Source organism: Trachemys scripta, chromosome 3 (assembly GCF_013100865.1).
Source record: "Trachemys scripta elegans isolate TJP31775 chromosome 3, CAS_Tse_1.0, whole genome shotgun sequence".
Classification (NCBI taxonomy): domain Eukaryota; kingdom Metazoa; phylum Chordata; order Testudines; family Emydidae; genus Trachemys; species Trachemys scripta.
In genome coordinates, this window is record NC_048300.1 from 59,567,000 (window position 1) to 59,635,506 (window position 68,507).

At 49.9% G+C, this 68,507-nt stretch overlaps 1 long non-coding RNA gene across 1 annotated transcript; it reads right to left on the reverse strand.

Annotated features, from left to right (window-relative positions):
- Positions 1-35,280: 35,280 nt before the first annotated feature.
- Positions 35,281-58,305, reverse strand: LOC117874570. The gene is made up of 3 exons (XR_004645028.1): positions 57,019-58,305; positions 55,892-56,059; positions 35,281-35,318 (listed from the first exon to the last, which is right to left on the reverse strand). It is a non-coding gene; the product is annotated as an uncharacterized LOC117874570 (long non-coding RNA).
- Between the last annotated feature and the right edge of the window lie 10,202 nt (positions 58,306-68,507).

The window sequence follows — 68,507 nt, forward strand, 5'->3', positions numbered from 1 at the left end:
AGACGCAGGTCAGGGCCCTGGTGGTGCAGAGACAACTTCTCTATTTGGGAGTTTCCCCAGGCAAAGCCTGTAGGTCTCAGGCAGGAGTCACTGTCATACAATGGGACCATGCTAGGTTTGGGGGTAGGTGAGGACCTTGGGACTTGGAATGGGGGAGAGAGAGCAAGACACCAGCAGGGCCAGGGAGGAGCATGGGCAAGTGGACATTACAGAGGCTATGAGCTGTGACAGCCGACCGCCAGGGAGGACTGGTTCCTGAGCTCAAGCTAGAGCAGCTGTCACTTCTTTGGTCGGCGGGTCCCTGGTTCACTCGCCGGTGTGAGGGCACGAGGGTGGCGGTCACACAGTCCCAGTGTGGAACAAACAGTGGGAGCGAAGAGTGCTCAGCCTGGTGACGAACAGATTCTTGCCAAACCTTATTTGCCTTGGGAAGCACAACAAAGGGCTCACCCAACCTCCTTCACATGCCTGGGGCTGAACGCCACAACCTCTGCTCCAGGTACACCCACACTGAAGCCATGTGCCCAAAGGAGCAGGGCAAAGAAACTTAAGGGAGGTTCATGTGTCCCACTCCAGGGCGCTGAGCCCAGCCAAGGGCAGCAGCATCTCATCTGATTGCAAGTGAGGCATGACAAGCTGGGCTGTGCCATGGGACACCAATGCACAGCTGCTGTGAGGGGGAATGGAGCGGTCTGTGTCCTCAGGCAGTGGGGCCAATCCGCGGTGCAGCAGGGGTTAGAGAGATTCCTGGCAGGGACTGTGCTGCCCAGGAGGGCTGTGCAGGTGCAGACTGGGGCTTCCTGGCCCTGCTCCAGGGGAACTCCCTGCCAGAGAGGACTTGGCTCCTTGCACTGACAAAGATCTATTAAGCCTCATCCATGAGCAAGCACCTGTGTGCAGTAATATCCTACACAGGGCAATGCCAATTCCAATCAGAGCGAGAAATTCACGCATCCTGGGTACACCCCAATGAGGCGATCTGCTATGTCTCACACAGCCGCTGGTAATACTTATGTTACCTCTGCAGCTCAACAGCAAATCCTGGCAGGTGGGCCACGGGGATGGGGGAGCATTAGCAAAAGCAAAAGCATCTGGCAATCCAGCATCTTAGAGTACTGGCAAGTTCAAAGGCTCCCACAGTGCTTCCTAGACTGATATGCAAATCCCTCAGTCCACCACTGCAATGCAGCCACGTCTGGGGCGGAGCATGCTGTAGATGATTTGAAGGGGGCATAGCGATCCCACGTAACAGTAAGTAAAACAGCCTATTGTTTCGAATTGGAGCTATGGGATGCATTTAGCAATGCACTGTAATTTACCCAGGGCTAACTCCTTGACTCTTACAAAAGTCACCATGGAATCATTACTGATGATCCACCTACAGCTTTGACTAGTCAAGGTTTAGTTGTTGCAAGCCATGGGGCTTCCACCACTTCCTTGGGGAGTGGATCCTAATGCAACTCATGGTTTCCTTTGCTCGGTTTCGTCCCATTCGTCTCAGCCTACGCCAGCCACTGCCTCTCCCTTCTTGGTGTCCATGCTTACTCACAAATACTCATACAAGATCATCCCACATCCTTATAGTCACTGGTTTGCCACACAGCAGAGCCTCTCTCTGCAGTACAATGCAGGGAATAACTGCATCCCTGAGCTCCAGCCGCATGCCCAGCCCTGGAGAGCTAGTAGGGGCACATAGCGCCATGAGTGCAACTCTCTGGAGCTGGTTTCAGACTCCCAGCTGTGGCAAGCATGGGGCATCGGGGATAAGGCACCTGGCCAGCTGATTGTAGGACAGAAACCGGGTCCAATACACCTAGGCAGGAGACCAAAATTATGGCACCACCTTCCTTCCTTCTCACATATTCACTATCCTACACTTACACAGGTGCCTATGGATTATCAGAAAATGACCAGCACCTCCTAAAACGGAGGGAGTTAGGTTAGTCCCTAGTGTCTGCAAAGAGAACTGCCGGCCCTAGCTACACATGCCACTCTGCTCCAACTCTGTCCTTTCACCTACAGCCAGTGTGTTGCTCTGAATTTTAGGATGCAAAAGACACTCGCTTCTAAGGTGGCCATATCCATCTATCACCCCCCTGTATGTTCTCTGCAGCCACACCTCTCCCTGCCTCCAAGGGGCCATGGCTGCCTTTGAAGAGAATAAAAAGGAGGAGGGAAACCATTCTCTCTGGTCTATTTTCAATCAGGCACTATAACTAACAGATGCAGCATCAGGAAAAGCAGCTGGCAAACTGCAGCTCCCCTAGGTTAGCTCCATCCTAAGGGGTGTGCACTGTTGTAACTGATTGGATCCAAACGCTCTTCCTCCATGCTGGGCCCAAAAGGGTTAAATTGCAATCTCAGGATGAACAAGAATGAGTCCCCATGAGCAGGACCCTAGCGTGGAGACAGGGGAGCAACAGAACGAGAGAGCTGCCAGAGTTCATGCTGCAAATCCAGTTCAGGTTCGTCGCCTGCTGGGTGCACAGTCTGCCCTCAAAGCCTAGGTGCGGAGTGTGACTCCCTTGCCAGTTGTTGCCTTTAGACAGTGCTAGTGGCCCCTGGATGAGAGCGCTCTGCTGCCTCATGCATTACAGCAGGGGTCATTAGCACCCATGGTAGGTACCAATGGGGTGGTGCTGGGTGTGGTGCCCCTAGCGGGGCCTAAGGTCATTCCAGAGACCCAGGAAATATCAGACCAGCCATTACCCTCATACACACGAGGAAAGAAGAGGATACACATGCCTGCAGTCCCAGGCAAGGAGTCCCATTTACCTCCCTGCAGCGTAGGGTCACTTCCCTGCTCTGCCCTGCTCTGGCCTATGCCCTCATGCTGCGAGCCACCTCCACCGAGGGAGAGAGTCTTCACGCCGCGGGCGCTTATCTCAGAGTCAGAACACAGTGAACTACCGTGCCCTGCGCGACCACACGGGGCACCAGATGGGGGCAGGGGGAAGGAGCAGCTGCCAGGGCCTCTCAGTCAGAGGCAGGCTTGAAGTGACAGCAAGCAAACCAAAACAGCTGGCCTCTGTCTGCTCGGAGTTCCCCAGGACTCTCATCCAGCCCCTAGCCAGCAGCATTTCAGAGAGACACTGGCGTGTGATCGGACAGGGCTGCACAGGAGGCTCTAGCAGCCAGAATTGGGCAAGGATTGCCCCGTTTTTAGCCTCCACAGATTCAGATCCTCTGGGCTGCTCTCTTAATATCCATCTTTTCTTTGTTCTGTCAGTGAAAACTGCCTCTTGCTTTTGGGAACAACAACAAACACACACACACACAAAAAAAAAAAGCCTGAAAAGAGCAATTCCTATTATCAGCACTCCCCAGCTCTGCCAATACCCCAACTTCAACTCACAGACCCACCCCTGCTATTCCAGTGCCACACACACAGCTCTGCCCATGCCCCACACCCATGACCGGCAGCCCCCCCACTATCCCAACCCTGGGCTCCCCACACACAACTCTGCCAGTGCCTCTCACCCCTGACCTGCAGCCCCCTGCTATCCCAGCCCTGGGCTCCCCACACACAGCTCTGCCAGTGCCCCTCACCCCTGACCTGCAGCCCCCCCTGCTATCCCAGTTCCACCCCAACCCCACCAGTTCGGCTAATGTCTCTCAATCTTCATCAAGATCTCTCAGCTAGGAATTCATGCCTTGGCCGTTAGGAAATCAAAGAGCCTGAAACCATTTGGTCCTGTTTTTTGAAGGAGCTGACAGCAAAGCCGTAAAAATGAAAGATTCTTAAAATAACATGCAGTACGGAGAAGTCATGCAACTCCAGTGCCCACCACCTCTCCCTCCCGATGTTCCTAGATGCCTGCACCAGCCTCATCAGCCTTCTTCATGACTGTCTCCATGATTTATGGTGTTAATAACCAAGCCTGAATCCAGCTGCACCCCCGGGGCTCAGAGCCAGCCACTCAAACACATCACATTGCGTGCTCCAGTGCAGCATAGACCATTGCTTCAGAATGACCCCGTCATTACTCCTCTGCCCAGGAGGGCTCACTGAACATACCGTCCCTCTTGCTGGGCTTGGACGATGGATCTTCCATGTCCTTCCTTGGTGGGAGTGGGCTTCTGCATCTTTCCTGGGGGCACCCATCATACCCCCATCATGGGCCCATGAGACACCAGACACACCCTTCCCTCCATCCTCCCACAGGAGATCTCCGGGGTCCAGAAGAAGGCCCGCTGTCTCTTATGAGTCAGTCATGGACTCTCCTTACAGACACTGGGCGGGTACACTGTGTATATGGGCAGGGGGAAGTGAGGAGCAGCTGAAGGGACCCAGGACCACCAGGCTTAGCTTGAGTTTGGGGGTTAATTTGACTACTGGCCCATCTGACTAGGTGACCCTTTGCTGTCAGAAGGGCCTTTAGGATGAGGAGAGAGTGGAAGCCAGGCAGACAGGGTCAGGAGGGGGTTTCAGGCATAAGGGGACCGGTGTGGAAGAAGTGAATGCGAGGAGCAGCCAGTCTCATGGCTTGGGTGGAGATGAGGGGGAGGGCCCTGAAGCTGGAAGTGGAAGGTGCAGGGTTAGTCTGAGCCAATGAGTCCTTGCCCAGACTGCGACCTCTAGTTTGGAACCGCTTCGTGGCCTGGCTGACTGAATACATGGCTTCTCATCACACACCACCATGTATTTCTGGGTTGGCAACAGGTAGATAACACCAGAGCCCTCACCAGCGGCCCAGGCTGGTGCATGGCTGGCAGGGTCTAAGGTTCCATATGTGCCCAGGCTGCCCCCAACACCATGCTCAGCAGGAAACAACCTACCACTGGCCTTTCCCCAGTAATGCAGAAAGGGGGTATGGAAGGGAGGCTTTTGTCAGCAGTCTCCCTTCTCCTGTCCCTCCCCCACACCCGCTGCTCCTGCGTGCCCCTAAGCCCCAGCTGGCTCCCCACCTCCCTCGTGCCTCAGGCTTAGCCCCTCTGCTCCCATCTGCACTGTGAAGCAAGTCGCTTAGAAGCTGCAGCGAGGAGGTGATGGGCTCCAGTTAGTCTCTGAAGAGCCTGGCTGCTGCTTTCCGAGCTCTGCTCCTCAGCACAGAGGCAGAGCACTTTGCATGCTTGCCAGCGAGCAGGGAAATGAGACGGTCAGCAGCTCCACACTAAGCGGCTCCCTTTGCTGTCTATGATATGCCAGCCATCCCCACGCTGCAGCCCCAGGGTCCCATCTCAGCCCCACTGCCACTTGACATCCTGGTCCTACGCGAGTCTCACCTTGTGCTGCCAGGAGCCCAAGGTGGATTGCAGGCCTTTGCTGAGCCCAGCGGGGGAGCGCAGGGGGGCTGGAACAATTTGTATAGTGTGGGTGCTGAGAGCCATTGAACCAAACTGTGAACCCTGTATAGAATGGAAATCATTTCAAGTCAGGGGGTGCTGCAGCCCCCCAGGACCCCTGGTTCCAGCACCCATGGGGCAGTGGGGAGGAAAGGAAACAGAGGGGAATGGGAAAGTCCCACAGGACCCTGTCCAGTCCCTGAGGAACAGGAGCTCATGAGCTGTGTGACTGGGGCCATTTGCTTTGCTTTGCTTTGCTTTTAATGCCCTTTATTAGCTTCAACAAGGAGCCAAGGCCTTGGGAAGGGATCCCAGTGCCCGGGAAGGCGGCATCAGTGGGGTTAATGGTATGTGTGGGCAGGTTCCCCTACTCTCCTCCCCATCCCCATGGGGTTTGATGGAAGCAAGGATTATGTCTGGTCTGAGTGGGCCCGACTTTGAGCACCTTCAGCTGGACCTCAGCTGGACTTCTGGATCCTCAGTATCTTTGCCAATGAGACCTGTTCCTGTGCTGGGAGGTGCTGGGCCCCACCCGCCAGTGACGGCCAGGGCATCTTGGTGGAGGAAGCAGAAGCCTGGAACTGCCTCTCCATGCTGCCAAAAAAAGATTCAAGCGTGGAGGTGAAGCAGGCATCTGCTTAGTGCCGAGAGGGGACAAAACCCCACCTACCCTGTCACAACATCACTGGGCCTGCTGAGCCAGGCGCCTATGGGGGTGGGGCTGGAACAACGGCTAGATGTGTAGTCTCCTGCCTGCCTGGCAATCAATGCGCACTCTCCACCCCCGCAGAGAAAGTGTTCCATGGACACAGCCCAGCCCACGTGCACAAGTGCAACACAAGCACCAACTCAGACGTGCCTGCAAGAGCAATGGGCAAGCCTCCAAAGGCTGGGGTCTGAGTCCAGCTGAGAGCAGCACCTCAAGATGCACCAGTTTACCTGCCCTCCCTGCTGCCATGAAGCCGGAACTGCTCCCGCGCAGACCTGCCCCGTGCCATTCCCAGAGGGCCCTGCTCTCAGCTGGGCCTCACTCACGGGCACTGTTTGGGCATTCTCTCTTCAGGAGGGCCCAGGCTGGCACTCCTGGAGCGAGCACAAGCCAGGCGAGTGAGCCAGCAAACAACCCAGCAGGCTGTAAGCAGTTAACAGCTTGACTCAGTAACAGCATCAGCGGCGCTTTCATGATGAATGAGCCCTGCCCCGTGGAAATGTCACTGTCTGAACAGCGTGTGATCTCATTCTCCTTTGCCTCTGATCCCAACACAGCAGCCACGCCAGGCCGAGCAGCCGCCTACCCTTGCTGAGCTGGGGTGACAGGGGCAGCCCCAGCCTGGCATCCCTCCCCACATCGCCCCACGGTAGCGTGAAGATGCCCAGGCATTCCTGCAGAGGTGCTGGAAGATTTCATTAACACAGCCTACCCGCTTCAGCCCTGCTAGTTAATGAGACAGGGGCTCCCCCTCCCCTGCCGGAGAGGGGGAAAGTCTAAGGATGAAGGATGGTTTAGTTGAGGATTCAACCTTGTTATCTAATTCAAAACGCGGGCAAATGAGATAATTACGGTGAGATATCGATTCGCAGCAACATGCCCCACGAATGCCAAAGCAATAACTCCCAGCGCAGTCGCAACAGCTGCCCCAGCTCCTCCCCCAGCCAGAGGAAGGAGGCGCAGGCTTCATTTTTTTAGCATGGATATAAGGTGCTGGATGGAGAGCCCTGGAGACTGAGCTACACTGAACAGGTACAGCCTAGGCCGGGGCAGAGCAAGCTTCCCCCAGCACCGTTTCCTCTCCCCGCCCTCCCCCTGGTGTGCCTCCAAACCTTCTCCTAAAGGCAACACCGCTGGGTGCTCAGATGTAATGCTCAGGGCTCACAGCTGGGAGAAGAGAGATGGCCTTGTTGAGGCACTGGACTAGGACCCAGAAGATCTGGGTTCAATTCCCCGTTGTGCCATGGACTTCCTCTGTGGCCTAGGGGAAGTCATGAATTAGGTGCTGTCCGCTTAGGGCCTGCTCCCACTGAAATATAAATATGTGTCTCTTCTGCCTCAGTTCTCCAGCCGTACAATGGGGATAATATTCCTCACCAGTGTGTTGTGGGGACAACGCCATTAATCAATGTCTGGGAGGTGCTCAGATACTCTGGTGATGGGAGCCGTGACCCTTCAGTCCACGAACATGTCCGGTTCTTCAAAGGCTCCTAACTTCCATGGAAATTAATGAAAGTCAGGAGTCCAAATACTGCCAAGGATCTGGGCATTAGTGCACAATGAGATGGGCGACGATAGCAATAGGGATATTGGACTGAGGCCCAAACAACTCATTTCACACTGGTCATTGAGCAGCCATCAGATTGAAGCGGTCACCACCAGTCTGGGTCAGATGTGAACCTGTGGCCTGGGGCAACTGGCCAGGCCAGTCCTTCTGGAGTACCATGGTAAAGGAAATAGAGTTTGCCATGTTCTCCCACGGCCTGCCCCCTCAGGCAGGAGCATGGTTGTACATTTGGACTGGCCAGCACTGGAGGAGGGAAATCCAGCCACCCGCTTTTCCTTGGCAGATTGATTGATAGTGATTTGTGCCTGAAAGGACTTCTCAGATCCCCGTTAAGCTTGACAGCGTGTTCTTAAAGGGCTCCTGCCCTATGGGCCCCTCATGAGAGGGTTTGAAATAGTGGCACCAAAGACATTGCTCTGTTTAATGGCTGATGAGTTTCACACAGAGAAGAGGTTAGGACACTTGTGAATATATGTCACAGCTCAGCACTCATTGGGATATATACAGCATAGAAAGAGCTACCAACCACCATGAATAGGTGCATGCCCTATTTATACAGCATGTGATTTACAAAGATATAAGATGACAGATCTCCTTCACCTTCCAGGACAGTGATGCAGTCAGGAAGTTGATGCTGTATAAGGAGAGGAGGGAAGGCTGTTCCCAGAACTGTGAGTCAGGAGATCTGGGATTTAGTCTGAGGTCTGTCACTTAACCTCAGTTTCTTCATCCGTAAAATGGGTGGCCATTATACTTCCCTACCTCCCCAGGGGTGTGGTGGTAACCCTTAATGTAGTCATGTCTTTAAAGTGCTTTGAGATCCTTGGCTAAAGAATGCTATAGAAATGCAAAGGTTTATTATTATGATTATCAGTGGCACCTACTCACTCTTATTGTCTGCGCCTAGTGTAACTTCAAGTCATATGATGATAATTTCCTGGACACATGAGACTTCACAGACAACTTATGACCTTTTGTTCTAAAAACACAAGCACCTGCTGCTCATGCTAAAGGAGACACTACCTTCTTCATAGACATTGCCTTAGGTTTCTCTCCTCCAGCTCCAGCTTGGATCCTGTCTGTCCTCTCCACTCCACCAAAACTGCTCTCACCAAGGTTTCTAACCATCTTTCTGGCCAGCTGTAAAGGCCTCTACTCCATCCTCATCCTCCCTGATTTCTCCATGGCATTTGACGCTCAGTCACATCCTCCTTCTCAACATATGGTGCTCCCTGAGCTGTCACAATGTCCTTTCCTGGGTCTCGGCTTCTCTGGTCAGTCCTTCAGTATCTCTTTTGGCAGTTCCTCCTCTTTCCCCCTCCCTTCCCCTCTCTCTGTGGTGATCCCACAGGGCTCTGTCCTTGGCCCCCTCCTTTCCTCCTTCTACACCCTTTCTTTGGGCAATCTCACCTGCTCATACACCTTCGATCACAAGTATCAGACTTTACGTCTCACAAGTCTGCCTATCCAGTCCCTCCCATCCAATCATGCCACTTGACCTTGTTGACATCTCTGCTTGAATGTCTCACTGTCAGCTGGACCTCAACCTGGCTGAAACTGAACAACCGATCTTTGCTACCAACCCTCCCCACTCCTCCCGTTCTCTCCTCCCTGTCACTCACTCAGACCTGTAACCTGGGAGTCACCTTTGACTCTTCAATCTCCCACAACACTCACACCCAGGCTGTGTCCAAATCCCGCCACTACTCCTGACTTCCTCCTCTCTAAGGCCTTGTCTACACTATGCGTTTAATTCAAATTTAGCAGCGTTAAAATTGAATTAACCCTGCACCCATCCACACAACGAAGCCATTTATTTCGAAATAAAGGGCTCTTAAAATCGATTTCTGTACTCCTCCCCGACGAGCGGAGTAGCGCCGAAATCGATATTGTCATTTTGAATTAGGGTTAGTGTAGCCGCAATTCGATTGTATTGGCCTCCGGGAGCTATTCCACAGTGCACCATTGTGACCGCTCTGAATAGCAATCTGAACTCGGATGCACTGGCCAGGTAGACAGGAAAAGCCCCGCGAACATTTGAATTTCATTTCCTGTTTGCCCAGCACAGGAGAGCACAGGTGACCACAGAGAGCTCATCAGCACAGATAACCATGCAGGCCGATAATCGAAAAAGAGCACCAGCATGGACCATACAGGAGGTACTGGATCTGATCACTATATGGGGAGAGGATTCAGTGCTAGCAGAACTTCGTTCGAAAAGACAAAATGCCAAAACTTTTGAAAAAATCTCCAAGGGCATGATGGAGAGAAGCCACAATAGGGACTTAAATCAGTGCCGTGTGAAAGTCAAGGAGCTCAGAGAAGCCTATCAAAAAACAAAGGAGGCAAACGGTCGGTCCGGGTCAGAGCCGCAGACATGCCGCTTCTACGCTGAGCTGCATGCAGTTCTAGGGGGGGCCACCACCACTACCCACCTCTGACTGTGGATTCCGAGGTAATCTCATCAGCCACACCTGAGGATTCTGCGGACGGGGAAGTGGAGGAGGAGGAGGAGGACGACGAGCTTGCGGAGAGCACACAGCACCCTGTTCTCCCCAACAGCCAGGATCTTTTTCTCAGCCTGACTGAAGTACCCTCCCAAGCCAGTACCCAAGACCATGACCCCATGGAAGGGACCTCAGGTGAATTTACCTTTTAAAATATAAAACATGGTTTAAAAGCAAGCGTTTTTTAATGATTAATTTGCCCTGAGGACTTGGGATGCATTCGCGGCCAGTACAGCTACTGGAAAAGTCTGTTAATGTGTCTGGGGATGGAGCGGAAATCCTCCAGGGACATCTCCATGAAGCTCTCCTGGAGGTACTCCAAAAGCCTTTGCAGAAGGTTTCTGGGCAGTGCAGCCTTATTCCGTCCTCCATGGTAGGACACTTGACCACGCCAAGCTAGTAGCAAATAATCTGGTATCACTGCATGACAAAGCCTGGCAGCGTATGGTCCCGGTGTTTGCTGGCATTCAAGCAACATCCGTTCTTTATCTCGCTCTGTAATCCTCAGGAGAGTGATATTGCTCATGGTAACCTGGTTGAAATACGGGAATTTAATTAAGAGGACAGAGGTGGCCCTTCCTACTGGGCTGTTTGCCTGTGGCTGAAAAGAAATCCTTCCCTGTAGTAAGCCAAGCGCGGGGGAGGGGGGGAGGGTGATTGGCGCTGAGCTTTTCACGTGTGGCTAGCAGGGATCTTCCCTGATACCAGCCACGCGGTTGTTGGAGGGATAAAGCGATCATCCCAGAGAATTGGATGGGGGGGCGGGGTTAGTTTGTTTTCTGCTGCTGAAGGTTAATAGGAAAACCGCAGCACTCAACAGGCTTTGCTTGGCATGTGGGAAAGGAGGACGCAGAAGCCGAAAGACAATGGCTTACTATGGCTGCATGCAAGCCGAATTCTGTTGCCCAGACCTGCGTCTGTGATCTCTAGCAGCAATATTAAGAGGCAAAATGCAACCTTGCACAGAAATCACATGTGCTGTGTAAGGCGAATAGTGTTGTTCACCGTGAAAGAGTATAAGCATTGTTCTGTAAAATGTATCTTTTTAAAAAATTCTCTCCTTTTTTCCCTCCCTCCGGCAGCTGCAAATTTTTCAAGCCTCCCTCCTCCGTCCCGAAGGCTATCTCAGATAAGACGTCGGAAAAAGAGGACGCAAGACGAGATGTTCGCGGAAATCATGGAATCCACCCACAATGAAAGAGCTCATCTGAATGAGTGGAAGGACACGGTTTCAAAGTATAGGAAAGATGTCAGTGAATGTGAGGACAGGAGGGACCAACGTGAGGACAGAAGGGACCAACGTGAGGAGAGGAAAGATGCTCGAGATGAGAGGTGGCAGGATGCAACGCTGGGGCTGCTGCGTGAGCAAACAGACACGCTCCGGCGTCTGGTGGAGCTTCAGGAATGGCAGCAGGATCACAGACTGGCACTACAGCCCCTATATAACCCTCCCCCTGCACCATGTTCCATAGCCTCCTCACCCAGACATGTAAGAACACGGGGGTGGGAGGCTCCGTGCACCCTCCCATTCCACCCCAGTGGACAGCCCAAGCAAAAGGATGTCATTATTTTAACCTTTTTTTAGTGGCCTTTTCCTTCCCTCCGATCCTCCTCCCAAACCCCACCTGGGCTACCTTGTCAGTTCTCTCCCCCTTTTTATAATCAATTAATAAAGAATACATGATTTTTAAATGACAGTGACTTTATTTCCTTTGAAAGCAAGCTGTGATCAAAGAGGAAGGGTGGGTTGCCTACAGAGAATGAGTCAATAAAGGGGGCAGGTTTTCATCAAGGAGAAACAAACAGAACTTTCACACGGTAGCCTGGCCAGTCATGAAACTGGTTTTCAAAGCTTCTCTGATGCGCCACGCTTCCTGGTGTGCTCTTCTAATTGCCCTGGTGTCTGGCTGTGCGTAATCAGCAGCCAGGCGATTTGCCTCAGCCTCCCACCCTGCCATAAAGGTCTCCCCCTTACTCTCACAGAGATTGTGGAGCACACAGCAAGCAGCAATAACAATGGGGATATTGGTTTGGCTGAGGTCTGAGTGAGTCAGTAAAGTGCACCAGCGACCTTTTAAACGGCCAAATGCACATTCCACCACCATTCTGCACTTGCTCAGCCTGTAGTTGAACAGCTCCTGACTCCTGTCCAGGCTGCCTGTGTATGGCTTCATAAGCCATGGCATTAAGGGGTAGGCTGGGTCCCCAAGGATAACTATTGGCATTTCAACATCCCCAACGATTATTTTCTGCTCCGGGAAGTAAGTCCCTTGCTGCAGCCATTTAAACAGAGTAGTGTTCCTGAAGACGCGAGCGTCATGAACCCTTCCCGGCCAGCCCATGTTGATGTTGGTGAAACGTCCCCTGTGATCCACCCGTGCTTGCAGCACCACTGAAAAGTACCCCTTGTAGTTTATGTACTGGGTACCCTGGTGCTCCTGTGCCAAGATAGGGACATGGGTTCCATCTATCGCCCCACCACAGTTAGGGAATCCCATTGCAGCAAATCCATCCACTATGGCCTGCACATTTCCCAAAGTCACTACCTTTCGTAGCAGCAGCTCAATGATTGCTTTGGCTACTTGCATGACAGCAGCCCCCACAGTAGATTTGCCCACTCCAAATTGATTCCCGACTGACTGGCTTTGCAAGCTTCCATAGGGCTATCGCCACTCGCTTCTCAACTGTGAGGGCTGCTCTCATCCTGGTATTTTGATGCTTCAGGGCAGGGGAAAGCAAGTCACAAAGTTCCATGAAAGTGCCCTTACGCATGCAAAAGTTTCGCAGCAACTGGGAATCGTCCCACACCTGCAACACTATGCGGTCCCACCAGTCTGTGCTTGTTTCCCGGGCCCAGAATTGGCGTTCCATGGATAGAACCTGCCCCATCAACAACATGATCTCCAAAGCACTGGGACCCGCGGTTTGAGAGAATTCTGTGTCCGTGTCCATGTCCATGTCCTCATCGCTCTCGTCGCCACGCTGCCGTCGCAGCCTCCTCCTTGCCTCGTTTTTCTGGTCCTGGTTCAGCATAAACTGCACGATAATGCGTGAGGTATTTACAATGTTCATGACTGCTGTCTTGAGCTGAGTGGGCTCCATGCTTGCTGTGGTATGGCGTCTGCTGTGTTCACCCAGGAAAAAAAGGCGCGAAACGGTTGTCTGCCGTTGCTTTCATGGAGGGAGGGGTGAGGCTGTACCCAGAACCACCTGCGACAATGTTTTTTGCCCCATCAGGCACTGGAATCTCAACCCAGAATTCAATGGGCGGGGGAGACTGCGGGAACTTTGGGATAGCTATGGGATAACTACCCACAGTGCAACGCTCCGGAAATCGACGCTAGCCCCGGGACATGGACGCACACCGCCGAATTAATGTGCTTAGTGTGGCCGCATACATTCGACTTTATACAATCTGTTTCCAAAATTCGAATTCTGTAAATTTGGATTAATCCTGTAGTGTAGACATACCCTAAGAGGTGACCTCCTCTCTCTCTCCAGACAGCAAGAATTCTAATCTGGGCCCTCACCTCTCATCTCCCAGCCTCTGCAGCTTCCCCTTCACTGGGAGATGACCTTCTATGCTGACAGCTCAGAAATCGACCTCGTGCTGCTTCTCTGTGCAGGGGCAAATTTCACCTGTGGAGAACACAGCTGGATTTTCACATTCTAGGAGAAGTTTACCTGCTGTGTACTTGAGCTTGGTCCTGTTCCCATTGAAATCAATGGGAGTTTTCCAATAAAGACTGCAAAATAGCCTCACCCTCTAGCACTAAAACATGCTTTACCAAGGAGTGAGGGGGGTGGACAGATTTCCTCCTTAGTACCCCACTAATGCCCTTAGGAGGGTGGTTTTTATTTTCAAATCTGTTTGATCCTAATAATTCCCAGGTACTTAATAGGCTACCCTGAAATCATTCATCAACTCCTTCAGGACACTCGCTGATGATTGTTATTTGAAATTTAACGCCCCCAAACACTGATTAAAAACTATCCACTGATGGAGAAAATATTTGTTTAGTTTACTCCAAGTTTATTAGATGTTAGACCTAATTAAAAGTTCTAATGCGTGGTAAATGCTTCTTTAATTACAGAGAGAGGAGGAACATTAGAATTGTGTCTTTGTAGAGAAAGTACATCTAATTAGGCGGGTATATTTAGGGCATTATTTCTATCTGTGTGAAATACTCTGCACTTTCTAAGTGTTACTTATCCCCGTCAGAGCTTTAAAACAATTTGTTCCAATTTAAAAATATGTTTTTAATTTTTTTCCCCAGCACCAAGGAAATTTATCCCGAATAAAAGGTGCTAGAATCACTGTCATAGATTTATCGACTCTAAGGCTGAAAGGGCCCACGGTGATCACCCCGCTAGTCTGACCTCCTGGATAGCACAGGCTAGAGAACTGCCCTAAAACAATTCCTAGAGCAGGTCTTTTAGAAAAACATCCAATTTTGATTTAAAAATTGTCAGTGATGGAGAATCCACCATGACCCTTGGTGCGTTGGCCCAGTGGTTAATTACCTTCCCTGTTAAAAATGTAAGCCTAATTTCCCAGGAGAATGAAGTCCCGTTTATCTTGTAAACAAGCTGGTAACAAGCTTTACATAGATCTCTGGAGGGACCTTCCCCTTTAAGAATGAGAGGGGAGCTCAGTCTCCATAGCCCAATTCAGTCCTTCATCTTATCACTTAGACCAGCAGATTTCCTAGGACAATATTGCAAAAGGCACACACGCACCCCCATGTGGAAAGCAAATAGTTGTCAGAGGGTGAAACTCCCCCCTTCAGTCAGGGCTTAAGTGGTGCCCAGGCCTGCGGGGGCCGTCTGCACAGGGGGTAACCTTCACCACAAAGAGAAGCATCAACATAAACTGTACAAAACCAATTCATTTGCTTCCCCCTCACTGACCTAACAGACAGTGTTTTGCAGTTTCCTCTGACTCTCTTGAAACAGACAATATCATCAGCGAGGCAGGCCTGAGACATTTGTTCCAGGAACAAAAGCTTTGCAGGCTCTCTCTGATAAGCCTCTCAAAGTTCAGTTACTCATCCCCAAGCAATCAGAGCATTTGGGGCCTGCAGCTCTGCTGGGAGATCTCCGGGAGGTCCTGTTTCTAGTGATGCTGGAAATACCTTGAGGTCGGCAACCATGCAAAATGGAAAAATGTAGGAAAGGGAAAGATTTACACCCCCTCTCCCCCCGGTCTTTTATAAAACAGTCAACTAGCATTTTCCAAACCTCAGGAAAGCCTGGGGCCGGGGCTCTGGTTTGGGGCAAGGGTTCAGGACATCTCTTATTTGAGCAGGATTCGTTTGTGCCAGATGGAGACAGCAGTTTTTGTCCCAAGAACCCTGACATTGCAACTATTGTTACAGGCCCAGGACAATGGGGGTTGCACCTTGCTCTGCAAGCAGGGGCCCATGCCTAGCTGTCCTGCCTGGAGCCCCTTTGATCCTCATTCCTTGCTCACTGCCACACCAGCTAGGCCTAGCAGGTTACCCACAGGAAACTAGCTAGATACACTTTTCTTCTCCACCCACTAGTTCTAGTCCTAAACTGGACTGACACCTTGGTACAGTTGCTCTAGCAAGGGCCTTACTCTGAAGGTAACCAAGAGAACCTTACTGGTGAAGTGACGCATTCTCATTCTGTGCCTGAAAAGGCACTTGGGAATATAAGCATGTATCACATCAGACATGTTCTGATCCAGCCCTCTCCCTCTTTGTGGGGAGAAGGGTATGTGGGGAAGTTGGTAGGAGCAGGTCTCTCAACATACAGCCTAGAGTTATTCCCAGTAAACATTTGCCATCCAGCCCTCTTCTGTGTGTTCATTTTGGACAGTATCAAATGAGGTTTCACAACTCTCTGCATTCTGATTAGGCCTAACCATGCTACGAGCCTCTCTCTTTTGTTTGCAGTGGAGTTTTATTAACATTTTGTTATCTGTTATAATCCACTCAGCAGTCAGTTCTTTCTGTGAGATGCTGATCTATTTGCAGCACGCAGGGATTCGCACAGGGTGAGCTCTCTGCTACCCTGGCTCACAGCTCTGCATAGGTTTGCTGGGACCCTGAAATCTGGCCCTTGCTGGAGCAGGACATAAAAGTAACAGCTGCCTTTATTAGATGCAAAGCTGACAGGACAGTGAGTAAATTGTAACAGATCCATGCCCACTTAGGACCCAGGATTTTTATCTGTACAGGTATTTATGCCACCCTCTTCTCTATGCTACCGTTTCTGTCATGCTGCACACAGGTACTGCGGCCTCTCATGACTCCACAGTGACAATAGAACTAGAGCTCAGATCCTCCTGCCATGAATGTATAGGCCCTTAGCGCTTGCCCCAAAGGAGAATCTGTTAGCAGTACAGCCCCTATGATACACAAATGAGTCTCACCCTCCTGACCTCAGTGTAGAATGATTCAGAATGAAAAGGGCCTAGCCGAGCCTGGAGAGTTCCACTAGTGAGAATTGTATTGGCAGCGGCACCAGCCGGAACACAACCGGCAAGAGCCCTCCACCCTCTGAGTTCCAAGTGTAAGCTGATCAGTGGGTGGGGTCTGGGAGAAGTTTTGCTCCAGGATAAATCATTGCACAGGTGACCAGATGGATCTTTTTATACTTTTCTCTGCAGCATCAGACACAAGTTACTGTTGGGGATGAGAGAAGGAGCTAGATGGACATTGGCCTTGTCTGGTACAACACTTCCCTCCCCCCATACCCTTCCTCTACTGCTTGTCTTCATAGACTGTGAGCTTCTCAGGGCAGGTGCTGTCTCCCCCTATGTAGCTGTATAAGGCCTAGCACACTATAGGCACTGCTGTAATACCAACACCACCTAACCCCTCCACTGCAGCTCCTGGAACACCAACGGTCTCCCTACATACAAGTATGGTCCTTTATGCCCCTGCACATGCCAGTGCTGCACCCCCTCCCGGTGACATGCTCCCCCCAACTGGCTAATACAGACCCTTACCACCCCTCCTGCATACTGACTCAGGCTTTGTCTTCAGTGCAGAAAAGGTGTTTATTTGCAGTGTGAACCATCATGCGGTTTGGGGCAGCGAAGAGAGAGCCTCAATATCCCCCACATCGAGCCGACATCCTCATTTGTTGTGACGTTTGGCCGTAGTGTCTCGAAATCCCTCAACCCTGCCAACTGTCGAGTCGCCTCTGGGCCACGAGCACCACTTTCCCATCCCTGCTCACACCATCCTGCCGAGAACCGAGCTCCGCCTCACCTATCTCCACCTCTTCGCCCCCACACGCATTCCCCTGGCACCCCCGGCTAGTGCCTCACCGTAGCAGCTCTCCCGTAAGAGTTATTGTCTAGTAAAAGAGATATACAGAGCAGTGTCCAGAGTTTGCACAGGTCTTAAATACACCATAAAACATTCAGCAGCTTTTGTGGCTGGCTCCCTACTCAGCTGCATTACAGATACAGGGCCTCCAGCAACTCATTTGTGCTCTGCCTCATTCTGTCTCCGTACAGCTCTCTGGCTTGCGGGGCTGGCACAGCAAAGCATGTGTGGGCTGTTCTAGTGCAGGTTTGGGAGGGGACCTGGACCTGGCGGCATAGGCAGGACATGGGACCCCTACCTGTATTTACCTGGCAGAACGTTACCAGAGACAAAAGACTGCTCCTGAGCTGAGGGAATTCTCCCCCCAACCCATCATGTCTCTGGAGCGACGGGCCCTTTTGCACAGGGCACCACCATACGGCAAGTGCAGCACTGGGGCTATGCCAACTGACTAGCCTGGGATTTCAATCCTACATGGGCTCCACCACCTATCTGAGCCAGTCAGGTCTGTCTCTTGCAGCCAGGGCCCCTCCATTCAAGCTTCTCTCTCTCTGTCTCTCTCTCACACACACCCCTAGTGAAATAGTTACAGGCTGCAGAAAGAGGGAGGAGTGGGAGGAGAGCAAGCTGGTAGGGAAATCCATCTATGAAAGAAAGTGCAGGGGAAAGCAACATGGGGCATGGACAGGCTGCTTTCCCAGACGCTTGATCTACTTGGCTGAAGGATCAAAGGCCCCTACTCAGACCAGAGGGCTGGCATAAAAGGACGCTTTCAGATAGTAAACTCTGAGCCCAAAGCATGATCCCAGCTGGAGAGAGCAAGACTTACAGCACAACCAGATTCACATGGCGCTTTGGCTCAGCCATGTGGAAGGAACTTTAAGGATCTCATTTCCTTCCCTGGTGCCTAAAGAGGCGAGGTTAATATCCACTGCCCCCCGTGGGGTGGGTGAGGCCAACCTTGGTTTGCAGGCACCCAGCCATTTGAAGGAGAGATCTGCGATGCCCCGGTTAAAATAAAACCAGAATCTTCTCAGCCATTCCATGTGTGATCAGCTATAGCGCATCATCCGGGGTTGCAAACGGATTATTAATCATTTGTAATACATAGTGACTAGATGCCCCAGCTGAAATCAGAGTCCCACTGGTGTTGTACAAACACACAGCCAGAGACGGTCCCTGCTAGGAAGAGCTTACATTGTAAGTAGACAAGACAGAAAAGGGGTATGAGGGGAAACAAAGGTGTCCTGGGCAGTGACAGAGCCAGGACTACAACCCAGCTCTCTTGATTCCCAGCCCAGTGCCCTTGCCAGTAGCCAGCGCCGCCTCTTTGAAAAGCTTCATGGACAGAGTGGTCCCTAGAACTGCAGACATGTCGCTGCAGGGAACGGAACTCCAGCCCTCACCTCCAAAACACACTGACCTGTGAGGAAAGTCAGCTAGTTCTGCTGCTACGCGGAGTGGAGAGACACTCGAGCAGTTCTGGCGGGATCTACCCAGTAGCGGGCAGTGGGGCACACACCAGACAGCCGATCACAATTCATTGGAGTGCCATGGGGAGGACATATTCCACCCCACGCCTGTGATGACATCTTCTGAGGTTCTCAATAGAATGAAGTGAGGATTATTCGCTCATTTAAACCTAAGGGAACTGGGTAACTGACAAATGTAATCCGTAACTCCTCCGCCTGCTCCAGGAACAGGCTCCCAGAGCACTAGTCAGTTGTGTGCTGGCATAGGAATGTAAGGGCATTTGCACTGAGCTGCTGCTTTCTGTCACTGCTGTGGTTGGAGCTTACTATTTCTGAGTCCAGATACTAACTGGAATAAAAATGTAATTAAACTCTAGGAGCAAGATGGCAGGTGCTCTCTGAGCCAGAGAAACCAGCTCAAAGTACGGCAGAGGGACACTGTGTGACGACACAACCAGCCAACCCCCAGGGAAAAGCTTTACATCAGAAGAACACTCATTGACTGCAGATCCAGAGGGCAGAACCCTTGGTAGATGCTGTGACTGCCGAATCTGGAGTCTCCAAAGCCGGGGTGAAGACATGTTGCTCTGGCGCACATATTTCTGCCATTCACCCAGTCCTGCTCAATACCAAATGGCACGTCTGATGTCTGGTGATTCAATCACAAGGTGACCTCATGTCAGCCCTGTACTAACCGGCAGGCAGAGAACCAGAGAGCCTTATCCTGCACTCTCTGCTGAAGTCCTTCTGTCCTGGACACACCCAGCAGAGAGCCTTGAGATGGCATAAGCAGGGGACATTGCAGGTTTTACCCTTTCCTCAGAAGCATCCAGCCTTGACCCCGGCTGGAGACAGGATACCAGACTAGATGGGCCACAGTCATAGAATCAGAGAAGTTAAAGATGGTGCCCGTGGGCCATATTAGAAATGCTGAGGGTTAGGTAAGAGAGACCATCTAGTGGGGCATCTGGCCCTTCCACACAGAGAGTGCAGGATTGTTCTCTGCACCTCCGCTCCTAATGCTAGGGGTTGATGAGTTCAGCTGTGGTATGTCAATATCAGAAAGCACACAGACTGACCATTACATGAATATTCAGAGGAGATTAAGCTGAGAATCTGACGAGATTAATTTTTCTACGTAATGAAAATGTTGTTTTTAATGTTGGCCACAAACTAAATCTGCTTCAGGATTTAAACATGATAAAAAAAAAGTAATTTCTTCTTTCCTTGTTTCTGCATTTCTCATTTGGCATCTTTTTATCTCACATGTCAGTGGGGAAAAATCAACAACAGCACCTGCTTCCATGAACAGAAGGAATATCTGTTGAGGAGTAGAAGGGCTTGGGAAGAGAATGATCAGAAAAGCTAAGCCAACCCCAGCCATTCTGTCAGAGCAGCCCCTTTCCTATCCTCCATTGAGTGGTGTTTGCAATCTGATCAGGCTGGTATCAGAAGCAGCAGCATCCAGAATTGGCAGCTTTGGCAGGATTATGCTAGCAGAAGCTTGCATCACTAATAGCTTTAGCTGCATCCAACTTCCCACAGAATAACGGAATCTGCTAACTGCGTTCCGTTAAAAGCCCCTAGCTTTACATTATTTTATGCAATTGTATCAAACTGTGGCCACACATTCATCATCAGCGGGTATCAAACCTCAGACCTTCGGCACAGGCACCTGCCACTTGAGCTGAAAGAGTAACTCCATTAAATGTGAATAGCTAGCAGGCTGCTATAATCACCGAGGCCAGCCAGCGTCTAGAGAGAGGCACGTGACTGCATGCATTAAGCTAGTGTGTTGCGTGATATTAGCACCAGGGACATCAAATTCTGTGCCTTATGACTCTGTGGACTGCATCAAATGTACATCTAGATTTACATGATAGAAACATAAAAATCTGGACACTAATCCCTAGCATCTACTGGTACCAGTTGTATCTTCCCTGGTAAATTAATAGAAATTGCTTGGTGCTGGAGCCACTAGCTAGAGGAACCTGCAGCTGTCAGCTTGTGTGTTAGTACAGCCTCGCTTATACAGAATCCTCAGGGTCCGGGGGTGGGGGGAAGGGGAGGGCATTTTATGAACAGCTCCAGTCCCATGAGCTATCACACTGCAAAACTGAAAGGTTGGATCTTTGATGAGCCCATCTCCCCAGTGAAACCCTTAGGGGAGCCTCTGCACTCTAAATCACAGAGAGGAATATGGGAAAGAGTGGATTTTGTTGCAGTGCAAGTCTTTTCGCCCTCCTCCATGCCCACAACCCTAAATTGGGACCGTCCATAAATCAAGAGGGAGCCATTTCATTTGGCACCAGAGATGAGGCTCCCTCTTTTGGCAGGATTCTAGCATAAGAAAGGTTCAGACCAGTCAGAAAGTGGTTTGGTTCAATATCCCTGAACAAAAAACTGCCTGGTGGATGTTCTGAAGGCATGACAGTCATTCTACAGCTAAGTCTGTAGGTGGTTTCAATTATAAACCAAGATTTGCACACTCTCCCCTCCTGGAACTATCTTGAAAGCTCCTTTCCCTGTGCTCTCTCCTGTCCAGAAGACAGGTGGATTGTGATAGAAAATTTGCGGTTAATGGGACAAGCCATTTTGAGAGCTCATCCAAAACTCCAAAGCAACTGCATAGACGACCTTCCCATGTGGTTTATGCACTAGCCCTCACTGAGAGCTGCTGCTCAGGGTGATGGTTGACAAATTGAAGAGCAAATGTTTTCTGTTATTAGCAAAGATGGAGCTGACCCAACCCCCCAGACCAGAACCCCACTGAACTTTGGGAACTTTTGGCTCCCGATCTGACCTTTGTGACTTAGGTCTGTCCTTCTCCAATTTCTAGAAATGATCTCCGCATCCACTAATAACGTCTCTGAGAGGTCTGGCAAGTGCTACCAGGCCCATTCCAGCTAATTGACGTTTTTCTTTCAATAAAGCAAGTATCTGGTCCCTATTGTTGCAGAAATCCTGGAGGCTCCAGAATGTTGAGCAAATGCTGGGCTTTTAAGTTTATGTCACAAGGACTCTTCTGATAACTCAAAAAATTATTCAAGGTGAATTTAAAGGGAAAGGGGCCTGATTCAATGTTGTGTTACTCAGACGTAAAACTGGAGTAATGCAGTGGTGAATTAGGCCCAATGAGATTGTTTCACCTAGTCCAAACCTTGTCTGCCACAGCCCCTGCGCTGAGCTCTTATTCCTGGCAACCCGCCTCTCTCTGAAGATACAGAGACTACTTCAGTCTCATCTCCAGGAATAGGGTTGGTGCCAGCTTTGCTCTTATCACTTCTTGTGTTTCTTTTGATCCTAACTTCCTGGCTGGTTTCTGTGGTATGGGACGAGAGGATATGTTATGGGTCTGTGAGCCATGCCCATGCTGTGTGGCACCCTGTCTCTCCCTGACAGCGGTTAGGGTATGACAACACTGCAAAGAAAAACCCACAGCACCAAGTCTCAGACCCCAGGTCAATTGATTCAGGCTCATGGGGCTAAAAATAGCAGTGCAGACGTTCCCCCTCGGGTTGGAGCCCAGGCTCTGAAATCTGGCAAGTGGGGAGGGTCCCGGAGCCCAGGCTCCAGCCTGACCAGGAACGTCTACACCCTATTTTTAGCCCCACCGCCCGAGGCCCACAAGCCGAGTCAATTGACCTAGGCTCTGGGACGCAGTGTGGCAGGCTTTCCTCTGCAGTATAGACATACCCATAGAGATTGATGAGCTTGCTACAGCCTCGGCTGAGAGCTGGGTCTTTTAGCTCAGGCAGGAGAAGCTCTTGCATTAAGATCCAGAGGTGCCAAGATTGATCCCCACTGCTGACAACCTACCTAGGGGTCATCGGCACTGCAGGGGCGTAATCCTCTTAAACATATTCAATACCCTCTTGCAAACCCAATCCCCCACCTTCCTAAAAGGATTAGAGCTGGGAAGGGACCATCCCTGTCCCAGGGTAATGCACTCCACAGGCTTCAGCTAGTCTCTGATAGGACTCAGTGCTCAGCATCCTCCTCTGGTGAAAGCTGGAGCTGGTGCCTGCGCTGGTAGTGCCTGGGCACTGCCTACAGAAGGATTGGCCTGTACCCCTCGGAGCAAGCACCGTGCTCCAGGGCAGGGAAGCAGCATCAGTAGCAGCTTAATGATCTGCAATCCCAGAACAGGGAGACTAGGCCTGTGTCATTCCATGCCCGTAGCAGCTCAGCTCGCAGACAGCACGGGCCTCTTGGTGACTCCACTGCCTGCCTCAGTGGGACACTACAGCACGGCAGCCCAGGCTGTGACAAGTGCAGCAGCTTTGATTTGTTGCCAGGTGGCTGTTGACACACATTCAGACCAAGCCCTTAAGGGGCTGCACAGTCCAGCTCCTCCTGCCTGTCTTGGAAACTCCGCCAAGGATTTAATTTCTTTCTAGCAAGGTGACGTTACTTCTGCCCTCCCCGTCTCCACGGGAATCTCTTCCCTTCCTGCCTGTTGCTAATGTGAGGGGCGAGGGGCATGGGATGGGCCAGGAGATCAAGCAGGCTCAGCCGCTCGATGCCACTAACATCTACAAGTGCTCAAGCCGCTCCAGGCCTTAGTGCCACGTGGGGGATGTTCATTGCCTAACAACACTCGACACCACACCACATCGATATTCCCAAATCCATAGGGAGCAAAGCGTCACGGCCCCTTCTGGTGCAGCTCCCTGCAAAGCCCCCAATCTCCTTGCACAGGAATTGGGTAGCACCCTTTTAAATAGTTTGTGACCCCTCTAGTAGCCTTCAGAGCCTTCTGTGTTTGAGATGCCACCAGGACCCCGCCGCAGCAGTGGTGCCTAGAGGTAGCTAGGTCTTGCATGTTGTGTATAGTTAGCAGACATGGTTATTTGGGCCCAGATGCTCAAGGTATTCAGGTACCTAACTCCCACTGATTTCAACTGGAGTTTTATTCTTGTATTTATTTATTTATTTATTTAGACTCCACTGTGCCCTCTGGCTCCTTCCTGGGACTTTTGCTGTGCAAAAAGCAAAAGACACAATCCTTGGCGAGGAGGATGAGCTCCTGAGCCAGGAACACAGTGAATTAGACAGTGACGGTTGAAGCCAAGGGGACATGACGAGGAAACTCTAGTCTGCAGCCTCTGGGACTGTGAGTAACCTGCTCATTTACAGAAAAATAATTTTAAGAAGGACTACAATTATCTGTTTTGGGGAGGGAAATGGCCTTGTTTGATAGCTCAGTAGAGGACTAGCCCAGCTCTATCGAGAGACTAGAACAGTATATAATAGCTAATAGTGTAACTGATGAGAAAATGGTGGTGGTTTTACTGAGCGTAATGGGGGCTAAGATTTACAACCCGCCGCGTAGCCTAACAGCTCCTATTAAACCTGCAGACAAAACATTTGCTGAGATTGTTTGCTGGAAATTTTACAAAATCACCTCTCCCCAAAGCCACTGGTGATTGCAGAGCCCTTCTGCTTTTAGAAATGGAATCAATAAGAAAATGAAACAAGTTCTGAATATGTGGCTGGATTAAAGAAATTAACAGAGCATTGCCAATGTGGAAAGCGTTTAAATGATGCATTAAGGAACCAGCTAGTGCGTGGTATTCAAAATGAAACAACCCAAAACTGTTATTGACTGAGGCTCATTTGACACCCAAACGGGCTCTAAAAATTGCTGTATCAATAGAAACAGCTACTAACGATGCCAGGGAACTGAAACAACATCGTGTAATCTGTGCAACAAATTAACTGGGGGGGTCAAGCAGAAAGCACAGCACGGACAACCCTCAAAGACTAAATGCTTTTATTGTGAGGAAGAGTCGCACAATGCAAATAATAGTTGGTTCAAGGACAAGCCCTGTAGAAACTGCAAGAAATCGGGTCACACACAGAAATTTTCACATGCAGGTCAGTGCAAAAAGCACAACCACCACCAGGCCATGGAAACATTTACTCTTGGCTATACATCAACCACCTCTGGTTGCAATTTTTAACCCAAAGACAGTACAAGTAGTGGCTGCAGCACAATTATGGGGATGGGCAATATTCCTGGGCACTCACTGTTAATACTGAGTTCAAAAGCATCAACCAACAAGTGAATGCAGATTGCTCGTTACACTTGCCATTGGAAGCGGCAAGTAAGGCTAAGGAAGTGAAATCAGAGACAGTCACTAAATTCTACATTACGACGAATGGATGGATTTATGCACACAAACAACAGTTTCCAGCTTTCTCTGCCTGAAAAGCACAGTTGAGTATATATCAAGGTGTGACCCAAGCCTGGTTATTCGTATGGAGCTCAGGTCATGTGTACTCCAAGAATTACATGAAGGCCATTTGGGAATTGTAAAAATGAAAGTCTTTGCTAGGAGTTTTGTGTGGTGGCCACAGATTGATACACAAATAGAGGAAATGACAAAACAATGTTAAGGTCATCAACGAAACACAACACGTGCCCACACATGTTCCTTGGAATCCTTGAGAGCAACCAACTGCTCTGTGCCAGCAAATCCACATAGACTACACTGGACCATTAATAGGACATATATTTTTGATTGTAGTAGATGCCCATTCTAGATAGTTGAACTCATACTGAATACTTCAGGCTAATTCAGCGCAGACAGTGGAAGTGCTAAGACTATTATTTTCACAGATGGGAGTTCCTGAACAGATTGTAAGTGACAATGAAACTCAGTTCACGTCTGAAGAGTTTCAATTGTTTGTCAAAAGAAATGGTATCAAACGTCACATCAGCACCTTCCCATCCAGCCACAAATGGATTAGCAGAAAGGTTTATCCACACATTCAAGCCAGCAATTCATGCTCTGGCTTCGGATCAAAGTAGTATACAACACAAGAGTACAGATTTTTATTTCACCTGTAGGAATGCGGCACATGCTACTGCAAATTATACCCCAGTTCTGTTGGTTATGGCTGTAATTTAAGGTCTCACCTGAACTTGTTAAAGGCTGATCTACAAGGGAACATTCACAGAAATAGCCTGATTGAATTGCCACAAATAGTCACATCCGAGAGTGCAGTTTTCATGTTGGAGAAAACGAAGATACTTTAGAGATAATTCATAGAAACCTGGAGCAATTACATCACCGACGAGACCCCTGTCTTAGCAGGTAGAAGTGGCACCAAATATGTCATGCAGAAGACATGCACACCCTGTTGAATGCGTGCTTACAAGCTGATGTTCTATCCCAGGGAGACCTAGTGAAAATAAGCTGATAATACAGCCGTAGCTGGAGCCTTGTGATAGCACCAGTGAGCCTCAGGTCCCCGTTTCTACTAAAAAGGACCCTGATACTACAGAGCAGGAAGATGCTGTTGATACAGCTACACCACAAAGTGCAGAAATGGCTCCAGAACCTGGTGTGATGCTGAAGAGACATTTTCCAGAGAGAGGTCATAATCCAGCTCTCAGATTTAAAGTGGAGCACCTTATCTATTTAATGGCAGTAAGGCATTGGTACCTCTTTTTTAAAAATATGCCCTTACTCATTAAGGGGGGAGGCACAACAATGGGTAGTACCCTTCAAATAGTTTGTGAGCCCTCAAATGGATCTCATTGTCTTTTATGTTCCAGAAGCCACCAGGACCCTGCCAGAGCAGCAGTGTGTGTATATAGCTAAGCTTTGCATGTTGTGTATAATCAGTAAACACCCCACTGTGCCTATGTTGTTTCTTCCTGTTAGGCAACGAGCAAAAGACACAACAAGAACCATGGCTATTATTAGAGAAGGAGAGCTCTGTCAGGCCCTCCAGTCCGCCCGCCTTGGTAAGAACAGCATTGCTCTCTTCCTTGCAGGTTTCCACGTCCTTCATTGAGGAAGTAGTTACATAGCTCCAGTGTTACATATGATTTGGATAGATGGGGACTCGGGACTGATCATCCCGTGTGAAGCATGAGTGGAAATGCATGCAGCTCTGAGATGGGGATATGGCAAACTAACCGAGGAGAAGGAAGGGGGAACTGTGCTGAAGCCAGTGTCTATCCAGGAGCAGTCTCCTTTTTGGCTCACATAGAGAAGATGCTCAGAGCCAAACCTGACCTGCTACGGGGACTTAGCTGTCCCTTTGGATACTCACTGGAGTTTTCCCTCACTTGTAACGGACGGGTCGCCTGTTCGGGAATCAGCTGAGCATGAGCAATGTCAGACTGAACCATGTGAAACCCCACAACATGGGTGCCCTCCCTACTCCTCCCTGTGGGGGGCACCGAGCCATGCTGACACAGGGATATTGTGATAAGTGTCTTGCTGGTGGGAGTGGGATGGGAAAACCCAAGGGCTGCAGGAAGTAGCATTGTCTATGGTCTTCCTTCAAAATCAGTGCTGTGGGGGGCACTGTGGTGCAGGGAACAGACGTGGATGATTCGGTATCCTTCTGAATCACTATTGACACCAGGGGTCCAGTGCAGCATGAAGGGGTGCTTTGTCGCTGGAGGTGCCGAGCTGCTGTAGTTAGACCCTTGTTTCCTAGGCTCCCATATTACAAGGGTGGCATTTTAAGATGACTAAACATGTGACCCCCAGTTACTTGGGGTGGGGCATGCATGCTCCCCCACAGCATCTCTCCAAGATGCGCTGCCTCTCTGTCATCACAACTCTGGCCAGCAAAGGGTGCCAGGAACATCTCCTGGCCGACACCTGTTCAATTTCAGTTGAGTTCCCCCTTCCTTGGCACAATCCCCATCTGTCGTCCCATTCCCTCCCTCCCTCCCTCCCCACCCACATGGGGGGGGGGTTGATGTTAGTGTAGGAATAGATCCAATAAGGCATCACCACAGGCTAGTCAAAGCTCTGGCTCTTTGCACTTCAAACCTGCTGGCTCTGGGAGCATCCTCTCAATTAAAAAAAAAAAAAGTAAACAAAAGTACTTGAGAGGCGCTGGGGTTTAAGGAACTGAAAGAAAAACAGAGGGAGAGGGCAGGCAGTTGCTGGCCTGCCTTTGGCATCCAGCCAGCATCAAAGCTTCATTCAATTAAATACATTTTTATTTAATAAAATGCCTCTGCACTCGAGTAGCGGAGTGCAGTGCCAGACATGGTACTGAATAGCTCACATGGGAGAGATGGCAGCCAGTCTCCATGAAACCCCTTCCCGATGTCCCCATCAGGCACTGCTACAGCACTTGCCATCCCAAAGGATTACCAAGTAACACTACCTAGCGCTTCTATGCACATTTCATCAGTGCGTCTCAGAGTGCTTTACAAAAGCCAAGCACCTTACAGGACATGTATACGGAATTACTTCCCCTGCCACGGAAATGCAGCCACCTTTGGGACGGGAGCACATTTACCCAGCACACAGCAATGCTACAACCCTCTAGGGGAGGAAATGAAGAATACTGTATTCAGGTGAAATTTCCGGGCACGTTTAGATCAACACAACATAGTCACCCACTTTGGAATATGATCAGGACACGAAGGCTAAAAACCGCAACAGGTTCTTTATTGGCCACAAGAGGTCAGAACCTGAGTTTTCGGCTTTAGCGGAAAGATGGTACAATCAGCAACACAGCGCCCCTTGCATCAAACTGAGGAACTGGGGTCAGTGCTGATTCAGAGGAAAGTCAGTCACCAACACCATGTGCTACAGCACCTGTGGCTTTCCTTTGGGTCTTCCCATCCAAGTAACAATCAGGCAAGACTCTGTTTAGTACGTGAGCTCTGATGAAATCCCAGCTGCAGGGGACAATGGTTGGGGCAGATAGATTACAGATTATTTTAAGGATCTACTAAACATTTTTAAACGATGACTCCCCACTTTTTACACTATGACGTAATCCAAGAATAAGGGGACGATGGGTGAAATTGACAGACGACACATACCTCCTCACAAAACAGGTGGAACACTCTGCTGCAGCATACTATGGGACTGAGATTGTAAAGGGGTAGGAAATTGTATGGCCAACAGTAATGTATTTTGTTATGCATTAAAATAGGGAGAATCAGCTCTCATGCTTCAGAGCATCAGATAATCACCCAGAAAGGTCAAGAAGGAATTCCCTCCACCCCTTAATAATTCTCATCACTTTTCCTTCTGTAGATTTGAAAGTGCTTTCTAAAGATTGGTTAGGAATATTCATCCCTCTGACAGATGGGGACACTGAAACAGAGAGGTTAAGCCTCATGTCGCATAGACATGCTATGTCAGAGCTGGGAAAAGAACCCAGGAGTCCTGGCTCCCCACTCTGGTGTCTTTCTTCCAGTAGGCCATGCTGCCTATGGAGCATTGCAGAAGAGGTCAAATGCACTCCGGGCGTTCTTCTGAAGAAGTGAATATTAGCCTCTGGATACTGGGCTTGCTAAACCAGTAGTTTGAGTTGGCACAATCAAGTTGACACTTCCAAAGTTATACACCAAAAGGGTGATTTTTAAACCTTGCTACACAGTCTGAAATATGCTGGGGACTCCAGTGCACCCTGATTTTCAGAGGATCTCTCAGGACTCTGGTCGCCACTTACTTTTCCATCTTGCCTCATCCTCATTCTTTTAAAACCTTCCCGTAACATCAGAAATAAAAGTGCTTTCAAATCTCTTTTCCTGCTGTGGTGTTCCATCGCCTTCCACTCTCCATTGTTCCCTGTTGCCCTTGAAAAATGATTTAAGCCAACTGCGCGCTCCCATCTCTGAGTAGACTTTTTCGTTCCCTTTTAGCATGTCAATTTAAAACGAAAAAGCAAAAACAAACAAACAAAGAAGGCTACAAAGGCTCCATATGCGTCTTGCTACCTGCAAAGCAATTCAATCCATTCCATTTTCTCTAGCATCCTCAACACACAGCATCACAGAGCTCTGCACAGTGAGAGTTAGTCATAAGCTAATGAGAAAGAGAAAGGCTTAAATAATATCTTCCATTCATAGATCACCTTTCATTCTGAAGGGCCCCAATGTGCTGTACAGTTATATAATCTATGCAAGCACCACTGAAATACAGCCAACTCTGAAGAGGGTGGCAATCAACTTGTTTGTGCGCTGCACAATTACTATGTAAAGTCACACTCATAACTGAAGTGAAATGCCTTCCTAAGTCCTATGGAGATTGGCTTACAAGCTGGAGCACAAGTTTTTATTACCCTTAGTATTATTCTAGCTTATTTAGCTACAAGTATAAGTAAGCATTAAATTATCCAGATCTGTGGTATTTTGCACAATAACTTCCTGTTGCGGGGAGTTCCACAGGTTAAGCACATACTGTGTAAAGCATTATTGCCTTTGATCAGTTCTAAATCAATTAGTTAATTCCAGAATTTTTCTTGTTCTCAAGATATTTAGGGACAAGGTGAATGTGAGACACTGATGAGTTTCCTTGTCATATTGAACATCTCAGCTGGGTCCCCTTGAACCTGTCTCCTTTCTAACATTCATACAGCACAGCCAGCAAAGATACAACATGCCCATTAAGTCTTCTTCTCTCACTGCCCTCTACATACCTCCAAACTAAAATGTTATTAAAGCTAATGTTAAAAAATTTTATAGTACACAGGTTAAGAAAAGAGTGTTTGTACATCTGAGTATAGTGCTTAGATTATCCACAAATACAAAGTTTGTTTAAAAAGTCATAAGATACATATAGTGCATCATCAGTGATAACCCAAATTAAGGTGAATAGATTTAAGAATACAGTTTAGATATTAGCATCCAAATATTTGGGTACATCACTCATGAAAAGTTTATACAGAGAGTTGGTTGTGGAAAGCAAATATAGCAATGAGTGAAGATTGTCCCTCAGTAATTGAGAATTTAGGGTAGGTTGTTGTAACGGAGCGCTTCACTGCTCGTCCCAAAAATCAGTTGGAGACCGTTTAATATGCAAGCACCAGTGCCCTTTTATTCCTTGTGTCAGTTCCCACCACCATTTAGATACAGTCCATTCCAGCCAGCTCCCTGAGGGATAGCTAGCTTCTTCAGCCAGCTGGGAACTACAGCCACAGGCTCCTCCCTTTCCTGTTCCCCCCTCTGCTTCCTTCCTGCCAGCTTTATATAGCCTCCTGGCTAACAAGGCCCACAGGAGTTTTTCCTTAAGCCCTTTGGCGAGCCACACCCAGCCAGTACGAATTAATACCTCTTAATTGGAGCTGGGCTAACAGAGGCCTGGCCAGAACCTTTTTGGCCAGCACCCTGTTACACGCCTCCCTCCCTTAAGAAGCAGAAGGTCCGGCTGACCTCAGCCCTTTGGCCCTTCGGCCCTCTAGCCGGGGCAGGCCCTTCCGGGGAAAGCTCCCCGCCCCGTCCGGGCAACCCCCAGCCACCTCTGTTGGTGAGTTCTCCATCCCCCTTCCGCAGAACGTACACTGTTCCAGGAGTGGCTGCCCCCATAGCTCCGCCTCTGCCCGCAGGTCATCACACCAGTCACACCTGGGCAGGTGTCCGGTCCCCTGTTCCCCCTGCCCCTCGTATAGGGGTCAGGATTCATCCCACCATCTGGCGGGATCTTCTGCACCTCAGTTTCCCCCGCTCGATTCCGTGGGTCCGGGACCTTGTCCACAAGGAGCGGTGATATGGGGTGCTCTCCTTCACCCATCCCTTCTCTGAAGGGCTCAGGCTGGCCAGCTCCCCCATATACCCTTCCCACAGGTCCACCCTCTCTGGGCTCTGTTATCTAAGAGTTTCTTCGCTACTGACGGGACTAGGCCTGTCCTTTCATCTGGGGACCCTCCGGCTTGGTATCTCCGCCCCCCGTCTCGGGGTACCCCACCGCTTCCTTCTAGGCAGCAGGCCCCAGTCCCAGCCTAACACTACCAGGTATGATAGCCCATCCAGCACCCCCACCTGTTTCCACCTAAAGTGGCCCCTCACTTCCAGGAGTACCTGGGCCACCGGGCAGGACTTCTTGTCCCCATGGACACACCCGAGGGCTTTCCTTGCCCCTGGGAGCTGCCAGTGCGGCTTTACCAACGTCCTCTGTACTAGTGTACAGCCTGAGGCTGTATCCACCAGGCCCGTTTGGGGTTTTCTCCCAATCTCCACGGGAATGGTGGACAGGTTCGGCCCCTGTTTTTGCCCCTCAACTTGAGTCCATCCACAAAACTCCGCCCACCCGCACTCCATATCCGTGCAGTCCCGTTTCGTGTGACCCGGTTTCCCACACTGCCAACACGTTAGCCGGGCAGGCCTTTCGGGGGCTCCTCGGGGCTCCCCCTTCTTCTCTTGGCCTCTCCCGGGAAAAGGTTCTGTCTGTCTCCTCCCTGTCTTTCTGGGGTCGGTCCTCCCTCCGGGGTCCCTCAGCCTCTATGTACTCCTCTGTCAATCTGACGGCTGCCTTGACAGTGCCTGGCTGGTGACGTCTCACCCATATGCTTATGGTCTCAGGGAGGCTCTGTAGTAATTGCTCGAGGACCAGGGTATTCATGATTTCCCTCATAGTACATGCCTCAGGCCTCAGCCAGCGCGTGACCCAGTCCATCAGACTCTGGTATACGCCCAGGGCTGAACTGCTGACGTCCACAGGGCTGACTGAAACTTCTGTCAGTACCGCTCGGCCGACAGGCCCACCCCATCCAGAATGGCTGCTCTTACTGCCTCATAATCGCGGGCTTGTTCCTCGCTCAACGCCATTTAAGTTGCTTGAGCCTCCCCTGTCAAATAGGGAGCGACTCAGAGGGCCCATGTTGCCTTCTCCCACCCCAGAGCCCATGGTTACCCGCTCAAAGGTCCCCAAGGAAGGCATCCAGATCATCTGCCAGGCTCATCTTACACAGTCCCCAGCCCAGCGGATGGGTGCCCTCCCCTGTCACAGGATCCACCACGCATTGCAGGAGTTGTCCCTGTACGCTGGTTTGTTCCCGGATAAATTCCTGCAGGCTCCTCTGCTGTTCTGCCTGCCAGGCTAGGAAGGCCTGTCTCTCAGCCTGGTGGGACTGCTGGAAGTTTTGCTGGGTCTGCTGGGTCTGTTCCTGCTGCTTTACCAGCCATTACAGGGTCTCCTCCATCTCCGAGTTGCCAACCACATTTGCTGGCTTCCAATCCCAGTAAAGGCCCCACATGTAACGGAGCGCTTCACTGCTCTTCCCAAAAATCAGTCAGAGACCGCTTAATATGCAAGCACCAGTGCCCTTTTATTCCTTGTGTCAGTTCCCACCACCATTTAGATACAGTCCATTCCAGCCAGCTCCCTGAGGGACAGCTAGCTTCTTCAGCCAGCTGGGCACTACAGCCACAGGCTCCTCCCTATCCTGTTCCCTCTTCTGCTTCCTTTCTGCCAGCTTTATATAGCCTCCTGGCTAACAAGGCCCACAGGAGTTTTTCCTTAAGCCCTTTGGCGAGCCACACCCAGCCAGTACCAATTAATACCCCTTAATTGGAGCTGGGCTAACAGGGGCCTGGCCAGAACCTTTTTGGCCAACACCCTGTTACAGTTGTCCATTTCGAAAATACAAACCATGAGGAAAGTATTTCAGTTACTTTCCCCAGTGCGCTTCTCATTGGCACTCCAGCTTATCCCTCCTGGTATTGCCGATGTCCAGTGATGTGTTCTGTGTAGCTACAGCCTCTGCTAATCTCATCAGCTAGCCAATATTTCCATTCACATCCGCAAAGCACCATTAGAGATTTAGGAACCAGTGGATTCTGACATGACTATTGCCCTTTAATCAAGTACAGCTGGCTCATTCATGATGCTGTGACAGGCAAAATCCCCTGTGCTAACCTTAGGAATAAATATTATTATGACAAGCCCTAAGAGAAACTAGACATATGGATTGAGAGTGCCTAGGAATTCTGGGGAACACCATCTGCAAAAGTGTCTTGAAATTCCTCTTTTCTAGAGGAGGGAGAAGTAGAGGCCACGCTTCGCCCATAACGCACTGGAAACCACCTATTCCTAAAGAGAAGGCATAGAAACCCAAGCCCAAAGAATGGGGTGATTGTGGTATGTTGACTTCCCTGTAGACCAGAGTTCTACCCACTAGGCCACACTGCCTTTCCTCTACAATATGAGAGGCCCTTCTTCCCAGACCAGGCTGGAAAAAAGTCCAGGTGCATAAATATCCTTTCAGCACGGCCAGCCTGAGAATGTTTTGACTCAGGCCTGGTCTACACTCAGGTTATGTCGAATTTAGCAGCGATAAATTGAATTAACCCTGCACCCGTCCACACAATGAAGCTATTTAGTTCGACATAGAGGTCTCTTTAAATTGATTTCTGTACTCCTCCCTGACGAGGGGTGTAGCGCTAAATTCGACATGGCCATGTCGAATTAGGGTAGGTGTGGATGGAATTCGACGCTAATAGCTCCGGGAGCTATCCCACAGTGCACCACTCTGTTGACGCTCTGGACAGCAGTCCGAGCTCGGATGCTCTGACCAGCCACACAGGAAAAGCCCTGGGAAAATTTGAATTCCTTTTCCTGTCTGGTCAGTTTGAATCTCATTTCCTGTTTGGACATCGTGGCGAGCTCCGCAGCACTGGCAACGATGCAGAGCTCTCCAGCAGTGATGGCCGTGCAATCGCAGAATAGAAAGAGGGCCCCAGCATAGACTGATCAGGAAGTCTTGGATCTGATCGCTATGTGGGGCGATGAGTCCATGCTTTCGGAGCTGCGATCAAAAAAACGGAAGGCGAAGATCTACGAGAAGATCTCCAAAGCCATGACGGAGAGAGGATACAGCCGGGATGCAACACAGTGCCACGTGAAAATCAAGGACCTGAGACAAGGCTACCAGAAGACCAAAGTGGCAAACGGACGCTCCGGATCCCAGCCCCAGACATGCCGTTTCTACGAGGCACTGCATTCCATTCTAGGTGCGGCCGCCACCACTACCCCGCCAGTGACCGTGGACTCTGACGATGGGGTATTGTCGACGGCCGCTTCCTCGGAGATGTTCGCGGACGAGGAAGATGAGGAAGGAGATGAGGAGGATGAGGCAGTCGACAGCGCATACAATGCTGATTTCCCCGACAGCCAGGATCTCTTCATCAGCCTCACAGAGATCCCTTAACAACCCTCCCAAGGCGTTAACCCTGACCCTGAATCAGGGGAAACATCAGTCGGTAAGTGTTTTAAACATGTAAACATTTATTTTGATCAGAACAGGAATATTAACAATGGGTTTTTCATGATTACTTTGCCCTAGATGCTTTACTTTTTAGTCCTTGCCAGTGCAACTACTTCAAAAGTATCTCAAAATGTCCGGTTTTGCATGATTTCTTTGCCCTAGGCGCTCTACTTTTTAGTCCTTGCCAGTGCAGCTACTGGAAAATTCTGTCAATATGTCCGGGGTAGAGCAGAAATCCTCCTGGGACATCTCCACGAAGCTCTCCTGGAGATAATTTGAAAGCCTTTGCATTAGGTTCCTGGGGAGAGCGGCCTTATTGCGTCCTCCATGGTAGGAAACTTTTCTGCACCAGGCTAGCAGCAAGTACTCCAGGATCAGTGCCTCACATAGCATGGCGGCATACGGCCCTGGTGCTCGCTAGCATTCATGCAGCATGCGGTCTTTCTCTGTGTCAGAAATCCTCATCAGAGTGATATCACTCATGGTGACCTGCTTTGAATTAGGGGAATGTTAGTATTGGGACTGCTTGCCTGTTCCTTTACATAACTGTAACCGGCGGTTTACAGCCACGCGGTGGAGGCGGGACAGGGGCAGCATACAGGGATCTTTCCCGGGGACAGCCACGAGGAGGGTGGGACAGGGACAGAGTTCATGCTGTCTGGATTGCCGGCAGCAGGGACTGGCCAATGCTAGGGGCATTGCTTTGAACATGAAAGGAGGGCACTGCTGTAAATTAAGCTTTCAGCAGCCAAAAGTCTACGGCTTACCATGTCCGCCTGCTAGCCGAATTCCGCTGTCCTGCCCCGCTTGTGTGATCTGTACTCCAAGACCCCAGGCACTGAATGGGAAGGCCGAAAATTCGACCTTGTCCTGAGTGTGCATGTGATAGTTGCTGTGCATGGTCTTGTTCACAAAGACTATGTTCATTGTTCACAAAAATGTATCTTTGTGAGGAATTCACTCCCTTTTTCCCATCCCACAGCTGTGAGTGTCTCCCGACCTACCCCTGCATCCCCCTCCCAGAGGCTGGCACAGATTAGGCACCAAAAGAGAAGGACATGGGACAAGATGTTCTCCGAACTTATGGGCTGCTCCCGAGCCAAGGCAGCAGACCCAGTGGAGGGAGAACATGTCGCAATACCAACGATCACACAGCGAACGGGAAGACAGGTGGCGGCAGGATGACCAGCAGGCGACTCAAACGCTGCTTGGACTAATGAGGGAGCAAACTAACATGCTCCGGCGCCTTGTAGATGTTCTGCAGGACCGGAGGCAGGAGGACAGAGCCCCGCTGCAGTATATCTCTAACCGCCCTTCCCCGCCACAAAGTCCCATCCCCCCCTCACCCAAAGTCCCAAGGAGGAGGGGCGGCAGGGGCCATGAAAACAGTCACTCCACCCCTGCAGACTGCTCAAGTACCAGACGGCTCTCATTCCCAAAGTTTTGATAAGTCCTTTTCTTCATTCCAAAAGCACCTCACCCAAGCCCCTGTCCCAGTGTCATCCCCTAACTGTGTAGTTAATAAAAAATACGTTTCTGTTAATTACTGTTTCTGTCAGGTTCTTTTAGAGGAGAGTGAGTTTGAAGGAGGGAAAGGGGGTTAGTAATTAGAGAGGACAGTCACCTTTACCAGGGTACAGACACGGGGCAGGTTCAGCAGCAGGTCACACACACATTGCAGTCACTAGGCACCCTGGTCAGTCTGGCAGGTGGTTTTCATGTTCTGTGTGGGGGGGGGGTTATGTGACTTTATGGTGGGGGAGGGCAGTTACAGATCTTATGCAGCGGTCCTTAGCCTGGATCACAGAGCCACGCAGCAGGGGATCTGTAACCGTCCTCCCCCGCCACAAAGTCACATAGCCCCTACACACAGAGTCCCGAAAAGGAGGGGTGGCAGGCTCCATTGAAACAACCAGTCCACCACTGCGAACCGCTCTAGGAGCAGGAACCTGTCATTCCTCGAGTTTAGAAGCATCCTTTCCATCACTACACCCGCTCCCCACCACAGTCTGCGTCCCAGTTTCAACCCTTTACCACGAAACCCTTAATAAAGAAAATGGTGTTAATGAACAAAGTTCCATTTATTTTATTTTTAAAGGTGTGTTGGAAGGGGGGCAATGGGGTGAGGGGGGTATGTAACTGGAGAGGATAGTCAACACTAAGTGGGTAAAGAAACGGGGGCAGGTTCAGCTTCTCTTTAAACAAACTTAATAGTCACAGGTTACCCTGCTCACTCTGGAACCTAGCTTTCAAAGCCTCCCGGATGCACAGCGCATCTCGCTGGGCTCTTCTAATCGTCCGGCTGTCTGGCTGGGCGTAATCAGCAGCCAGGCGATGTGCCTAAACCTCCCACGCTGCCATAAACGTCTACCCCTTGCTCTCACAGAGATTGTGGAGCACACAGCAAGCTGCAATAACAATGGGGATATTGGTTTCGCTGAGATCAGAGCGAGTCAGTAAGCTTCTCCATCTCCCCTTGAGACGTTCAAAAGCACACTCCACCACCATTCTGCACTTGCTCAGCCGGTAGTTGAAGAGTTCTTTTTCACTGTCCAGGGCGCCAGTATAGAGCTTCATGAGCCAGGGCATTAGTGGGCAGGCTGGGTCCCCGAGGATCACTATAGGCATCTCCACATCCCCAACAGTTATTTTGTGGTCCGGGAAGTAAATACCTTCCTGCAGCCGTCTAAACAGACCAGAGTTCCTGAAAACACGAGCGTCATGAACCTTGCCCGGCCATCCAACGTTGATGTTGGTAAAACGTCCCCTATGGTCCACCAGTGCTTGCAGCACCATTGAAAAGTAGCCCTTTCTGTTAATGTACTGGCTGGCCTGGTGCTCCGGTCCCAGGATAGGGATGTGAGTTCCATCTATAGCCCCACCACAGTTTGGGAATCCCATCGCGGCGAAGCCATCTATGATGACCTGCATGTTTCCCAGGGTCACTACCTTTGACAGCAGTAGCTCAACGATTGCGTTGGCTACTTGCATCACAGCAACCCCCACGGTAGATTTGCCCATGCCAAAGTGATTCGCGACTGACCGGTAGCTGTCTGGCGTTGCAAGCTTCCAGAGGGCTATGGCCACTCGCTTCTGGACAGTCAGGGCTGCTCACATTCAGGTGTCCTTGTGCTTCAGGGCAGGGGACAGCAACTCACAAAGGTCCAGGAAAGTTCTCTTACACATGCGAAAGTTTTGCAGCCACTGTGATTCATCCCAGACCTGCAGCACTATGCGGTCCCACCAGTCCGTGCTTGTTTCCCGGGCCCAGAATCGCCGTTCCACAGCATCAACATGACCCATTGCTGCCATGATGTCCATGGCGCAGGGTCCCGTGCTTTGTGAGAGGTCTGTGCCCCTCTCAGACTTAATGTCCTCACCGCGCTGCCGTAGCCTCCTCGCCCAATTTCTCAGCCTCTGAAAAAGGTGGATGATAAGGTGCGAGGTGTTGACAACAGCAATAACTGCAGCGATGGTCGCAGCGGGCTCTATGCTTGCAGTGCTGTGGCGTCCGCGCTGTCACTCACCAGAAAAGTGCGCGAACTGATTGCCCGCCAATGCTTTCAGAGAGGGAGGGCGGGAGTGACGGTTGAATGACGACAGTTACCCAAAACCAACCTTGACACATTTTTTTCCCCAGCAGGCATTGGGGGCTCGACCCAGAATTCCAATGGGCAGCGGGGACTGCGGGAACTGTGGGATAGCTGCCCACAGTGCACCACTTCCAATGTCGACGCTTGCCCCGTTAGTGTGGACTCACAAAGTCGAATTACTGTTCTTAGTGTGGATACACACGTTCGACTTTGTAATATCAGTTCCACTAATTCGATTTAAGTAAAATCAAACTACTCTCGTAGTGTAGACATACCCTCAGTGATTTGGTTTGTAAATCTCCTTTCTGGGGAAGAGCAAGCTCTCGGTGTAACCATCCCAGTGCAACAGGCATCTTCCTTACAGTGTATAGAAATGATATCATCTTTCCTTATTATCCTGCTGAGTGCCACCTGTAGACCATGTCCATCCCTCCCCATTACGGCAGCCCCTGGGGATTCAGGCTCTCTCTCTGCTTAATGGCAAAGTGGTATTAATATTTCAATATCCACATGATATATAATGGGCCATGTTAAAAATCAATCAATAGGCCTTCCCTCATTTCCCCATGTCTGCCGGCTTAATGGAGGAAATTGCTATTGCCCAAGACCTTGAATTCCGTTGGTTATTTTTTCCCCTCCGTGGATGCGTTTAACCCATCATTTAAAAAAAAAAATGTTGAGAAGCCCATGGCTTTTTCTTGATGTATGTGAGGGGGCAGGAGAAGAGTTTGGTTCAGCTACTGGAGGTGGGAGGCAGAACCTTTCAGTTCCTAGATCAGGAGCTCTGTGGGGCCCGGGGCAGCGAAGACAAAGGTGGGCCTGATTTTCCAGTGTGTGGGGGTGAGGCAGGCTCTGCAGGGAATGAGACAGGAAGGGCTCGGCGTAGTGTTTCACAAAACCCCACTGGAAGTGACACGCCCCCTCGTTGGAAGCCTCGGAAGAGAAGCCAAAGATCGCATGAGCCATGGAGACCCAAATCCCTTCTGCAGGGGGCAGGGTGTTGCTCCAGGGTAGGGCAGAGGCATTTTGCGGGGGGGAGGGAGATTGGAGGAGAAGAGAAGCTTGCCCTGTTGCTGCCCATGCAGCATCTGTTAGGTGAAGAAATGGGACTTCAGGCTCCAGGACTGCCAGCTAGATACCTTTCACCCACACCAACATTCTTCTTCTCCAAAAGAGGAACTGAAATGTACGAGCAGCTACTGCTGCCTGAGCAGGGGTTACAGCAGCAGTGGTCCAGCTGGGGAGGAATCATACGTGGGGAGTGCTGTGGTCAGGCTCCACCTACTCCATCTAGGACTAGCTGGACGATGAGCAGCGTAACAGCGATCGCTAGTCATCAGAGGTCGTGCCCCACTCAGATAAAGTGGGAAAGCTATGCCACACAGGGTTACTGTCTCAGGGTGCTGGTCTGCAAACTCATGCTGACAGCATGATATCAGGGCATAGTTTGAAGGTTTCCTCTGCAGCCATAAAGGCTGGAAACTTCCTTTGTATAATGGAAGCTTAGATTATCCAGAGATCGCTGGGTCATTCGAGAGGTACAGGTACAGCAAACTGTTCCAGTGACTCACAACAGCTTGGCTTGCCACAGCTAATCTCAGCCAGGTGACTACGCAGTAGGCCTCGTTCCTTTTCTCCTGCAGCATTTCGGGGACAGGTTCACAGCCTAGTCCTGTCACCTTCAGGCTTCTCATCCCTCATGTCGCGTCTGCTAAGAACACAACTGGGACCCCACACACCGACACAACTCGTTTCACATGAGCCACCAAACTGGGGAGGGAGAGGACGAGAGAACAAACACCTGACAGATTTTAGTCACCGCAGGAAGGTGCTCAGAAACTACAGTGATGCGCTTATAAGAGCTTATATAGAAGAGAACAGCTGTCAGATCAGGGACCACAGCTGAGTTGCCAAATACTGTGGAAGTTCAGAGGAGACTCAGAATTCCAATGATTAGACAAATTTCCTGAGCTGTTCAGTCAGGCAAAACTGGGCTGGTTATTTCAGAGTCCCCTCTTCCAGATGGGACCCACCAGCTCAAAAACAGCCTGGAAACCTAAAGAAGTTAATGTTTTTTCTCCAGCATCAGCAAGAGGGGAGGGGAGCAATTCGTGTTTCAGTAGGGCAACCACTGATGTTGGAGGGAAATAAGGGAAAGCCATATGAAAAATGAAGGATATATTTTAAGGGACATTTTAGGGAAATACCAGTTCCCTTAGCATATCAAGTATACTTTTCTACTGCCCTCAAATATACAATGCAATTACCACAAGCTTCAATCTAATGTTTAAAATAGTCAAAGGATGTCCCTTAAAATAGTCAAAGGATGTCCCTTAAAATAAGGGACGGGTTGTCACCCTATAGTTCAGCCACCTCTGTGTCATTGGGTTATAACTTCTGATCACTAGCCATTACTGATCTGGGACTGGATTGGAACCAGTGACTAAGGGGGGAAGTCTCCATTTCCCATGCAGCCAGTCTCTGCTAAGGTGCAGTGTTTTGCTTCCAGTCCAGCCACTGGCCCCTTTTCTGTCATGTCTGTTCAGGAGCCATTGTGGCCCCTCCCTCAGGTTCAAGGGAATCGTCAAGTGATCCCATTAAGGGGGGTATATCAGGTGCGGGGGGGGGGGGGGGCAAAGAGGGCTGAGGGTAGCAGGAGGGGAACTCCGTGTTCCAGAGTCCTGAAGGAGATGCAAAAAAATGCTGCTGAGAAAGAATAGAACAGAGAGGGGAGGGGAAAAAAACATGCTCCCACCTATTGCAAAGGCACCAGACCCAGACATGTGCTGGAGCTGTGTCCACCAACGTCCCCAGAGCTCTGCACTCCTACTGTCTCTTTCCTGCCTGCCCCACTGTCCTGCAGCACCAGTGATGAATCCCAGAAAGCATTGCTCCAGCCAGTCAAAACCTGTAAAGCGCACAAAGCCTGCTGGGGCCGGCATCCATACTGCAGCGGTGAATAGGATCAAGGGAACACCTGCTGGAGCTCCACACTCAGAGACTCCAAAGGGAACAGACAGCCTTGGCTAGTCAGTCCCTCTCACTGGTTACCAATAACCCCTTGAATGACATAGGGGGAATGTCTGACCTCCCAGAACATTCGCCCAGCACCTGCAGCCACACCATTCTGCCTCCACACTTCTTAGCCAACCCACCACAGGAGCAAACCCTTTCACAGGCACTTTTCAGGGCCAAGTGATGCCCAAGGTCAACGAGCGATCCCGCCTCTTTGTTCACATCAGACATGCAGTTCATCCTGTTTCCTTTCGTTTCCCCCACACACACCTCCTGCTTTCCATGAACAGAGGTAACTTAGAAGCAGTGTAGCCGCTTCACCAGATTGTTTACTACAGAGAGTCTCTGAAGTCAGAGAAACTGCAGCTCCACTGTCAATTTCCATTTTAACTATACAATAAGGTATCAGCCTATTATCCTAATAAGGAGATTAAGCTGTGCACCACTCAGCACTTTTACTGCTGGCTGGGAACTTCGCTGCTGTCTTTGCTAGACCCGCAGGTTCTGCAGGGAGGTACTTTGCTCTGCTGATCCTTTTCCTCTGAGCTCACCAGCGTGGCAGCTGGTTGGCAGGTCACGTTCCACAGGAGGTGCTGGCAGTGCATCCCATACATCCACAGCTCCAGCAGCCTAGTCTTTCACAGGGCCCAAACCACTGCAGGGCTCCCAAGAAAGGCATCTGGGCCAAAGCCGCCTTCCTCCCTTGCTCTCCCAAGGGGCTCTGCTGTTCTTTGACAGAACGGGTTGCAAACTTCATGCTTCCAAGTTCGGTTTGTGGCTTCAAAAATTCTGACCCAGCCCTATGGCCAAGGTGAGCGTTAAGTCTTTTGTATGTGATGCTAGTAGCCAGCTGCCTCTCGCTGCAAGGCTTGGTGCTCAACCACGTCAAATGCAGAGGGTGTGACTGTCCTCTCGCCAGCTCCACTGAGGCCGGGTCTACACTATAAACTTACATTGGTAGAACTACATCACTCAGGGGTGTAAAAAACCCACAGCCCTGAGCAACAAAGTTACACTGACCTAACCCCAATGTGAACAGTACTATGTCAACAGGAGAGCTCCTCCTACCACTATAACTACTGCCACTCGGGAGGTGGATTAATGACACCAGCTCTCCAGTCGGCTTAGTAGCCTCTTCACTGAAGCACTGGTGCAGTGTTTTAAGTGTAGCCTTGCCTTAAGTTCAGTGCAGATAATACCAGAATAAGTGAGACAACAGTCAGGCCCATACATTTTAAGAGCTCTTGCTAGACTTTTCCTGGTTTTTCTCTTGGTAATCTGTTCTGTTATGATTTTCTGGGACCACACAATGCACAGTCAATCTGTGGAACTCCTTGCCAGAGGATGTTGTGAAGGCCAAGACTATAACAGGGTTCAAAAAAGACCTAGATAAATTCATGGAGGAGAGGTCCATCAATGGCTATTAGCCAGGATAGGCAGGGGTGGCGTCCTTAGCCTCGGTTTTGCCAGAAGCTGGGAATGGGCGACCGAGGATGGATCAGTTGACGATTACCTGTTCTGTTCATTCCCTCTGGGGCACCTGGCATTGGCCACTGTTGGAAGACAGGATACTGGGCTAGATGGACCTTTGATCTGACCCAGTATGGCCGTTCTTATGTTCACACTGGGAATCATCTCACCCATCCAGACCAATCATAGCTGGATCCTAGCCCAGTCCAATCCTTGTCACCAATCTTCCCCTGTTGTGGGTTGTAGAATCACAAAGCGCCCACCTGGATTTTCTTAACAAAACACACTTCTTTCTATTTAATTCAGAACGAGACATCCAAGGAACTTTTAGAAAGCAATGGACATGCTCCGATACTATAGAGGTGAGAGAGAGGCAGATAACAGACCTCTCACTGATCCTCGCAGCCAGCACTGCTTCAAGCCACTCTCAAGCTGCTCTTTTTCACAGACATCCAGACATCATTCATTAAGCACAGGTGCAGACTGCATTGGCTGCAACAGTGACTCACCTGTCACTATGCCTAAGTACGTTTAGGCAAAAGGAGAACAGCAACTTGTGTGGGCTCCAAATTAGTTCACATGGGTTCACTGTGAAACACTTTGTCCTTTGAATTAACAGCTAACATTGTGCAAAGCAACAGCTAACAATGCTCCTGCTCAGATTTTATGTCTATAAAACAGCTTTCAGCCTGAAGGATCCCAAAGCACGTCAGAAACTGAATACACCCAGCTCCAGAGAAATGCAGCCATCTCTAACATGAAGCACTCAGCATACCATGCAGCAGGGAGGGGGAAGAGGACATTTAAGCTAAGGCAACACTACTAGCCTTCCCATAAATGCCGTAGGGGTCTTTGACATGGGCTCAGAGCGACCATGACTTTGAATTGTAAGATCTCATCTAAAAGACCCACCTGGTACCCAATTTATCACCCCTCCAGGAGGAAAGACAGTGCTGCCCCTGGCAGGATTTGAACCTAGGGCTCTAGGAATTTTATGTGTTTAAAACCTGACAGGCCATTAAACGGTCCCATTTAGCTAGGGACAGAGATGCACTGGAGGAAGGTGGACCCCAATGGGCCACATTCATCCCTAATGCAATGTCACTGAGTCACACCAGGGATGATTGTGGCCTAATCTCTAGGCAGGAGCCAAAGACAAGGTTAAGGATGGAGGGGTGGGTAGCTCTCCTGCTTGGCTGCCAGCAGAGCCAGTCAGCCCACCTGGGCCACTACACCAACATGGGCAAGCAAGGGGAACTGCCACCAGAGGCTCCGCAACCCACACCAAAAGCACAACTGGTCCAGGAGCGCCCTGGCCCTGTCCCCTTTGACCACAGAAGCAGGTGAGTGTGAACATGTACCTGGGGAATGTGTGGGGGGTGGGGAGGCAGGTGCCCCCCCCCCCGAGTGTCTAGGGGGATTTTAGGACTCCTGGCTATTCTAGCCCACCCCAACCCCTCAGAGCAGTGACTGCTGTTAACCACGCTAAATGATGCCAGATCATGTGGTAGTTTTGTGATGTGGACAAGTACCCACAGAGCCCCTCCCAAACTCATTTCACTTGTGGCCTAGGGGGACGGTGGGGGGTTATCTTGCAGACCCAGACAACTGTAACTATAGCAAGAGGAATGGTATTGTTAGGATACAAGAAAACGGGCTCTCAGCATTTACCTCATGCATTTTCTTCCCTGTGGCCCGGAACATTTTCGTGGGCTGATGAGAGGGGAGAAAGGTGGACAATTGTACTGGGCCACGATCTTAGGCAGGTCCCCAAAACATCTGTAACTGGGATGAAATGGGAGGGAGTGGGGCCCCAGTGAACATGATGTACTGGGAGCCCAAATTTCTCTCGACGGGTCTGCCATACAGCTGTTAGAGACATGAGAAGGGCGACTCTCTCTGTGAGAGCTCATGACCTTGCAGGGTCTGGGTCAGACTAGTGCCTGGATGGGAGATTCATGAAAACCCAGGTGCCACAGGAAGCAGTGTTTGTTATGCATTAGGGAGCGCTCTTGCCTCTGAGTCAGCACAGGGGGCACTGTGCTTCTGGTTTCAGTCAGACACAACCCCAAAGCTCTAACTGCTTGTGATCATTACATGTCCTATGGTGCTTTCATAAGAGTTGGGTTGTTACCCCCAGTGTCCTAACCAAATTCCAGCCTGTGTAATTCCCTTCTACCTCCCTATGGGCCCTACCCAGTGCTCCATTTGTGCCAGGGCTGTGCCCCAGCACGTCTGGGCTTCTCAGTTCATAGCCCTGGCACCTCTGGGTTTGCTGCATCAGTTAGGAGTGTAAAAAAATTGCTTGAGCCCCAGCAACTCTTTCATTACAAATTAAGTACCGGTCCTACCTCCCCTCTGCAGTATCAGTTGTACACAGCATTTCTCTTCACTTCCTGTCCTAAACCTCTGTGTGCTATTTAATCAACTGCCATGTTCCAACTGAAAGTCAGCTGCATCTCAAGAGTTAAAAAAGGGATCCTTTTATACACACACACTATTTTGTGATGTACTCATCTAAAGACTCCTAGTATAGGTTGGCAGCAGAGTTTGAACCCAGGACTTTTATCATTACCAGACACATCTCTCCCAGTTGAGCTAAAGGAATAACTCCAACAGTGGCCAGCAGTAGTAGGTTATCATGCTGTAAGTGCACCAAAAACACTAGTGAGGACATTAGTGTCATATTTCCAAAAAGCACTGTACTTAATGAGGCAGTGTGGTTCAGTCAACGGGACAATGGCTAGGAATCAACTGGTTTCTATTCGTGGCTCTGCTACAGACCTGCTGTGTGAGCATGGGCTTTGTCATGTTACTCTGTGCCTCAGTTTCCCTTCCCCACCCTTGGTCTGTCTTGTCTATCTCAATGATAAGCTCTTTGGGTCCGCGATTGTCTTTCACTTCGCATGCGTATGTACAGCACCTTGGGCAAGGATCTCAATGGGGGCCTTTGGACACTACTGTAATACAAATAGTAATTGAAAATAAAACCCAAACCAAAGGGAAGTTCAAACAGAAAACCCCAGTTTTTGCTGGAGACAGACAATGGGGCCTGATCCTGCACAGTTCTGTGGTCAATGAGATCTCACAGGATCAGGCTCTGCATGTGTGTTAGATGTTTATTGCTTCATGCATCGTTGAGAGAAAGCGATTCCTTTCAACAGGTCTCAGGGAGGGAAAGAGCCCCGTGACATCCCTGAAGAAAGCAACATCTGCTGTGTGTTCCTTTCAGTCTGGATTAACTGCCATCTCGTCCCTGCCCTGCCTGTCGCAGCTTCAGATCTGGTGGGTTTCCGTTTGCTGTTTGCTATTTTTTTCCTACTTTACCTCTCTAGTTAAGACATCAGAAGTGAGATTTGTCACTTAACCATCTGGAATAGGCAACCACTGGAGGCTGCAGCTTCTCTGCCTGACACACTCTTAAACAGTGCTAATATAATTCAGATGTTTTACAAACCAGCAACAACAACCAGGCATGAAATTAAAATGTTTGTGGAGCTTGCCGAGTGGAAAATCACGGCTGGGCTAGGGAAAGGCAGGTGCTGGGATGAATTCTGGGGCAGGAAAAGGCAGCCCAGGGGTGCTTGGCTTCCCGACAGCCGAATGGAGCTGATACATTGGCTTTGCTTTCACAAGGAAGCAGTAGTGTACACGTCTCCACCGACTCGAGAGGAAACGCCGGAGGGAGAGACATTTTGACTTGGCAGGAACATGGAAAGTGAATAAGATTTACCCCTCTTTCCCCCGCCCCTTTGACATGTCTTATGTTTAACCCAGTACAGCCTCAAGCCATTAGTCCTCTGCCCCTCCCCACGCCACCCCACCTCGGCACAGACTCAACTCAGCTCCAAAGTGCCCACTCACACTCCCCCACTCTGCCGCTTTGGCCTCCTCCCCTGAACACCCAGAGTCTGCCCTTTCCTAGCTTACTGCATTCACTAGTGATCTGCAAAACAGGCCACTATTGCCTGCTCCAGGGAGGGCAAGCGGGTGGCTGCCTCCCCATATGTGATAATCTCAGAGCCGGCTGCTCGGGGAGCCGGCGGGGGTAGCAGTCAGACAGATGGGTGAGCAGGCTTCCAAGGAGGGTAGCAGGGTTGTTTCTAGCAGTGGAGGTGGGTTGTTGGCTCTCCCCACGTCTGCTTCCCCTTTCCCTGAAGGGCAAGCAGGCCTCGAAACCTGGCTGGGTGCCCCCTGGACTCCTGCTTTCCCCAGCCTGCGCAGAGTCTGCTGAGCTGGATTTCTGCTCTGCACTCCAGCCCAGGCAGTGCTGGGCTGTGATCCTAGGCCGCAATGCCTGCTGTACGCACATGCCTGCGCTCACAGGACAAGTTGGTCCCAGTGGGTGCCTGTCACCCCTTCGAATGGGAGGCAGGCGTACGATGGCTGGGCACCCATCCACGTGAGCCTGCCGCAAGGCTGAGTGTCAGTGAGGAGCCCAGGCTGTTTATTTTTGTCTGCCATGGGCCAGGCAGCCATTGACACAGGCATGCGCCTTACCCCAAGTTGCTTAGAACCCAGCTCAGACCCAGAAACCTCCCCCAGCCACCCCCTCCCATGAGAGCTGGACCCCACTGCTGTTTCCCAACCGATCCAAAACAGATAACAGTGAATGGGGCTGGTATGGGGACTGGATACCAGGGAGCGGGAGGGCTTCAAGCAGCAAAGAGTTGGGGGGGTAGAGGAGGGCCACACGGGGTGCACATATCTGGGGGGAACAGGAGCAATACTGGCAGCCAGGAGGTAGGGCCACCCAGTACCTCCACACTAAACCACTACCCAGCACCCCTGCACTAAACCCAGCAACCAAAAGGAGACCCAAGTATTACAGCCCGCAGGAAGTGCATGTCCCAGAGAGGAGAGGGTTGTGACAGCAGGGCGAAGGGAGGAAAGGGAATCATTCTAGCCAAGAATCCTGTCCTGCCCTCCTGTTCCCAGCAGCCCTCCACGGTTCCACCCCCGTCCCCAAATTCAGCCAGCCTCTCAACCCTACAAACATCTTGTTTTCAGCTGCCACCTGTTTGGCTTGAAGGGTTAAACTATGAATGGCAGGGTGACCAGAAGTGCAAAGAAGAGACCCCCACCAAAACAGGGGCAGGTCCAGGCACCAGCGCAGCAAGCGTGTGCCTGGGGCGGCAAGCCGCGGGGGGGGCGGCGTGCCGGTCGTTGTGAGGGCGGCTGTCAGGCTGCCTTCGGCGGCATGCCTGCGGGAGGTCCGCCGGTCCTGCGGCTCCAGCATCAATTCAACGGCGGGTACGCCGAAGCCGCGGGACCGGCAGATCACCCACAGAAACGCCGCCGAATCCGCGTGACCGCGGACCACCCCAGCCCGCCTGACTGCCATGCTTGGGGCGGCAAAAAACATAGAGCCGCCCCTGCACCAAAAATGCTGTTGATTTGGGGTAACCTCCTCACTCCTCCAGACTCTGGAGAAGTCTATTGTTCCAGGCTATACAGCATCCTAAAAGAGTCAGAGAGAAGAACATGGACTCGACGCAAAGGGAGAGGGATACTCTGTGTATATAGAACAAGGCGCTGAAGATGGCTATTGTCTATTTCCAACTACAGGGTGTTTTTATCAGCAGGGAGTGGAGTGGGGGCGGGTTAAAATGTTTTCTAATTAAGGAACAAGCCTGCCCAGGAGAGCAATTAAGCTGAAAACTTTCCTCATTTGATAAGGTTCACGTTACAAGCTCTGGAAACCTTTCCGAGTTCCAGCAATTAAACCACATTTTTCACCCAGTTACAGACATTTCCTTTCATCTTTGCTCTTATCCAGTCTCCCAAGCACCCCCTAGTGCAAGAAGTGATTAGGACAAGGATGAAATGCCAGCCAAGGGGTGAGAACGAGAGTAGGGTGTCTGAGGAAGGGGCAGGAGACAGTCATGGAAATAGTATCTTGTATTTCTACAGCACCAGAATGATCCACAGATTCAGCTGACTCATTACAAACCACAGACAAGGGTCTCTGCACCAACCACTGAAATGCAGCCACTTCCGGGGTAGAACATGAGAGCCATTTAACAGCCACACAGCAATTTAGGATGAGAAGGGAATATTGTATCTAGCTGAAAAACAGCAACAGGGAATTTAGATTGGAAGAATGTAACTACCCAAATCAGACTTCGTCACAACACCCAGGCTAGCACGACCAACTCTTTGACCACAAGTGGTTCTGTCTCAACAAAGAACAACACACCCTAGCAACATGCTTAGGCACTGGTTTAGAGAGAGAAGAGCCAGGCCTACTGCTGACCAGCACCACTGACCAGGCCCCACCCTGCTGAGCTAGTGAGACCTGAGTGAACCACTGAGCAAGAGGCAAAACTACAGTGGGCAGGTCACCTCCTGTCTTCCCAATTTGTGACTGTAGATTTGATAGCACTCCTGCCCCAGTGCAGGGGATTGGACTCGATGCCCTTTGGTGGTCCCTCCCAGGCCTGAATTTCTATGATTCTATGTTCCATGTATCTCCGAGATACATGGGTGATTTCCCACCCACGTGCCAGCACTTCGTTTAGCTGGCAGGCTATGAAGATCTTGTCACTATCAAAGAGGAATGGTCAAAATTAAAATGGCAGATATTAAATTGATTAAACACTGGCTAACTGATGAGATCTCAAAATGTAATTGTAAACAGGGAATCACCTTCAAGCGAGTGCGTTTCCAGTGGGGTCCCACAGGATCGGTTCTTGGCCTTACGCTATTTAACATTATTATCAGTGACTTAGAGGAGAACATAAAATCATTACTGATAAAGTTTGCAGATGATTGGTAAATTGGGGGAGTGGTAAATAATGAAGAGGACAGGTCACTGATACAGAGCAATCTGGATCAATTGGACTGCTAAATGTAAACATATGCGTTAGTAACAAAGAATATATCTACAGGATGAGGGACTCTATCCAGGGAAGCAGGGACTCTGAAACACATTTGGGGGTCATGATGGATAATCAGCTGAAGATGAGCTCCCAATGCTGTGGCCAAAAGAGCTAAAATGATCCTAGGATATATAAACAAGGGAATCTTGAATAGGAGGAGAGAGGTTATTTTACTGCTGTATTTGGCACTGGTGTGACCCTGCTGGAATAGTGTGTTCAGTTCTTGTGCTCACAATTCAAAGAAGGATGTTGATAAATTGGAGAGGGATCAGAGAAGAACCATGAGAATGATTAAAGGATTAAAACATGCCTTATAGAGATAAACTAAACAGATTGAGCTCCTTGACTCTAAGAAAGAGAAGGTGACGATCACTCTGAAAGTATCTATAAGGGGACAAAACATTTAATAATGGGCTCTTCGAGCTAGCAGAGAAAGGTACAATACGATCCAATGGCTGGAAGTCAAAGCGAGGCAAATTCAGACTGGAAATAAGGTGCAAATTTTTTGACAGCGAGAGTAATTAACCATTGGACCAATTTACCAAGCGCCATGGTGGATTCTCCATCACTGGCAATAGATGTTTTTCTGAAAGATCTGCTTTTTATATTATTCTGGAGCAGTTCTCTGGCCTGTGCTATATGTGGGGGGGAGGGGAGGTGTCACACCAGATGATCACAATGGTCCCTTCTGGCCTGGGAATCTATGAAGTGATTAAGACAGTGGCCTGGCTTCAGTTCCCAGCTCTGCTGTAGGTTCGCTGTATGACCTGGTGCAAATCACTTAATCTTTCTACGCCTCAGTCTCTGCTTCTGTAAAAGAGACATAATAGTACTTCCTTTCTCCTGCGCTTTGCCTATGTCATCCATTTAGATTGTAAGTAGAGTTGGCCAAGAGACAGTAATCATTTTTTTTGCTGAAAACTGCAAAAATAAATGCATTTTCTTCCAAATTTTCTCTGTAAACTTTTCAGTTTTTCAACTAAGAGAGAAAGCAAAATATTTCTCACTTTTTCCCTGTCTCTCCTTTATTCCCCCTTCCATAAGAAAATAGAAAATGGGGGCAGAGGGAGGGAAGACAAGAAGAAAAAAAAGAGAGGACTAAAAATGTTTGGGTTTTTTTTTTCCCATCAAAACCCGGAAAATTTGACTGAAATTAAAATTTTCTGCAAGGCTTTTGCTTTGGGGGGAAAAAAAGGCCATTTTTCATCCAAAAAAATGTTTTCAAACAAAACATTTCAACTGCTTCCAATTATAAGAACTTCAGGGAAAAATCTGAACAACAAAGAAAATAACAGAACACCACTAGCTGTCACCTTCAGCCCCCAACTAAAACCTCTCCAGCGCATCATCAGAGATCTACAACCTATCCTGAAAGATGATCCTTTACTCTCACACATCTTGGGAGACAGACCTGTCCTCGCTTACAGACAACCCCCCAACCTAAAGCAAATACTCACCAGCAACCACACATCACTGAACAAAAACACTGACCCAGGAACCTATCCTTATAACAAAGCCCAATGCCAACTCTGTCCACATATCTATTCAAGTGACATCATCATAGGACCTAATCACATCAGCCATACCATCAGGAGCTCGTTCACCTGCACGTCTACCAATGTGATATATGCCATCATGTGCCAGCAATGCCCCTCTGCCATGTACATTGGCCAAACCGGACAGTCTCTACGCAAAACAATTAATGGACACAAATCTGACATCAGGAATCATAATACTCAAAAACCAGTGGGAGAACACTTTAACCTGTCTGGTCATTCAATGACAGACCTGCGGGTGGCTATCTTACAACAGAAAAACTTCAAAAATAGACTCCAACGAGAGACCGCTGAGCTGGAATTGATATGCAAACTAGATGCAATCAACTCAGGATTGAATAAGGACTGGGAATGGCTGAGCCATTACAAACATTGAATCTATCTCCCCTTCTAAGTATTCTCACACTTCTTATCAAACTGTCTGTACTGGGCTATCATGATTATCACTTCAGAAGTTTTTTTCTCTTACTTAATTGGCCTCTCAGAGTTGGTAAGACAACTCCCACCTGTTCATGCTCTCTGTATGTGTGTATATATATCTCCTCAATATATGTTCCACTCTATATGCATCCGAAGAAGTGGGCTGTAGTCCACGAAAGCTTATGCTCTAATAAATTTGTTAGTCTCTAAGGTGCCACAAGTACTCCTGTTCTTTTTGCGGATACAGACTAACACAGCTGCTACTCTGAAACAGGGAAAAATCTGTTTCTTACTATGTGAACATGCAGTCCCTACCACAATTATTAGCATTATTATTATTATTTAACCTTTATATTGCAGTAGTGCCTAAAGACCAAAGTAAGTTGGGACCCAGTGTACTAGGTGCTGTACAAACACATAATAAATTTCAGACCCTGTCCCAAAGAGCTAATGGTGCTGTGATCTACAATATAAATAATTACAACTCCCTTCGCGCATTTGCAAGAGGAGGGTGTTAGCCTTGAATCCTGGCTATTCTAGTTTGGGTCATTTCGCTAAACAGCTTCCACACTCTACCCCAGAATTAGCTGCACATTGGTGAAGTCAGCGAAAGGGTTTTGATGTAGTTAGTACACAAATCAAGAGGAAGTAGGGGACCGATACACTCCCGGCCCAAGGCAAGACAGCAAACTAATGCTATCCGCCCTGGGAGCAATGTTGGTGCTGGAATTTGCAAGGAATATGTGAATGACTCAATTTATCGTGGGAGAGTCCTTCACAGCCTGGGTCTCCATACTCCGAATCCCCAGGGCTGGTTCTACCTGAGCATGACTTCTCTCTTGCTATCCCCTTCTCGTCTCCCCATCCCCCTCTCACTGCTCCTTGGAAAGCTGTCAGCTCCCCTCCCTTGGCCTGAGGAGAGGGAAGCAGACTGAAGGTAAGAATGGCTGAGGGTGAGGAGTTAAAGTGCACAAAGGAGAGGGCTCCAGACAGCCCAAGAAGCCAGCTGCCGAGGGAGAGGAAGAAGGGGCAGTGACTTGCCTGCTTGGGGAAAGTTCAGCTGCTCAACTGAGCTAAACATAAGGGCAGCGGCTTTGAGACAAGAGCAGGCCTGACCCTGAGCAGAGCTGAGTACCCACAACTTCCCCTGGAGTCAATGGGATTCTCAGGATGAGACCAAGAGCACATGACAGCAAGATCACAACCCAGAATGGTCTTTGCTACCAGGAGTCCTGTTGCACCCACTGGACAAGCCCACACACAGCTCCATTAATTGCTGTGGGGTTCATGTATGCACAGGACAGGGCCCCGGGTGATTTGGGCTACTGATTCCCAGACCACACACTCCCTGGATCTGCAGTGCAGGGCTTAAGGCTGAATCTAATGAGAACAGGGGGAAATAGAGACACCCAATCAGTATGGATAGGGAGAGATAGAGAGCAACACGCACACACAGCAAGAGTGACAGTAACGCAAGAGAGACACACAGAGACAAAGCAAGGAGATAAAAACCTGAGTAGGAGAGCAAGGAGAAAGAGAGAAAGGGACAGAGGGGAGCAGAAAAGAAAGAGAGGAGGGAGGCAGAGAGAAGCGAGCAGAGGAAAAGAAGGTGGCAGGTAGGGGAGGCTGATCTGCTGCTGGCAACGAGGTCAAAATTGAAATAAAACACATGTCAAATGGTGCATTTGGCAGCTAAGCTGGTTTAGCCGAGACAGCAGTGGGCGATAGCACTGCGGGGGTGGGGTGGGCACAGACTCCTTCCTGCTGCTGTACCACTCCTAAGGGAAGCTGGCTTCCTTCTGCTGATGGGAAAGGACATTCATCTTATTGCACAAGTTGAACAATGGTCTGATGCTGCCTAAACCCTCTGCCACAGAGAGAGAGACAAAAATGGAAGGGGCTGGTGGAGAGAGAGACAGACACACACAGTCTTTAGAGTCCTGGTGCACTAGAATCCCCCCTGCAGAAAGGAACACTAAACCATTTCAGCAATGGTCTCTGCTATTTCATCTCATCCGCGCAGGATCTTTTCGCTAATCCCCCTAATCTGCTGACATTTCCATTGGCAGAAGCTGTACCTGTATCGTCTGGCTCTGGGACACCCCTCAGAAGCAGTCTCTGGGTTTGGACACAAATCAGTGGTGTCATGAGGGGTCTGAATCTTTACTCTGAAGCAGCACAGGGAGCATAGGCTGGAGAGTCAGTGGCTGTGAAGCTGGGTATGGCGAAAGGGCTGAACAGGGTTGTGCACTAAGGTGGGGTCATCAAACCTCATGGTTCAGGGCACAAACTGATTTCCCCCAGGGGGCAGGGAGGAGTCCCTTCTCTCCACCCTGTATCAGACCATTGCACACTGGCCAGCTGCACTATGGGAGGGATTCCTCCCACTGGGGAAATGAGTTACTGGCCTCTGCAAGAGACAGGATACCAGATCCAGGCCCAAACCAGAACCTCAACCTCATGCACTGGGGGACAAATCTGAGTCTCTGAATCAGAACCCCCGCCTCTCCCAACAATGGGTTCCAAACTGGAAAGGAGAATCTCTTCCAGGTAAGGGAAAGCTCAGGAGAGCAGCTGGCTTTGGGAGATCCTCACCATTCCGTCACGTCTTGCATGAACAGCTCAAGAGGTTTCAGTGCCCTAATATCCCAGCTTGTGAACAGAGGGTCCTGAGCCTCTCGACTTGAGGGACCAATGCTCTGCCCTCTGCAACCTGGGCATCTTGCTGCCACATTAATTTGTCTTGCTGCAGTAACAGAGACTCACAAGAAAATCGGAGTCCCCTTGCTATTCTTAGCAGGGGGGCAGGCTGAGGGGCAGGCAAAAGAGCCCACAATAGGAGCTGGCGGGGAGCCGGCCTGAGGCAGGAGCCCATGATGACTTCCCTAGGATGGCAGGATGGCTGCAGAATGCACAGGCAGCACACACTGGTCCCTAGGGTGGGGAGGTGGAACCATGCGCCCAGCAAAGACCCCCGCTCCCACCCCGTCACATCCTCCATCTCCTCTCTCACACTTCCCTCTCTCATCTTCTTTCCCACACCCATTTCCACTCTATTCCTGTCTTTCGCTGGCTCCTTCCCTCACTCCCCTTTTCTTCGCACTCTCCTTCACTCCCCTCCCCTCTTGCTCTCTCTCTCCTCCCCCTCCCCATCTCTTCTCCCCAAGGAGCTTTCTAATGACTTAAATGAAACGCCAGCCCTCTTTCTATTCAATCGCCCACCCTGCTGGAGCCCCAGAAGAACCCAGCCGCGCACAGCAATTAGAAAGCCAGTGCCTGGGGCGGCTGCAGTTGCAGTAGCGCTGCAGAGATCCTATCTGCCCTCTCAGAGTGAGGGAAGGACTTTCCAGAAAGTCAGGAGCACCACCAGATCCTCCAAGCAAGGCCCCTGGGTTAACAAAGACCCTCTCCTATGGAATAGCTGCCGTTCCTCAACCTGGAGGCAGCTAACTCAGAACAGGGGGGATTGTTCTATATAAGCAAAGCAAGCTGGTAGCAGGGACACAGACTAAGCAGGGCCCAGCCTCCAGCAACTCCTTCATCCTTGAAAGGCCCGGGCCCTGTTACGGATAGCGAGGGAGCTTCCAGGCAGTTGTGGCGAGGCCTTCGACAGCGATTCAGAGAGCAATTGGGGCACAGCCAATTACATTAACAAAGCCGGGGTAATTAAGAACAAAGCAGGAGAGATGAAGGAGATAGGAGCGGATGCAAATCAGGCTGCGTGGAGCTCCCCCATCACAGTCATTACGGGGAATTAAGGTTCATTGACATTCCTCCAGAAATCTGTTCAAAGCCAGCCTGTGTCCCAGCAGACAGAGCACCCCAGCGGGCCCTCTCCCTCCCTGATCACACTCCCTCTCCTGCCTCCGCTCCTCTCAGCACCCCTTGACATCAATGAGAGTTAGGCACCTCTGTGCTTTTTGAAAACCCCACTAGGCGCCCATCTGCATCTTTACGTGCCTACAGTTTAAATAACTTTGAAAATCTGGCCCCAAGTGGCTACAGTGGGAGGAGGACGAGGGAAACTGATGGATTTCCCAGCATGCACTTCACCACAGGAGGCTCATGGGACAAGGCAGGGTTTGTTACTAGGGCTGGCTGAGCCAGTTTGGAAAAAAATAAAGACTGACCTGAATCTCGACCCAAAACTTGAACCAGCACCGTCAGAACCATCTACATATCCAAGCATTGAGCGAGGCTCTGGGCTTCTCTCATTGTGTTGGCGTGATACAGGGCAACTCACAACCCTCAAGCTCCGTGGGACTGCACCCCCTTAGGACAGGTTTACACCAGGGAACCTGTTTGTAGGGCATTAAAATATTACAATAATAAATTAAAACATAAAACCGCTTTGTTGCCTTTTGAATTTGCATATACGCCCCCTCCCACCACCTCCACCCAGCAAATCTGTCTGAGGAGAGGGCGGCTACCCGTTATTTAGCTCTTTTAATCTCCTCTTTTAAACTGGGTCCCTCCAGCCCCCTGACAGCATTTGTGGCTCTTCTCGGAGATTCCTCCATTTTGTCAATATCTTTGTGGGGCCCAGAGCTGAGCATGGGATCCCAGGCAGAGGCTCACCAGAGCTGTATAGACGGGATCTCTCCTGTCCCTGCTCCTAGGATATGAAGTCATTGAGACTGAGTTGCCCAGAGCTGAGCTCTGTATCCCAGGTGGGATCTCCTCAGAGTCATAGAGATGGCCCATCTCCTCCCTCCTCTGGGACTGGGGGGCCCAGTTTCCCTTCTTGCTGATCCCCTTGTGTTTCCCTCCCTTCAGTCTGTGGGGATGCTTCTCTCCCATCATGTCACAGCTGCAGGCTGACATGCTCAGATTTGCCCTGACCCGAGTACTCTTTACTGCCAATCTTAGGGTTACCACCAATAACCCTGGATCAGTATCCACAGAGCTGCCCCAAATGACACAGCTTCAGTGGAGCCAAGGAGAATTAGATCCTCGGTGTTAATTAATGTCTCAGTAGCTCATCCCCGCATGATCCAGTCTGCTGTTGGAGTCTCCAAATTCTTAACCCCTTAGCAACCTTGTTCCCCACAGCAGAGTACTGCGCTTTCCTTTGTCAGTTGCTTTGCCCTAGTCTCATGAAAGAGCCTCTGGAGAAACTGTTTCCATTGCAAGCAATTCTGTTTCTCTGATATTTTCTGCCTCTCCCTTCCCCTTTGTCTGTGTTCCCCAGGAGTGTTTGCATGAAAACAGACACATGGCCTGTTCAGTCACCCCCAGCCTAGGGCTTATTCCCCACCTGTGCTCAGGATTCTCCATGCTGGGAGTTTGTGGTCACTTGCAGTGGAGATGACTAGGCTGTTGCAAACAGGGAGAGGAGTACTTCCTGGGAGAATAAACAGCCCATCAGGTTATCTCTAAAGTTTTCTTGGCTTTCTGGCTGCTTCACTGTAGCCCTTCTGCCTACAACCTTGCCCAACTCCCCTGTTGCATGGCTTCCTGCTACACAGTTAAAGAAACAGGACACGCAATTTCACTGCCAAGGAGCAAATGTCACGGAGTGACAAACTACATGGAACCAGGCCAAAAAATCAGGCAGTCTCTGAGGTAGCTCTATTTGGGGGTGGGGTCGAAGCTGTTCTCTAGTGATTAGAGCAGGAGATGGGGAATTGCATTCCTAGGTTCCTTACCCAGCTGTGGAAGAGAGTGTGGTTAATCTAGTGGGTTGAAGCAGGTGACGTGGGGTCCAGATTCCTAAATTCTATTCCCATTCTGCCACTGACTCTCAGTATAATTTTAGGCTTGTTGCTTAATCGCTGTCTGCCTCAGTTTCCCCATCTGTAAAATAGGGAGATAACGAGCCTATCTCACTAGGTTCATTAAAGTGCATATCTCATTGGGGGGTAAATACCAAAGACAGAGAAGCGCTATTTAAGCTAAAAAACAATGTTGGCACAAGAACAAATGGGTATAAACTGGCCATCAGCAAATTCAGGCTGGAGATTAGAAAAAGGTTTCTAACCCTCAGAGGGGTGAGGTTCCAGAAAAGCCTTCCAACAGGAGTTGGGGAGTGGGGACAATTAATTTTAAGAGAGTGCTGGACAAATGTATGCATGAAACTGTATGACGGGGTTGCTTGTGATGGCAGGGAGCAGGGCTCAGCAGCTCTGGGGCTCACGTCTGGTTTATGTCTTATTTTTTGGAGAAGGCAAAATATTATTTTGACTCTAGCAACAGAGGTAGAAAGGTTTCCACAAGCATCTAATCTAATCTAATCTAATCTAATCTAATCTATCTATTTGTATTATGGCAGCGCCTAGGAGACCTAGTCATGACCTAGGCCCTCACTCTGATAGGTGCTGTGCAAACAAGCTCTTTCTTCCTTAGGGGTCATTTCTGATGGATTTAAGTCACAGTATATCCTCCCTAAACTGTTTAACATTGGATGGATGGATGGATGGATGATAATTAATCAAACTGCTGTGAAAAAGACTGGCATCAGCAACATTCCCTAAGGCCTTTTGGATTGTTTCTTCCTAGGGCTTCTTATCCTGACCCAAATCTCTAGAAACAAATCCTTGGCTCCTCCAAGAGGCAGCTCTCTTTCCCCTTTTTTCCCTTCACTTCACCTCCTTTCAGCATCCCAGCCAAGTTCCCAGGCCGCCGACTGCGGCTCAGATGTGTTTGAAGCACAGCAAGGCAACTGCCCCTTCTCCACTTCAGCTCAGAGCGGCTGCCACCCCGCTGGGCCTCAGAGGAACCTGTTAGACACAGTGTCACTGCTGCCAGGTGTCACTCACAGGGCCCTTCATCAGCAATTTTCCTAGGCTGGCATTTGGCTGCTCTGGAACGTCAGCTCCAATACATGCCGAAAGAGGAAGACAAAATAAAGGTGGGGAGAATGAAAACCAGCCGGCACTGGCTTCTGCCAGGGAAGGGCAGAAAAAAAAACCCATCCTCATTTCAGAATCTCATTGCAGTGTAATTATCAAACGGCGACAGTAGGCTGCAATGCTTGCTAATTAGGCCACATTCCTTCTGACTAGTTATTCTAAGATGCCGTTTGACAGACTAAAGGTGGGGGGAGCGTGCACACGACGTTGTTTTCTAATTACATTTGGTATGCTAATTTCTGATATAAAATAAATATTTACCGGGAGCAATATTTCTTCATTTCACGCTGGCTGCACTGGGGCATTTATCGAGGGTTCCAAACAGGCTGCTATCACTTGGCCCTCCCCGCGAGCACCTGCCCCCTCCTACAACTTTTGGGAGCGTGTGACACACTCCTCGAGAGATCGGGGTGCAGTGCAATGTATCAGGGAAGGACAGACCCAGCTGTGAACTGGAAAGGAAAAAGCAAGGTGGAAGGAAGCAGTCCTGCTCTCAGCTCTCTTCCCCTGCCCATGGTTGCCTCTTCCGATCTTCTTTCTCCCAGTGTGCTTTCTTCCCAGCAAACGGCATCTGAGGCAGTGGGAAAGCTCTGCCCGGCTCAGCCTCTCATGGAGGCTACGTCCCCGGATCCTGCCTCAGCGCTCATTAGAGGAGCTGGAAAAGAATTGTCTCACCATGTCAGGGGCTGACTCCTCTACAGTGACCGTGCCATATTGACAGCCCTGGAGACTACAGTCTTCTAGTCACAGAGCAAGTCTACAGTGCGTGGCCAGCAGCAGGGCACAGGGTTTCCCCTCATGGGCCTCAACCCGGACTCAGAGGGGCTGCTGTAACCTACTGGTCAGTATTAGAGTGACCAAACATCCCGTTTTGGCCGGGACAGTCCGTTTATTAGGCCGTATCCTGGCTGTTACAAATTTTTTGATGTGTCCTATTTGCTTTTGCCAATTGATCATCAGTTGGCAAGAGCAAACTGGACAGATGCACAGTTTTGCCAGAAAGGTGGGGTGAGACCCCTAGTGGGATGCGGAGGAACATGCGGGGCAGTGGGGTGTGCTGGAGAGAGGGCTGGGGAGAGCAACTCACGCCGGCAGGCTCACCCTGCTTGCAGAGGAGAGAGGAGGGACTCGGGTAGCCCCACATGTGGAGGGGAGAGGGGGGTGCTTGGGCCAGCACCACGGGCAGGTTGGTGGCGGGAAGGCTCAAAGGACCAGCCCCACACATGGGGTGGAAGGGGGCTATGAGGGGAAGGGGGGGTTGTGGGCAGGTGGCAGGAGGGCTCAGGCTGGCCCCGCACATTGGGGAGCGGTGGGGCAGTTGGGCTAGCCCCAGGCTCTGGGGTGGGGGTGGGAGAGGGCCTTAGGCTGGCCCAGGGATGTTCTGTCTTCCATTTGGGAAACTATGGTCACCCTAGTCAGTGTGCGTGCTGGGTCCCCGATCCACGGAAGATGTAAGTCTGCTCCAACTGCCACCTACAGAGTGTAACTAGTTCAAGCGCTAATGATTCCTGGTTTTCACTCAGAAAGTCCCTGGTCTAGTCCTGGATGGCAGCTGCCACGCTACTGCTGCAGGGGAATAAAGGGAGTTCGGCCTGCCCGGCCCAGTCAATCCTAGCACTCTCTACTGAGAGAGCCACCAAGGAGGCCAGTCAATGCCAGCTCCAAGGGGCATCTTGTGATGTGGACACCTCTAAGCTGTCCCACTGGATTAAGAGTCATTTAACACGGATCACCAGGCAGCCATGACTTTCCATCACTATCAAGCTATGGTTAGTTAGGGACCGGTAACCGACAGCTGAAAGGTTCTGTATTCCTCTACCATTTTCTGAGCCAGCCATTCCGCGCCCCCCCCCCCCCTCCACACACACACACCCATCCCCGAGATTAGTTGTGATAATGAGGCAGGCTGTATAGCAGTAATGATGGGCACACAGCTCCTCTGGTCTGGGGGGCTGTTGGAAATGGGGGTTGAATCTACATGGCAGGCACATCAGTATCGCAAAATTAGAGACTCAGGGACTGGGAGTGCGAGCGGCCGAGGGTGTAATAACGACTTCCATGTCCTCCATAAGCAGATGGTACCCAAGTTGGAGTGCATCCCATTACCCCATCTGGGCCTTGCTCCAGGAGACAATACGTTCTGAGACTCTGGATTCATATTTAAAGAGGAGGGCAAGATTCCCCATTCCCCTCAGTCCCACTGCTCCTGGTACTCCCACTGAACATTCCCTGGCATCTGGGAACTGATCGGACGAGGCACTCAAAAGTTATCGCACTAGACGGACAGACAAATGCCATTGAGCTGAGTGTGAAACCTCGGCTGCTCGCAGCCACAAAAAATGCAGAGCCACCTTGGACCCTGTCACACGCCCCCTGCCTCCCGCCCCCCGCCAACATGACCATGAGCTTCCCAACAGCAGTGTCCTCCACTTGACTGGAGGGGAAGATTCTGTTTTTAAAATAATATTTTATATTTATATATTTTATATATGCCCAAAGAGCTAACTATCAATGGCTGTTTGATGCTAGGCATGATGGCTAGGAGTGGCGGGCTTCAGTCCGCTTGATTCCCTTCCCTCCTCTCCATTCAACAGCAGCTTCCCAGAATGCAGCTCAGGCTCCTCGCTGCTCTCTCTGTTAACACTACCCTCCCTAAAGAAGCCTGCTCTCCCTTTTCTCCCCCCAGCAGGCCTCTCGGGCCAATATTGCAGAACTATGAACCTTAGAGATGGAGAGGGGCCATCTGATCCCAGCTGGTCCATCCCTGGGAGCCACGGCACCACTGTTCCTTACAATCTATTCCTCAGGGCTCTCTCCAGGCTAGTTCTAAACATCACCAGAGATGGGATCTCAACCTCTGCCCTGGGTGGGGGAGGGGCAAGAATGATTCCAGAGTTTAATAAATGACAGGGTTAGCAAGTTATTTTCCATTGCTTGGTTTCACACACCCCCCCATCACTCATAGTCCTCTCACCTTTGCATCGACCCCCCCTCTCTCTTTCCTGGGTGAGCTGCACAGTGTTGGGTAACACGTCTCACTTAGCCAGGTGCCATCACACCCCAACGGTGCTGCACATTCCCCACAACAATCGGAACCACCGCTGGCTACTCCACCTGCGGGCCCAGCCCCTTGACCTCGCTCCAACCCCACGGTTTGGTTTGGCTGTACGATGCAGCGCCTCTAAGCGCAGTGGTTGCCTGGGAAAACAGAGCTCTTTGTGTCTGCGAGTGGCGTTGACAGGGCCCCAATTTTATAAATCAGAAGGTAAATAGAAAAATTAGCAGCTGCCATGTGAGCACGAAGCAATTGCCTCTCGAGCGGAAAGAGGAATTTGATACTCGTATTTGCTATTGATTTTGAGCTCTGTTGCTCCATGCAAGTTCCCCATTGGCATGCAGAAGGGAGCAGCTGCCCCAGCCTTGGAAGGGATGATTTCCATTTGCTCCAGGAGGAATAACTGCTCCTGGGTCTGTGATCCTTGCTGGGCGAGCTGTGCACCAGGGGCTACAAACTACTTAGGTTTCAGAGCACTCTCTGATGCAAACAGCTGGGCTGGGCAATTACACAGCCTGTGCCCCAGAACAGATTGTCATTGCGAAGGCTGTGCACAAACACAAGCAGCCGCAGGCGTGCACACATACAGGAGTCACTCTGACGTGACATGCGCGAGGCAGAGCGCAGGTAGCAAGCCGTAGGTGGGCTCAGAGGAAGCCGTGTACAGGAGTACTCAGGCTGGACTTACATGCAGATGGGGGTGCCGATGCTGTGCACACAGCTCACCACTACTGCTAGTAGGAACCACAAGCTGAACTCATTGCAAAAGTAATAATTCATCTCCAAAATATATTACCCTGGGGAGCCTTGGAGGCAGAATGGGCTGTGGTTAAAACCAGTGGGATCCAGGGCTGGCGTTCAGATGCTTATGCTAAGGACTCCCACTTTCCTTTCATTTAACCTGGGTCATGAGAAAGGCACTTTCCAAAACACCCAAGGCTCTTTGTAACTTACCATGCTCACCCCACAGCTGTCAGCTGGGCTGGGGGATCTCCAACATCAGCCCCTATTGCTTGGGCTAAAAGCATAGCTCTATTCACTGTAAGTAGCAAGCTTTTATCCTCCCTGTGGCTGGACACTAGGGGGCACTATAACTCCATGCACTAAGCTAATTAATTATAATAGGAGAGGTAGTGGGAGCTGCTTCTAAGTTGCCAGTGCTCAGCCCATCATGAGTCTAACAACATCAGTATTACAAGATCATTACAGCCAGTAAAACTACATTCAAAGAACATTATTAAGGTTGCAAAATCAAGCACTCACAAGTTAGTAAATGCCAGAATTAAGGCTGCACTGGCACTTCAATTCACCCCCTTGTGCGTATGCGTTACGACACAGTCTTTAATTAATGATCACACACTATTTTTTCCCCCCCAGGACTTCTCTGGCCTCATTCAAGTATGTAGGATGGACAATGCTCTGGGGATGAATCAGGGTTTTGTAGTAAAGGAGCTGTTGTCTGTAGGATTTCTTTGTTGCAGAAGTTGGAAGGTGCGTAGTTAATGAGGCAGGGGATTGCAGGAAGAGAAAGGCTGGTTTCATGGTTACAGCAATTGAATGCTGCCCTGGAGAACTGGATTCTATCCCTGCCTCAGCCAGAGAATTCTGGTGTGATGCTGGTTAATTTCTTGTAGGCCTAATAAAAAGAGTGGCTACTGGTTCAGAGTATGGAGAGGGTTAGTGGGGCCGCCCTGGGGTAGGCATGGAAGATAGTACAGAGATGCTTATGGGAGAGAGCAGGCTTTGAGGCTGGCATCGCCTGCAGAGCAAAGGGAGGGAAGAGGCAGGGCCGGCTCCAGGCACCAGCTTGTCAAGCAGGTGCTTGGGGCGGCTAGTCCGGAGAGGGGCGGCATGTCCAGCTATTCGGCGGGAGACGGTCCCTCACTTCAGCTCGGAGCGAAGGACCTCCCGCCGAATTGCCGCTGCAGATCGCAATAGCGGCTTTTTTTTTTTTTTTTTGGCTGCTTGGGGCGGCCAAAACCCTGGAGCCGGCCCTGGGAAAAGGGGATGGATGCAATAAGAGACAAGGTCAGATAAGCAGGGAAGGAAGAGCGCTGCAGGGTCTTGGAGATAAGGACAAGAAACTTGAACTTGATGCAGCAGGAAAGGTGGAGCCGGTGGATAGATTTAAAGAAAGGGTGGCATGGTCAGAGTGATGGCTGAGGGAAGATAATCCTGGTGGCTGTATTGTAAGGCCACAGTGAGGGCCACGTGGGTGTCAGGAAGGCCAGGGGGAGGAGCATACATCAAAGCAGGAGATGCCGTGCTGCAGCAATCAGCTCCGCAGCTAGTGTTCATGGAATCTAGCGATGCAAAAGAACTATTAGGTCATACACTCCCTGTCCCAGGACCAGGGCAGCATTGATCCCTATTGCACATTTACTCGTATTTTTGCACTGGTCTAATTTTAACTGTCTTCCATCATGAGATGACTCATAAGCCTGATAGATCTTGCTGTCATGAAGATTTTCCTGCTCTTCCATTTCTAATTTCATCCCATTACTCCTAGTTATACTCCTTTCACAAGGCCTCTGCTCCGAAGGTAGTTAATCTGCTATATTCTTTTTAAGGCTCCCCTGGAGCATTACCTTCCAGCCGCAAGTCTCTAGGGTACTACCCCCTCTGAAGGGTTAAACCTTCCCCTGTGATATTTGAAGCTCAGCGCAGTGAAACTCTAGGTCAGTGGCTCTCAACCTTTCCAGACTACTGGACCCCTTGCAGGAGGCTGATTTGTCTTGCGTACCCCAAGTTCCACCACATTTAAAAACTACTTGCTTATGGAATCAGACATCAAAATACAAAAGTGTCACAGTACACTAGTACTGAAAAATCGCTTACTTTCTCATTTTTACCATATAATTACAAAATAAATCAACTGGAATATAAATATTGTACTTACATTTCAGGGTACACTATATAGCGCAGTATAAACAAATCATTGTCTCTATAAAATTTTAGTTTTTACTGACTTCGCCAGTGTTTTTTATGTAGCCTGTTGTAAAACTAGGCAAATATCTAGATGAGCTGATGTACCTCCTGGAAGATCTCTGTGTACCCCACTGGGGTATGCTACCACTGGTTGAGAACCACTGCTCTAGGTCAGTGCTTGGGAACCAGAAGGTGAAGCTGACAAGGCTAGTTTCATTGTCCCAGGTGAGCGAAATGCAAAAAGCAAAACAGGTGACACAGAGGGGGAGATGTATATTTGATTGGTAAAAATCTTTCCTCTTTAACAGCCTCAGGTGGGATCAGACTCCCAGGATCACATTCTTTATCAAATGTATTTGGTAACACAGTAGCATCTGGTTTTTGGTTTAAGTTTTTTTTTAACTAAAACCCTCTTTCCCAAGCTGGTGCTGAAATTATTGACAATGCTGGGACGCAAACAGGAAATAAATGGAGTGGAGCCATGCTAGCTTTTCACTCCCCCTGCACCTCTATTAAAAACCCAGCAGAGCAGAGGTGAGAAGCAGTCAGAAAAAGGACAAATATGTGATGGGAAGCAAGAGTATTTTCCATCTCCTAAGAGGATATTACAGAGGCAAAAAAAGAAATACATAGATTCATAGATTCTAGGACTGGAAGGGACCTCGAGAGGTCATCGAGTCCAGTCCCCTGCCCGCATGGCAGGACCAAATACTGTCTAGACCATCCCTGATAGACATTTATCTAACCTACTCTTAAATATTTCCAGAGATGGAGATTCCACAACCTCCCTAGGCAATTTATTCCAGTGTTTAACCACCCTGACAGTTAGGAACTTTTTCCTAATGTCCAACCTAAACCTCCCTTGCTGCAGTTTAAGCCCATTGCTTCTGGTTCTATCCTTAGAGGCTAAGGTGAACAAGTTTTCTCCCTCCTCCTTATGACACCCTTTTAGATACCTGAAAACTGCTATCATGTCCCCTCTCAGTCTTCTCTTTTCCAAACTAAACAAACCCAATTCTTTCAGCCTTCCTTCATAGGTCATGTTCTCAAGACCTTTAATCATTCTTGTTGCTCTTCTCTGGACCCTTTCCAATTTCTCCACATCTTTCTTGAAATGCGGTGCCCAGAACTGGACACAATACTCCAGCTGAGGCCTAACCAGAGCAGAGTAGAGCAGAAGAATGACTTCACATGTCTTGCTCACAACACACCTGTTAATACATCCCAGAATCATGTTTGCTTTTTTTTGCAACAGCATCACACTGTTGACTCATATTTAGCTTGTGGTCCACTATAACCCCTAGATCCCTTTCTGCCGTACTCCTTCCTAGACAGTCTCTTCCCATTCTGTATGTGTGAAACTGATTTTTTCTTCCTAAGTGGAGCACTTTGCATTTGTCTTTGTTAAACTTCATCCTGTTTAACTCAGACCATTTCTCCAATTTGTCCAGATCATTTTGAATTATGACCCTGTCCTCCAAAGCAGTTGCAATCCCTCCCAGTTTGGTATCATCCGCAAACTTAATAAGCATACTTGGGAATGTTACCAAGAGGGCCCGATCCTAATCTCGTCCAAATCAGTGGGAAAACTGCCACTGATTTCCGTGGTGCAGGATCAGGCCCCAAGTGCTTGCCTGGAACAAAGTCAGATCCAAACAACGGCATCAGGGGCCCCCCTGTGTGTGGCCACACCAGGCAGCTTGCAATAAGTGGGTAGCGAGTGACTCCTGCGAACGCAGGCACAAGCCATGGCCATTAGCTCCCTGCTGAACTGGAACATCAAGGACCATGGTGGGAGTGGGCACAGATCCCCTCATAGCGCCTTGAGATGTGCTGTGAGACTTGCCACCTGCTTTGGGAGCTGGAAGCGGATGAGAGGAGCACACGCACATCTAATAACGTAAATGGCTTTCTCATTATTCCAAAAATGATCTGTGTTGCTTTGAGGTTCCCTCCCACCCCACACTCCAGCCCTGCCAAACCACACTCCGGTCGGTGCCATTTTAAAGCCACTTTTGAAAGCCTCTTGCGAATGGTTTTGTAGTGTGTTCCACCAGGAGCCTTTTAGAAACCTCCCTTCTTTATTATCCCAGCTGGAGAGTGCTCTGTTTCAGTGCTCTATAAAATGAATGCGTCTCATGCCCCGAGGGTCTGTGTTGTGCGTTACAGCTCAGGGAAGGCAGGGTGTCAGTTACAGTTCATCCACCAGAGAACCCCCTCAGCTTTGCACTTCAGTCTGCAGGTCACTACATGGCCCCGTGCAATAGGTATAAAAGGGATCCTTGGAGCACCAAATGATGCACCATAGACACTGTGTACCAGGAGAGCTATGACGTGCTCATCCCTCACTCACCTGGTGCATCATTGCTCCACGGGTATTACAGACAGGCCGGAAAACCAGCTACCAGGGCCAAAGCTCCCAATAAGCTCCTGCAGGGGATGTGAAGAGGGATCGTGCCAGTGTGTCCAGCTAGGGCAATTTATAATGGCTCCCCTAGAGCCCCTTCTATCAGGGATCTCAAAGAGCTTTACAGACACAAACTAAATAAACCTAAAAGCCTGGGAGGTTGGCAAGTGTCATCTTCCCATTGTTACAGACCATAGAAACCAGAGATGGAAACGATGTACGAGAGCATTGAATCTCTGCAAACACAGGATTGTTCCCTAGAGTACAAATTGGGAAACTGAGGCACAGCAAGGGCTCACGGCAAATCCAGAGCTGGGTACAGAACCTAGAAGTCCTGATTCCCACCAGAACACACTCCACTCTGGAGATGGGAACAGAACCCAGGAGGTTCCAATCCCCATTACCTTGCTGGGACTCCACCCAATTTGAAGCTTTCCCCTGTTTTTTGCCCCTTTGTGTCGACATGGACTGGTGACTGGCTAATGAATCGGGCTCCAATGTCCCCTGCAGCCATCTGACTAAGGGAAACAGAAGTGAGGATGCATCTCACATGGCTAATCCTCTACCTGTCATGTGAACAAAAAGCTCCGTCAACAACACTCAAACAAAAGGAAAAATAAAAGGATTGTTTATATTTAGCTAGCAGCATGGAATGTCGGTGCTGCGTGCCAATTAGCTGGGGGAAGTAATGTGCTGAATGAGAGGCATGGGAGAAATGCGGGGAGGTGGGAGGGTAGATATAAACATGAAGATTTGATACTAACTGTTCAGATTGCAGAAAATTATTTCTGCTGGGGTGTTTGTTTGCTTGTTTTTTATGGGGAAAATGAGAAGAGACTTGACTGGATAGTGGCAGTATGGTAAACACCAGTCTCCGGGGAGCTCAATTCTCCAGTTTGGGATTGTCCTTGCTTTGTGTTTAGAGTACTAAGGTCATGAATTGGTGCTTCTGGCTGTGATTCAGAAGTCTCAAGATTAGGGTCCATTAAAATTAGTCATTCTCCTCTACCAGAGAGGACGGGAGGTCACCAAGATAGCTGGCTCCATTCAAGATCAGTGTACATTGCTGACAGACGTTATCCAACAGGACAGGAAATTGGCATTTTGGCCCATGGCCCTTCCCAAAATGTCACTCAAGTTCCAGTATTTAGTTTTCTCTTCACAGCTTGAGCCTATAAATTGTTTCCCCAATGCATGGCTGATCTCCATCACTCCCTCCTCAGCCTCCCCCAGAGGATGATCTTCACTGGTCCTTCCTCCTCTTCAGCCTCCCCTGACACATGCCTGGTAGTGCTGTTCTTCCTCTTCCACCCCCTTCGCCCATGAAGCAAGGTCTCTCTCTCTTCTTGTTGGGCCAGCTACCTGAGGGACACATGGTCAACATGCCACCTGGGCCTGTATTACACATGCCTCCTGGAGTTAGTGGAGAGCTCAAGGTTGATCAAGAACTGGACAAGGTTTGGGTATCTTTAGATGCCACCTCAAAACATTGTTCTGGCAGGCAA